We start from the raw sequence: 70715 nt of genomic DNA on the forward strand, positions 1-70715 counted from the left end.
AGGTCTGCTTTGTAGCACTGACAAATGAGCAGAACAGGTCCAACTATGTCACACGTCCTAACAACAAGTTCAGAGAGCACTGCTTTACTGTATGTGTTAGGAACAGGTACACGAGGCGCATTCTTTGCACGAGTCAAAAGAACTGAACACCATATGTGTAGGTCACCTTGAATTATGTCTGGCTGATGGATTTTCTCCATGTTTTGAACAGAGATCATAGAGCAGATCTGGCTCCTGAATTATATTTTGGCTTTCATCTGGCCTATATGAAATTAAACATTTACAATAAAATCTCATCGCTTGGATCACCTTTGTTCGATTTATAAAACTCAGTTCTGTAACAGGCATCAAGTCCGCAAGTGAGTACGGTTTAATGCGACTTATTGATATTATTTGCGACCTTTTGAAGCCACAGCTGTGCAGAAACCGCAAAAACCAAGAATTTAAGTGACTAAAGTGATATCTTTAATAATAATATCAATAAATATCTACATCATATAACCTTTGTCAAGTATAAACAAAGGGTTCTTTTACCTATAAAAATACATAATATTCTATATGATGACCATTTGTTTTATATGTGAAGTATTACTCTGCAAAGTAACCAGTAAATATGACTATAAAACAAATGTAGTGCTGTAAAATTTACAACATTTGTCTCTGAAATTTAGGGAAGAAGAATAAAGTTGAAAGTAAATTAGGCATGAGGTTAAGTACCACACAATTCTACTTCAGTACTTGAGTAAATGCACTCAGTTTTATTCGACCACTGGTTTTGTGTCCAATCTTTAAGACGTCATCAGTTGCAGGGCTGCTCTGTTGTAGCTCATACCGTATCAAAGCTTGAAATAATCATCTTATGCACGGATTGGTCACAGTTTATGCGCTTACAGGTCATGCAGGGTCATGTGCAACAGCTTGTTGGCCCATCAGTGGACACACATATAAACACATATGCATGTGAACACTTGTACTACAGCACTAAACGATCAAAAGGGAAAAAAACACACACACACACAAGAACATAGCAGATGTGGCCATTTAAGCCACTAAAGTTCATCTAAAAAGTGTCACTGAAAAGTTTAATTCTGCACCAAAACTGAGAGGCCTGTAAATGACACACACACACACACACACACACACACACACACACACACTCTCTCTCTCTCTCTCTCTCTCTCTCTCTCTCTGCTGGCGCCCCCTATGAATGAATCTGCGCATGGCAGACGCTTGAACTTAATCATGTGTGGGGGCTCTTCCAGCTGACAGTTGACACACAGTAGAAGCATTTCTGTGTGTTTTTCTCTTGGGTGAGCATTTCCTTCAATACGTGTCTAATAGCCTGACAACTGCATCCGCCTTTATAATGATATGTAGTCACCTCAACTAGAGTCCTCAGCTAAGGTAAAAGTTGATCAATTTATTTGTTTATTTATCTCTAATTCAAAATCACTCTTAAAGATCTTGTTAGTCTACTGGCCTGCAAACCCCCGACATGTTGCTCTGGTGGTTTTTAAGGAATAACGGAGTCGAAGCAATTCATCAGTAGACCACAAGCTATTCGGGGGTGTGACTACAGTCACTGGGGTCTATATATTGAGATGTTTTGTCCGGTGGCTTTATGTGAATGAGAGAGTAGCTGCCCACTGAGACCTCACCACAGCAGGACAGTGCGCTCCCTCACCTCGACACCATATGCTCTCAGACGCCACAATGGATTCCTGTTTTCGCGCACTTTGCATGACTTTTGTCCTGGCATCGTTCACCCGGAGGTCAGGTGCCGTCGGACCTGTCATCAAATGCGAGCCGTGTGATGTCGGAGCGCGGCTTTTGTGCAAACCTTTACCCAAGGACTGCGCCGAGAAAGTGCGCGAACCGGGCTGCGGCTGCTGCATGACTTGCGCGCTGAGCTTCGGCCAGCCGTGCGGCGTGTACACCGGGAGATGTGGCTCCGGGCTGACTTGTCAGCATCAGCCCGGTGAGACGAAACCTCTGCAGGCTCTGCTGGAGGGACGGGGGATTTGTGCAAACGCAACCAGCAAGCGACTTACCGCCAGACCAACATCTCCAGTCAATGAAATACCAGGTAATTCTGGTGCATGCACCTTTTCTTTAACGAAGTTTGATAACGCTGCATGTTAATGTGCAACAACTGTACGGACTTTTAATGATTAGCCTCACTGAATATACAAGCTTCTGATCACTAGAGGAAAGTGCGTTGATGGAGCAGATTATTATGTCAATTTTGGGAAGATGTTTCTGTTATGATGCAGTCAGTGAACTGAGGCGACAGTGACGTTTAGTTTGAGTAGAAATCCAACTGAAACTCAACCTCTAATTAATTTCACCCAATAAACTATCCTCATTAATGGGAGGAGAGGGTGGAGGATGAAACAGGTTGAAGCATAAGGAAGATTGTAGAGCCTTATTTAGAATTTGAAAGAGATTTGCAACTCAGCTCATCTCAACTTATCAAATATCAACATCGCTGCTCCCTTTTGTACCTCAGTGTGAAGACCTGAACCTCCCTGAATCCATTCGCAAATATTGATTTTGAGGTTAGCATGATTTTGAATTCTATCCCACCATGGGATGTGCAGCTATTTGGCTCATACTCTTGGACTACAGGGATTCGAGGTTTAAGGTAGAAACACGTGTGGAATCAAGAGGTGGTTGCATATTTCTGTTCATTTCCTGCCAAAATTGAAAGATCTATATCACGCTCCTGAAAAATGGATCACTCATACCCTCAAAATGATCTCCAGCTTGCTTCAATATGTCTGCATCAGCAGTACAAATACTCTCTTATAGAGCATATATATCAATATATATATTTGAGTGTACTTTTTTGTGAATAAACACATGTTCTCAAACTTTAGCAGAGAATGTTGAAACTCAGGATGAGGAGAGGAATTCCACCAGCTCAGGCCTTCAAACCTCATACAGCACCCACAGACCCATGGGACCCCCAAGGCTTCCGTTTCACCCCTTTTTCCCCTCGGCCAAGTCTGAAGTACTCAGACGGGAGCAGCAGAAGAGAACCCAGAGCTTTAAAATGGAGGAGCTCCCTGGACCACTCATCACAGACCAACAAAACTTCTCTCTTGAGACCAAACAGGAGCCTGAGTATGTAAGTACCACAACCATTATTTTTGTGTCTTCAGAGCATACTGCAGGAATGTTTTTCCCCTGTTCCTCTGTGTTCTAGTGTTTTTCTCCCCCTGCGGGTGATGAAATGTTTTGGGTAGCGGTGCTGATGGTTGGCAGGCATCGTGAGCAGTAGAATGGCATGGCAGCGAGCGGGTACGATGGCCCTGCGGCTGACCTGGGTCAGGCGGTTGTTTTGCCACAAGGCGTCCGCGTGCCGGGTGTACTGAGAGCCAGCGAATGATGGATTGGCCTATGTGAGTGCCTGTTGGGAAGCCCTGCTGCTATTTTGATCTTCTCTTTGGCCAGAGAAGTGAGCACACACTAGTAATGGGCTCTGACTGGCTGCTTTGATTAGTGACTGGAGTACTTGGACTTGAGGACACGTCTTCTGGCTCCTTCTTTGAGCTCTTTGAATTCACTTTATCCCCCATCCTTTGTGTAAAGTGCAAGAGTTCTAAGCAGCTTTGGCAAACTGTTAAGCCGCTACAAGTCGGTCAGATGAAGTGATTTCTCATCCATCACATCTTTCATATTGCAGCCACCATTGTTTCGGGGTTTACAGCAGTGCAGTGTGTGATGCAGCGTGAGTCAGCTTTATTAACATCTTTATTCCAAAACAAAATCGGAGAGTTCAGTGTCTAAATCACACTGCAAGATGAAGTAGCTTATGTTAATGGCACTGGCTGCACTCAGGTTTCTTGAACCTAACCCTAACCCTATTGAACTGTAGATGTTTAAGTGTTGAAGAAAAGAAGAACAGTACAGTAATTGCTTATGTGTTCGCTCATTTGCAGGGTCCCTGTCGGAGAGAGATTGAGAGCATTCTCAGCAGCCTCAAGATTACAGACATTCTCAACCCCAGAGGTTTCCGCATACCAAACTGTGACAAGAAGGGCTTCTATAAGAAAAAGCAGGTAAAAAAGCACATCCTAAGGACCATCAATTAGCTTTTAGAGACCATCATATAGATTAATGCATCAGTTTCACGAGAGGCTGCACATTATTTAAACATCTACTTGATAAATACTATCAGCTTTGAAAGACTGTAAAAAGGAAACCCGCATTTCCTTTTTTACATGCTGCATTAATAAAGATTCATTGCTAAAGTCTAGTGACTCAAATCTTAGGTCTCCTGCAGCCCAATTACAGATTTGTAGCTGTCCTCCTGTGTTCATTGGTAGTTATTAGAGCCTCATCATTGCACCACCACACCAGTGAGGTAGACCCTAGCCACTGGCTCTGGAGACAGGAACCACAGGGGCCAAACCCCAGTGGGGTTGACGGCTGGGACGATGGCCGTTTAACGGGAACCCTCCCAGGGAGACAGACGTCAAGGTGGCCACCGGCACCCAATGCGCTCCCCCCATAATTGCTGGACTTTTGAGAAGCATGCACAGAAATAGAGCTGCAGCCATCCCCACGCTCACATGGTTCACCCACGATCGGGTTGTAATAAATGAGTGGTTCTGACGCATTCATATGGAGACACTTAAGGCTCCCGCGCCACTGCATCACCGAGGCAGCTTTTCTTATAACATAGCAGTTCCTCCTGCCTAATGGAAGTGTTCTCCTTGACCTGCAATCATCTCATAACCAGCCTCACAACGCCAAGCTCATTTGTCTTTGTTTATGTAAAATGGACCTAGTGTACTGTGCTCAGCCCTGAGGCGCTGAAGGAGTGGCACACATTTCATTTTGGTCAGTTTAATTTGGACGTTTGCATGATTTTAAGCAAAAACATCTCTTGTTACAGCTCTTAATAGCAGTAAATGTCTTTTTAGAGAAAAAATCTACCAGGATGCTGGGAGCAGATGCATTTTTCTTCTTCAAACTGTGCGTAAAATTTTGATTACTATATCCGTTTTTCCTAGTTTTGTCTTGCAGCTAAAATTTTCAACGACATATGATAAATCTTTTGCCCACACAAAATGCAGTGAAGATTGTAAGACAGTGAAGGCACCCATGCAACAGTGGTCCAACAACAAGAGAGTCCCACTTCAGCAAGGATCAGCCTCTCAGTCAAACCCCGCTGAAATATCGAACTAAAGACGGATGTCTTCCTTCCTGATCAGCTCTGACTCCTCTGTGGAGCAGCAGCGCAGTCGCCTTAGCCCTTGAAATGAATGGCTGCATGTTTTACTAGAGTGGAGGTTGACCTTTAGTAAAATTGGCAGTAAAATAACAGCCCTTGGGTAGCTCCACAGACTCTGTAAGTCATTTGTAGTACCCATAATTTGGAGCTGTGGGGTATAATCAGCAACAGATGATTCGTACTGGCCACCAGCTTCTGAAAATAGATCTTGGTTCTCAGTTGTTCACAAACGGGACTAAGCAAATATTTTACCAGGTTTCTGTTTACCTTAAAGGTCGCTATATGTGTGTGTAACAGGAGGTAGACCATAAAAGCAGCTCAAAATACCACAGCGTGCTGGATAACCAAGGCTGCGTCGACTCAGCACAATCTGACCATTAATGCCTCTTAACTATTGCTGTTCTACTTCATTGAGTAAATTGACTTACTCATAATGCTCCATATTCAACTGGATTTGCACATTTAGCTGCCCCCCCCCAATTTCTCCTCCCTCCCTTCACCTTGTCCCTTGCTTCACTTTCAGTGCCGTCCATCCAAAGGCAGAAAGCGAGGCTTCTGTTGGTGTGTGGACAAATACGGGCAGCCTTTGCCAGGTTTTGATGGGAAGGAGCGAGGAGACGCCCAGTACTACAACTCCGAGAGCCAATAGGAGCAGGGAAGGACAGAGGGAGGGAGGGTGGGAGTGAGAGCAAGAAGAATTGTAAACAAATGGAGACACTGAGGATATTGGGAGAGAGGTCAAGAGATGGCTCAGCCGATATATGGATGTTTGCTATTTCTATCTGTTGCCTGTGGGACCTTTTCTGAGGCAGAGCAAGGGGAACAGAGGAAGAGTACCAGGAGGAAAAAGCCTCTGTGTCACAGATACAGTCTGTACTTTTCTGCGATGGATGGATTCTTCATAAGCTGCTTGTCTCTGACCCAACAAGGACAACTTCTGAAAAGAGGATACACTTCAAGAGTTTATCTCAGAAGTCTTATTATGACTATAAAACACAGGGACAATTGTACTTGTTGATGAGAGTGCTCTTCATTTACGCACAATTAAGTGGCATTGCACACGTGTACATGCTTGTGATGTGTAATCATAATTTGTATGCTTGTGATTTGTTATAAAGACATTGTGTGTGGTTTTGACGACCATAAAATGTATGTATGAATATGTCCTTCAGAGTAAGCATGCAGTGCCTTACTATGAATTCTTATTCTTATGAATTCCATTTTCCCCGGTGCTTCCTGCTCCTCAGGGTGTTGGACTGGACTGTGCAGCTCAAACACTACAATGCATATAAGTGGGTTTTTTGTGCTGGATCTCGAACTACAGACAGAGGGACATTTCCTTTAATGTGTAGTGTTGTTGTTACTGTTTTGTTGTCACTTTGCATAAGCTGAATATTTGGGATAAAGGCCACAAAGCTTTATCTCTCATCTCTGTGTAGCTGGTGATCATTTTCATCACTTGCCTTAGTTTAAGTAAATATGCTGTTTGCATGTACAATGCAACCTTCAGAGGTCTATTTTTACTTAATAAAGGCAGTATAAAATTATCCAGGTATTACATTTTCATTTTATTTTCTCTTTATCTCGCCTTCTCTTTCTCTGTGTGTCTATGAAACAGAATTGTTTGACTATGGAAAAACACATTGAAACATGACCCCATCATAATGAAATAACATTTTAATTAGGTGCACATCCATGGAATTAAAGGAATATGTACATTGTTACAACAATAATGGAATAGCAGCATTCCTGGCAAATAGCATTCACAAACTATTTGGTCCACTGTACATGAGCTCAACAAAAAAAAGCATATACACAGTAATGAATCATAATAAATACTTGAATAGATGATAGGTGAAAAAGACAAATATAGGTTCCTCATGTGAGAAAAGTGTAGCTGAGCCCTCAGCAATCCTCTGCTAAACCTGTGGACCTGCAGAGACTAGTAGAGGTAGACAAATGCAGATGAACCCATCCCAAACCTCACAGTGGCTTGGATGAGTCCTGATATGTTTGTGCTTGGCTACCGTGCACATACTTGCGGCACTTTAAGTATTTCCCCCAATACCCATTGAGGAAACGCCAATGGAGATACATTCAGACAATGTCAACATGTTGAATGAATGAGCAGCTGTGTTGTTTCGTGCCGTGCGCAGCTCCAGTTTTGAATGACTTTAAAAAAAAAAAAAAAAAGATCCTGAAGACTCTGAAATGGGCTTGGCAGAGCTGTTGACCTGTGGTTTTGAGCGATGGAGTTATTTAGTCAGAAACACAAATGTATACAGTGTTGCCCTATTTACAATCGCAAAAAATAGGCAAACATATAAAAAATCTAAAAATGACAAACGGTTAATGCCAGTAAGAGTATACAAGCACTGAATAAATAAGTCTTGATACATACATCATGTAAATAAGATGAGAGGAAATTTCCCCCTCTGAAATAGGATGTTACATTTTGTGTGAATGAGTGTGTTTTTTGTAAAAGGAACTCAGTTATTCAGGTGGGTGCAAGAAGACTTACACCTTTACCTGATTTTAAGTAGAGAAACATGCTGCGTGCCTATATATCTGTGTGTGTGTGTTTATGAGAGATGACAGCATCCGTCCTTCAGTGAGTGATTTCTTGATGACACTCTGAGTTACCGAGCAGGTCACTCGATCCTGGGATCTTCTTCCCATTCCAGGAAGAGACGCACCAGCAGCGAGCGGGCGGTCCAACCAGAGATGACTCACACTAAAGGGGAAACAGAGTTGGGAAACCACATTAGCAAATCCCCCAACAACTCAGAGTGAATCTCCTTGGAGGAGGAGGTGGAATGAGTTTTATTCTATGAAACCCAAAAATTCTCACCTGCTTGGCCTTGTAGAAGCCGTGCTTATCACAGTTGGGGAGGTAAAAAGTCGTGAACTTCTCCCCCAGTTTCTGCTGAGAACTGGCTATTAAGTCCAGTGCTGCATGCAGTTCAAGGTGGCAGGGACCCTGTGCAAAAAAAAAATAAATAAAGACAAACAGTGAGAACCGAACCTAAATATAAACAAATGCATCATCTATTCACTGCAAGGTTTTATTAATCCCAGTTATCTCTCTTAAAAACCCACAGCTCCTCAAAACCTAGTGCTCCCTCTAGTGGAAGGAAGGTCAATTACTTAAAGCATCTTCTTCAGTCAGGTTAATGTTTTTTTTCCCTCACCTCTTGGGCCAGTTTGTTGCGGATGGAATTGATCTTGGCCTTGATGCTCTCTTGGCCCTCAGCAGTGTCTTGGTGGTCAAAGAGACCGTTGAGACCCAAAAGGTAGTGCAGGGAGCCGTGATCAGGGACTCCATCAGCTTCCTCTGTACAGGTTTCAGAAAATAATTTTGAGTTAAATGTTGAAAATAATGCTGTTTTTGATCAGAAGTGTAAAAAAAAGTTTGTTTTAACATTTCCTGTGTTATTTGTGTTACTCTGAGCCCTCATTTGGGCATTTTAAAATCTTAAAAGTAGCAAATATTAACAGGGCACATAAGGAGTCTACCTTGGCCCAGGTCCTCAGTGCAGACCCCCTGTCCTCTGGTCAGGGCGTGGAGCGGTCTTGCCTCACCGGGCCTGGGAGTGCAGCGGAGACCCTCACCACAGTGGGCTGTGTGAATCCCGCAGGACGCTCCTTTCTCCAGAGCGCAGGCCATACAGCAGCCACAGCCAGGCTCCCTCAGCACTTGCTTGCAGTCTGCTGGGATGGCAGGACAGTCATTCAGTTTCTCCTGTGTACAGGTGGCACAGCGGATAGGCTCCGGCGCCACCACCGGGGATGACTTCACCACAGCCAAAGCAGCCAGAGTCACTGCTGCCACGAATGTCACCTTCTTATGTAATCCAGGCATCTCCAGTCTGCAGGTAAGTATCTGCTTCTTTTCTGCTCAGTTTGACGGTACTTCTTCTAAATGGAGTTCTCTGAACCAGCAGTATTTATATGGCGCGCTGGCCTCCAGAGGCATTAATGATTGACACACTGTCCACAGATATAAAATACTTTTTACAAAAGTTGCTGTAAACGGTGGATGACCCTGCTTGACGTGCGTAGATCCAGGTTCACAAAGTCTGTTGTCAATATTGACTTTGGAACATAAGTGATTGTACGTCAAAACAACCCTGTTTTTGAACAACCAAATTACTGATCTATGTTTTTACCTTTGGGGTTATTAAAACAATCACATGAATGCTGTTTTCTGAAGAAATGTTTCAATCAAGTAATGAATAGCATTCCCAATAAGGAATACTAGATATTCCAAGGAGTTGTAGGCTATGAGATAATTGGTTGGTGATTATAAAACCTCTGGTTGGGATTGTTGTTGACATGCTCTTATTTTGTGAAGTAATGCTGAGGGATTGGGCTTTGGCACTGTTTTGACACTAGCCTCTTTGGTGAAGGTTCCTCTTATCAGACAAACAAGATCATTCCCCTTTAGCATTGCATAACCCTAACATTATGGTTTGCTCTGCTAGAATCACAACAAGTTCGTCTGGAGAAAGGCCGTAGTAATTGGTTGTGTCCTTGGTGTAGTATTTGTCATAACTACATGTATGGCAAATGCCAGATATCTTGACTTACTCTATGTGTGATATACACACCAGCACAATGCTGTGTACTCTATATGACCCCAAGCTTTTCATTGTTCAAGAGAAAGCTAAAATGTAACCCACTAATACAAAATGTATCAGGCTGAAAGGAAAACAACTCCCTATGAGCCATTATGAGGCTTCAACCAGAGACCAATATTTAATTGGAAAGACCAATTAAGTAAGCAGGGTTATTTACCAAAATATTTTATCATTACAGCATAAATTCCCATGTTTATGTTTATGTAGATGAGTGAAATAAACCCACTGATTTTGAGGTCATAAAGTTTACCTCTATTTGACCAGCTAATACACCTAATACATTAAAATACTGCCTATTGTGATGCATCAGTAAAAATAACCCAGTAATATAATATACTGTCTCACAGGGGCCATTTTCTTCATTATTCTTTCAATTACGATACAGTTTGCTTTTACTGTCGTGCCCTCACTTGAGTAACCTAAAAACTTTAGACGTGCGTGAGGAGTGACTGGACTTTGTGGCTTGGAAGAACAGACACAAAAAGAGCTACTTGAATATGTATTACATACATCAAAAGACAGATGTCAAGTCTGTGTTTCATAAGCTCTCTCAAAGTGTTCTCTAGGTTAAACATTTTCACCCCATCAATATTCCAAACATGTTTAAAATGTCATAAATGGAAAATTAATCTTATTTAAATAAATCACAATCTCAACCAACAAGCTGAAAGATAACCTCTTCCCTATTGCTCTGTTTAAGTTAAATAAACCATTACCTACTACGTGTGTGCATCTGTGTACCCGTGTGCCTGTGCTTGAAGAGAGAGCTTTGGCCTCTCGAACAGCATTTTACACACATTCAAATCAAAGGACACCGACATAGAAAAAGGTAACAGGGTTCAGGTTGAAGCTAAAGTTTGTATCAACACTAATAAAGGAATATTCTGATCTAATAGCTACATTTGTGTCAGACATATAGGTCAGATGAGATACACATGCCAAGAATTAATTAGTTTAATAAAGAAAGATCACAAAAAATATTGAATGCTGTACAAGAACTAACTAGAAGAAAAATATTTTAACACTAATAGAACAAATTCACCATGTAGTGCACAGCCTTATTGCCATATTTTCTGATTGTACCTTGTTTGTTTATTCAGTGATTTGACTTTACTCTCCACTAGTGCCATTCTTTAATATGGCATGTTTGCTGTGACAAGTCTGTTCTACATTCAGTTGTCACCAGCGAGGTCATTGGTTGTTGTGCCCAACATGTTTCACAATGTGGGGCCTGTGAAGAGTCTCACTCAACCACTAGTTGGTGAGTTGTTGCCTCCTCAATGTTGACCATCAGGTCCTCCAGCCACGGAGGAAATGGCTCCTCCTTGGAAATATTTGAGGACATTGGTGAAAAAAAGGTCATTATGATGCAGATTTTTACAAGTTAAGACGTTTTTGCTTGAAATTAACACTCACAGCCAGACATGCCTTCTTGTTCTGTTTCCTGCTTCTCTTCTTCTGCACCGATGGTTTAAGGGGTGTGTGTGTGTGCGTCTGCCATTCAATCTGGGAGATCTTAAAAACAATAAAAGCATCCATCGCCTCTTTTCTACTTGAGTCGTGTGTTATCAGATGTTTAATCTGAATGGAAAACCGTGCCAAAATGCTTACCTTTATTCTCAGCTCACCACTTCTGGACCTCTTGTCATGTCCCACCCTGGCCTGCTCAGGTGCGGTAGCTTCACCGCTTAAACCCTCCGCATATGTGCTCCGATCTGACACAGAGAAATTCCCCATCTCTTCCTGGTGATTGCTGGTAGATTGCATTTGAAGAAAACTCTCATGGCTGAGGGAACGAGACAGTCGCCTATGCCTCAGAACCCTCAGCGGAGCTTCATCATCATCATCATCATCTTCATCGTCTTCGCTCTCATCTTCTTCGCTCTCATCTTCATCCATTACCTCCTTTGTCTCCACACCTACTTGAAATCGAAAATCCTCCTCCTCTCCTTCTCTTGTTTCAATTCCTTCAATTTCATCGTCCTGTTCTGACTCCTCCTGTATGGGCTCCAGGTGTGGCCTCTGTTCCATCATTTACATTCATGTTATTTTTACATACAGAGCAGAATTAACACAAGAGGCTCTTAGTTCATATGTTAATACAGTTAATGCGAAAACAGTGGATTAAAACCTACATTTTGCTTCTGAATATCCATCAAGCTGGATGACTGAGTTTTCCTGAAATACAAAGATGCTGCCACTTCAGGTTTTCATTAGCTGATTATTCAAATCAGGTGTGGAAGCTTAATTACAGACAGATGACAGGGGGGTGTGGATGTGGATGACACATGAAGTGGAAAATAAAGCAATGTAACCATAAAATCACAAAAAGTGTGTTCTAATATATATAACACATCTTTATATCTAAATGCATGGTAACGCTTTATTTCAAAGAGACACCAGTTTTACACATAAAAAGTCAAGACGTAGTACTCAGCCAGTGAAAACAGTTGTATAACGTATTTTGTGGCTCTGGAGGGAGAGGGAGAGGCTCTACTGCATCCATTGTGCCAATTGCATCCAAAAAAGAAAAAGGGTCTGTATTTTCTTAATATTTTCCAATAATTTTCCTTAAAAAACACTGGAAAAAACTATAAAATGTGGTACTAATTATAGAAAAACAGAGACAGTGTTCACTCGGTGCTTTTCCAACACTGGTAAATTTATTTCAGTTAACTAGTGTAACCTATTGGGTCAGTGCACAGCAGGTCAAGCTGAAGATGAAAAGGAAAATGGAATATTTTCTCAGACAAACATGCAATTCAGCATATATGAAAATTAAAGATACCCTGAGGAGTACTTTTTATGAGTTGCCCCCCATTTTGTTTGTATCGTGTCTACACAGGAGGATGCACATTCATGTGCACAGGCATGTGGGACGACGGCATACACATTCCTGCCGACATTTTCACGCTATTCATTGATTGGCATTTGGTGGTGCTGCTTAGAAACACATAATATAAACATAACTTTTGTTTCTTTACAAAAAAACTCCAAGGGACATGTTTGAAGTTTCTGCTGATACGTGAACAGTGAATGAACCTTTACTGGGATTAAAATTCAACAGTTCTTTCAAGGAAATTCTTTGGGAGATCGACAACTGCTCAGAAATCTATGACAAAAACTCAATTTACAGTTGTCTCAGTATTGCCTGTATTTGACCCTAAAATTAGTTCAGACTTACATTGTTCTTTCAGGGAGACTTCCTTGGAAGTTATTAGGAAATTACAGATTCCCTGAAATAAAACATTATTATTATTGTCTATTGCTTTCTTGGTTGTTAAATGTAACCAAATTTAATGTAATCATTAATGAACAATAAACCTAATTTGCTCATCTTGACCCAATTTAGCCCCGATGACTGTAGGGGGTGTGTTGTTTGTGAACCATCATTTACCTTGGATACCCTTCATTGCTTAATGTCAACTTTAGCTTGGAGTCAGGGAACTTGACCATGACGGTGATAACAACAGCTGCGCTTTTTAACTTTTTTTGTAAAGTAAAAGCTCCTTCAGGAGGCACCAACTTTACAGCTCGCTGCACAGTTTTAATAACTGACCAAAATTTGTTGTATTTCATTCAAAGGAAAAATAGTTCCAAGGCTGTAGTGTTTTGAAAATGATTGAGCAACCAGAAGTTTGTTGACTTAACTGTTACACTGAGTCGACCCAAGACAAATTCTACATCAACGCTGGGAAAACAATTTTGGCCCCCACTCAGTGTTTGGGACATAGTGACATTCATCTGGCTGTGGGCTATGGAAGTCCACCAATTGGCATAATAAACCTATTATTGTTTGCCATATTTTGCAGTGTAGAGTGAAAGCTGTTATTTCAAGAGCCATAAACTAAGGTGTGAGAAATGAAATTTTATAGAGTGGAACTAACAGGGGAAACTGCCCATAAAAAGTTATATTTGTTACCCACTGATCGTTTGCCTGTGCTGCATGCTATGTTTGAGGTTTGGGGGACAAAGTGTAAATATTGTGCTTCAGATTGAGAATCCACATATGGCTCATGCCTAAAAATCAACAAAAAGAAACACTTTTATAGCCTTCACCACAATTCCACACACCTAATTGTTTTATGTCTCAGAAGTCAAACACATCTATTGACAATCGTAGTCATACTCATTGGATATTTTATACACCAATATTGTCTTTATTACAAAATAGTCAATAACCCAACTTTACACTGTACAAGATACAACATAGTTTACAGCTTTTGGCTATTTACAAAAAGTATGATCTGCATATCAAAGTGAATATATCTAAAAAGGCAGGTTGCAATCACTGTAAGCTTATTGAGTAAGGCAAAAACTTGAAACATGATGTATTTACACTTTTGCAGATCAAGTGAAAGTTCTACGATGGTAAAGATATAGGCTATAAAGATATCTGAAGCGCCTCACATTTCTGAGGCTGTATCTGAGAGACTTGCTAAAGCTTATATGTTTTGAGGAAAACTCAAAATGTAGCTCAATTATAGCAAAAAGCTGGACTACGGCAATGGATGCCTGAAAGACGACAGTTGCCCGACACTGCACCAAAGTTTCTGTGGCCAAGAGAAAAGTGTGTCAATGTACATGGAGCGCTTGAAAGGCTTGGGCTAAAGGACTAGATTGTGCATTTGTAAAAGCTGTGTGTGCGTATATGCTTACGTAATGTATGTGCTCTCCTCTGTGTGGCCTTCCCAGATGATACATGTATCTTTGCAACATGCACAGGGACATATTGGTCCACTATTTCATATTGATCATATTTTGTGACTGGTCCAGATTTGGCATGAAGTACTTTCCATAGCAGCACACATTCAACTCAGTAGAATTGCTCTTCCTCTGTTTCCTTCATTGATCTTTACTGTGTGTAGACTTAACACACGCCACGTTATATTAAACTACTATGAGTCAGGGCAATGTCAGGTATTGAATCAGGTATTCAGGAAACCTTATTTTGTCTCTCCAGGGGACAAAAAGACACTTCAAGTCTATTGATGATGTTTGAAAGAGTCCCACGCGCCAAGTATGTAACTACTGCAACATTTTCTCTTTTTCTCATGTACTGTGAGGCAATATAAGCAGTAAAACTAAAAAGCTCAATACTTTGGTTTTCTTTCAACAGGAGTACCGTTACTATGGCTGTCAACTTTTAAAAAGTCATGCACTATCAACTGTAAATATGTCTCAAAAAAAACCTATTTCATCCAGTGAGCTCTGAGTATAAAAAAGTAGTTTGTGCTGTTTCGTTACAATTCAGAGTTAACCACACATGCATACACACACTCACAAATACACACATGCATGCTTACATACACCAAAAAAGAAACAACACCATTTTACACTGTAAATAACGCAAATGTATCCTTGGCATAATCAGAAAGACAGTGCAAAAGCAATAGCATGATCAGTCTTTTTCTGGATATCAATACACATATTCCTTGTACATGGAATATGTGCTACATATAAACAAAGATGCACATTATACCTGGATCTGAGGGAACCCAGGAACACCACAATTCTAATCATCTGGTATAGAGATGTTAAAAGAGGATTCCGGATATCTTTCTTCTTCACCCCACATTTGTTATCCAAGAGTGCAGCAGTTAAAAATCCCTAAAAGCGAGTATGATTGTCCGTTTCACCACGTCATTTCTCTGAATGTTCATATCCTGAATGAGCATATCCTGGGATGTGCCAGTAGCTCAGGATTTATAGGAAAACACCTGGACAGCCCTGTCTCCTCTTGGTTTCTCTCATTTAACTTTGTAGTCTTGTCTTTCTTCCTACACTGCTATGTCTGCAACACCTGCCACAGCCTCAATCTGAATCTGTGTCACCTCTATGTCCTCCTCCTCGTCCTCCTCACCCACTGCGGGCACGCAGGAAGAGGCCAGGCATGCTGCTTGGCTGTTGCTGCTGTTGGCCGTGTTCATCTGAATGTTACTGCCCATGCTGGCATAAGCAGTCAGGCTGGCGACGCTGCCCAGATTGGTTGGGACGCTTGTCTTGCCACAGGAGTGGATCCGACGCGCCAGGCTGGCAGAACGCACCACTGAAGAAGTGGTTACGGTGCCCACGCCCTGAACTTTCCCTTCCAGGAAATAGGTCAGCATCTCACCTTTACCCTTGACACTGACTTTTCCACGGCACACCAGGTCATAGTTAGTATTCAGCAGGCGGTAGACTTCTTCAGTCACCTGTATCATAAAAACAAGTTGTATGTAGACATGCGTATGTATTCACAAAAACTACGGTCTTTATTTTTATAGTAAATTAAACAATATTCTATCCTTGAGGTGGATTTTTTTTATTGCATTTTACCTCAATATTGATGAGGCATTGACTGTCTTTTTATTGTGTATAATTTTCACTTTTAGTGGTTAACATTCTGCACTTTTTGTAAACCAAACTTCCACCGTAATAAAAACAATTTCTAGAAAAAATATTGTAATTAAAGCTGCATTGGATACCTGTATTTTTCCTGGTACTCCAGTGCTATCCATCCTGCTGGCCACATTGACTGTGTTCCCCCAGATGTCATACTGAGGTCGCCTTGCCCCAATCACCCCTGCAACCACTGGACCCACATTGATACCTTGGACAACCATAAGAAAATGTTAAACAAATACAAAAAAACATTCAAAATGAGGTTCTTTGTAGTCTCATTGTGATTTACTTCGTTATTGAGTTTAACACAAGATTAGACGTACCCACTCTCAAGACAAACTCATTGTATGACTGATAGTTGATTTCATCCAAAACGTCGAACATCTCAATGGCGTAGTCTGCTATCGTGCTCAGATGGTCGTAAATAGATTTTTTGGCCTAAAAAGGGGAATTACACAAAGCAGTTAGTATCTATGCATGAAATGATTATTCATTACAGTGCACAACACCCATTTAAACACACACACACACACAGAAACACAAAATGACATGCCACCTTGGTACCGATGGTGGGGACAAGGCCCACAGCTGCCATGTATGTACTGCCAATGGTTTTGATCTTCTCTATGTCTTTGTAGCACTCTTTGTCCATGAGCTGCAAAACATACATTCAAATTAACACACAAAGCCACAATGCAACACAGTTAAAAACTTCCAAAGGTTTACGTTCAAAGTCTGGGAAAAAAAATCACCATCCCACCTCATCAAAGTCAGCGATGATCTCATTCAGTAGTCGCAGGCACTCCACTCCCATGTTATTGCCATCCAGCTCGATGTAGAAGTCATTGAAGTTTGGGATTGAGGCAAACAAGACGCCAACTTGTGCGTAGGATTGATAGTATAGATCCTAACAGAAAAACAAAGAGCACGTTAAAATGCGTACTTTGATGTCCTCTGATGTTTGTCATTTTTTTGTTTGCTGTCTGTTTATCTACCTGTTTGTCTGTCTGTCTGTCTGCCTGTCTATTAGCGAGGCTCACCATGTTCCTGGGGTTTGACATTAGGAAGTGCTGAGCCACGTGTGCGGGCAGGAGATTGAAGAGAATCCTTCTGTTGTCCAGCTTGACTTTCTCCATGCCATCTCTGTCCTCTTCCGCCTGACAGCCAACGTAGCACACACAAGATATACAGATACAGCCATGAGGACTGGAGCTTGTCCCACATTTTCACCACACGGGGTCAGCAAAAAACCTTACAAGCCTTACAACGTGGACAGTATATCTCCTAGCTGGATTTTGAATGGACTTGGGTGCATTACACGGCTAATGCAGCTAGTTAAATGATTAAATAGCTTAAAATTCAGCTTTTGCTACAACTTGCTTTGCTTACACTCGTGGCGCCAAATCAAACCAAGTAAAAACAAGCCTCTTAACCTCGTTTTTGCCGAAGAACAGACAGCTGGCAGCCTATAAATACAAATCCTCCATACATAACCCAATGGTTTGCATGTGTCAAAGCTGAAATGGCAGCATTCCTGCAGTACACTTCTACTAAAACGTATGTTACGATAAAGAGATTATGATTATGATGATGAGACATAAGCCTCTCAACACCCACAGCCTCTTGCACATGCACGGACACACTGACACACACACACTTCCTGACCTGCACAGCCCATAGGAAGTCCAAGCGTAGTTTGAGGTCAAGTTGCCTGGAGTGAAGGGCCAGGGCACTGACAAAGAGCAACAGAGACAGGATGGGCTCATAGCCCCGGATGTGGAAGGACCCCCCACTGTGGAAGAGACCAACACACAAGTCAGCACAGGACTGGACCACACAGAAAACTACACATGAGGGTTGAATGGACCCCCCACAGTGCTTAGAGCAACCATGAATAATGTTTTACTGAAGAAATAATGAAAACAGATTTTTTTAGAGGAAGCAACATTAAATTAAGGAAAAGGTATAAATGAATGAGCTTAATTGTGCATGAAATTCTTGGACCCTACAGTATTATGTTATTCACTGATGCATAACTACATCTAAGCAAAATTAGTTTTTCAAAATAGATCTTTATCTAAATAGCCTTAACAAATTCAATGTAATCCCTTTTCTGGGCCACATTTATGATCCGAGCTCCAATGAATTTGGCCAGGCCCCTTGGTACTGGGCTGAAACAGCTAACACGCTCCCATCATCCAGCCCACATTGTCCTTTCAGGCTTCTGATTTGGAACTAATGAGCACATGTGCTGCATCAAAGGGTGGAAAATGAAAGAGTGTGTGGGCTGCAGACAAGCAAAGACTCCTCCACACACATACATTTCAGCACATGTACTGTAAATGTTCTTCAAAACTTCTGTTCCTGCTCTGGATTGAAAAAAAAAAACAAAAATTGCTTGACACTCACAGCCAATCTTTGCCTCTAATACTCGAATGACGCACAATCATAACTTGATCGGGGGCTCTCACTTTAGGCACTAATGGGAACTGTGTTGTTGTGCAACTTTAGGAAATGACAGAAACAAAAACTGCCAACAGGCTGAAGTGTTTTCCATGATTGTGAATGTCTGGTGTTTGTGGTCATGCCGTGCCGTGGCGTGAACCTCACCCTGGAGTCTTGCGAAAGCCGCTGAGCTCCAACACTGTGACATACAGCACCCCCAGAAGGAGCATTAGCGCCATCTTTGGCAGCCAGGAGACCCGCAGGAAGAGTGCCAGGGTGAGTGTGCCCACCACACAGGACAGGAAGGCGTAGCGGGCACCGTCGCATGGCAGCTCCGCCATGGTGTGGTTGGCGCCGCTGTCCAGATCAATGATGATGATGGAGCTGTTGGTGTTGGCACTACCCCACAACCAGGGCATACAGCCCACCTGACAGAGACAAACAGGAAGACATGTGGATAAAGATGATAGATATTAAAGTTGAGGAAATTCAACAAAATTACTTCGTCCATCACATATAAATTAGGGGATGGACTTCGAACTTTGTATATTTTCAGAATATTGTTGTGAGTAGTCATGATCACTTTTTTTTAGCTTGTTTGGTTTCCTAATTCATTGTGCCATTAAATGAAACACAACTGATACAATATCTTTAAAAACTATAACAATAAAGCATCTCACGGGTACAGATTAGCTTTTAAACATTTAAACTGCAATGGAACTACAATTACAGCTCAAAAACACTGCGACATTTTTGTGGGTGACTGTTGCCTTTCCCACTTACCACACAGGCCTGGGCCACAGCGTAGATTAAGAGCACTATGAGAATACAGAGAGCAGTGCGAATCTGAATGGTCAGGCACCCTGGAAAACACTGAGACACAAAAACAAAGTGAAGTTAGATGAACATTAAACATATGATACATTTAATTAATTGTACATACGTAAAACTGAATTTGTTAATACAGGGCAAGATTACAATAGGACAAAGTGTGTTTGTAGCTGTAACAATAGTACAAAGAATAACGTCTTCGAACAGATGAATGCTGTGCAGAGACAGATTGAGGTAGCATGACATGAGTTAAGACCAGAAAAGGAAAGAGAAGGAGAGCATGAACCTGTAAAAACCACAAAGTGTTAAAGACTTCCAAAGTGATGTGGTCAGGAGCTTTGACGACGACCATCAACCTCAACAAAAGCTATCTGAGTTTGAACTCATAGGTTCTTGGAATGTAATCTCGAAGCCAATGAATACTGAATCGTTATTACAAGGCTTTATAAAATACATTTACATATTTCTCTTTAGTCAGCAAAAAAAAGAAGAATCATGGCAGAAAAAAATTAAAATGAAGAAAATTAAACTGGCCAGCTCTGTTCAGCGCCAGATTAAAGAGGGCTGATCTGTGAGTAGTAGAAGTTGATGGGTGAGTGGCATTTAGGAAAGGGAAACCTTTATTTGGGCAGGGTAAATGATGGTCCAGCAGCTGTATTTACCTGTACTCTAGTGATATGCAGGTACATGATACAAGCTACTAGGAAACAGATGCAGAAGACGAGAAGGACCAGTACCACTGTGCCCCTGAATTGAAAAAAATAGAAGAGAGGAAAATGGCGGCGTTAGTTAAAAAAGACGTGAGTAAGTGAAAGAGTCAGTTAAAGAGATAAATGGAGAGAGAATAAAGGAACAGAGAGAAGAGGAGACAACAACAGAGTCAGCTGTACATACTGTGGTATGATGAGAAGATAGACAAGGCCAAACAAGGCAGCTAGGATCAGGGAGAGGACCACTGCGCTGGTGAAGTACTCATCAGGAACCTGGTGGTACTATGTAATGCAAGAGACCAGATAAGAGTGAGTCACATGACACATGACATCACGTTCAGAGGCTTCGTCCACAACATCTCTCTGCACAGGTACGGGATGTGTGTGCACTGTCTGAGGTCCCTCACCCTCTGCTCGCGCTCAGAGCACTTATACATGAGTGTGAGGAAGTTGAGGTCTGCCGTGTCCGACTCGGTCTGGCGGGCCTCGATCAGCCGACCGATGTAGCGGTTGACCCGGGTTCTGGGGCTGCTCTGGATCACATTAGCCTGGTTTGTGTTGGAACGATTCCTCAGCTTCTGTGGAGCCGTCCGCATGGCCCTCCGCTGGTGGAATAAAGAAGAAATCTTCACTGAGAATGTAGAACTTGTGAAACAATAGTGTGATAAACAGGCTGCAATGCAGCGTCCTGTATTCTCTGCACTACTGGAGTATTATCATATTAGGAACAAGGGTGAATAAGAGTCAACAATAAACACGGGCAGCTGATTATACTTTCAAATTAGGACATTGCCTTCACACTTAACTTCATTACTGAATGCACCCCGCTGTGTCTGAGTGTCTTTGGCAGCCAAAGTGAGCAGCTTTGCAAAACATTGGGCATTGGAGCAAAGCCAGAGAGTTAACATGGCAGAGTGGATGTTTATGTGTGTGTATGTGTGTGTGTGTGTGTGTGTAGGTGGGTGTGTGTACATGTAAGTGAGCATGCAGGATGAAATGTGTAGTTTAGTGGCACAGTGGGGGAGCAAAGGGTGGGCTAGGCTCACCAGAATGTCCATGACTTCATTACATGACGTGAATGTGTGGAACTCACTGACTTCCTTGATTTCCTCTTTTTCTTGCCTTCTTCTCTCTGTCCTTCCCTGCTTTTGTCTATTCTTCCTGCCTTACTTCCACACTTCTGTATATTCTTCCTTACTTCCTTTCCTTCCCCACTATGTTCTTCCTTACTTCCTTCCACATATTCTTGCATATTGCGTCCATATATTCTCCTTGGTTTCTGTATATTTTTCCTCTCGTCCTGCTTTTATTCCTTGCTTTTATCTATTACCTCCTACTCCTACTTCCCTCTATTCTTCCCAGTTCTGCCTTTTTATCCATCCTTCCCTTTTCCCTTGCCTCATCTTTTCTTCCTTCCCTGGTCCTGTTTATTCTTCCCTCTTTCCGCCGAGTCTTGTTTCTCTCTCTCTCTCTCTCTCCATGTTTTCCAACCCTTATCTCTCCGTGCCTCCCTCACTTTTTCTTTTGTGTTATTTATGAGGCGACAAAACAGTGACCTGCAGATGCCGACTTCTCCTCATGTTCCATATTGTGCTCAATGTAGCACAGGACGCATCATGCAGCCATGTCTGCTGCACCAAAAACCCTGTTCATTCATTCCTTGTCCCTCATATCGCTCCCCTTCGTGCCTTGAATGCATATGTCATTTTGTACAATTCAAGTGTGTGTGGTCTGAATGTAAAATTACCATTCAGTAGAAGGTGCTTGTATGACTTAAACTATCCCCACTTTTCTCTTTTCCATTTGTCTGTTTTATACTAATCTGCCTTCTGTCTACGGTGTGATGATGTTGTCATTACTGGTAATGTAGATTTAAGAGGGCACACTATCGTGTAGTGAGAGGTAAAGATCTACTCATTGTAGCCTCTGAGGGCAACATTAGAAAAGTGCGAAGGTGATGCTCCATACTAAATGTTTAAAAATCTACCAAACAACTCATGACACCTATATTACACCCTCCTGGTGTAATTCTATTCCAAAATAAGTGCTACACGCCTTACCAACTTTTATCTTAGTCTTAATAATAAAATAATAAAATGTTAACTTCATGGGGACTATTTTTTGGGGGGGTGAATCCCAATATTTGATGTTGTAATGAGTTTTTCTGTCCTCACAGTAAGAAAAATACACAGCACGAACACAAGCACGAACACACGCACACACACCTGAAAATCTGGATTAAAACAGCTGTTCCAAGAACTGTGCAGCTGAAAGGTCACAGAATCTCTCTTTAGGCACACAAGGTCAAGTAAGCTCTTTGACATTTGGACACATTGCCAGTGTCACTGACACTACATGCAGCGGATGGTATGTTGGCCTCTGGCAGGAGCAACATGCTGAGGCTATTAGGGCTGATAGGATCATCACTTACCTCAAGTCTCTATCTTACGATAACGTATGCATCCTGTGAAAGCCATATATTTATTTACTGACTAAGATGTCCTGCTGGAGGAACAAGTTTGTGATGCCTTTTGAATTACCTGGAATCCTGAATTAATTTCTCCTTAACGGTGGCTTGCTAATTCAGGTAATTCATATCACACAGATAAACAAAGTCTTATATAAGAAAAGCATTCAGTGTAAGCTTGGCAAAATATGTGAACTTCTAGGATAGTGACTTCCATGAAGTGGAATATTGGGTGTCATGATTTTCAGCCAGTGTGATGACATTTTTGGTGTGGGTGGATATTCCCTGCTGGATAAAAACACCTCCATGTCACCAACGGGCTCAAATATGTCTATGAATCTATGATTCAGAGTAGGGCTGCAACACTTATTTTCAAATTTTACAGTTCTCACAATTAAAAGGCTGAAACCAATGACTGATTATCCTCAGATTAGCTCTGCTAACTGAGCGATCAATTAACCGTTTCAGCTCTGACACAGAGTCTGCAACAGAGATCTGTAGGAGGGAAACACGGCCACAAACGTCATTAGATGACTTCATGAAACAGCACTATTTGAGTTGCTGGGCTGCAAATATCACTGCAAGAGTATAATGTACAATGTAATGTTCATTGAGGTGACAAAGAACATTTGCGTAAAAGCTATGGATATGAGAGCATCTCTTGCACCTGCTAATATCTACTGTATGTCCAAGAGTTCACATTACAAAAGCCACTAAACCACGAAGGAATCCACAAACACACATTGCTCCTCCTCTAACGTTTACCAAAGACCCTTCGGATGATCCACAGCTGTGTCCCGGTGGAACAATGCCTTCTATAGCTAAAGAACAGTCAAGTGGTGACGCTAAGCGCATTGAAATGTTGTGGCATGACCTGAAGTGAGGTCTTTATAGAGGACAGCCAGGAATGTAAATTGAATAAAAAAATTTTAATATAAAGAAGAATAATTTAAAATGCTTTTCAATTGCTGTATTTGCCAGAAAGGTATACAATCCTGAATAAAGACAGTCAATTTGAGCTTGTTTTATATAAATATTTAAAATCCAGGTAATTCAAATAAGCGCTTACCAAACATTTTTCACTATTGTAGAAAACTCTAGACATTTAGACTGTATATCTTTTTGCCTCTATTTATGCAAATCACAGCACGAACAAACACAGAAACGTCAACACAGACACTGAAAGTTTATACCTTATCACCGTCCTCGCAGTTCATGACATTGGAGAAGGGAATCTCAGCCTTGAACATCTTCCTGCAGTGCATAAGCTGCACTAGTAAGTAGCACACAGTTTTGAACTTCATCTTTTTGGCGGGCTTTATATCCGAAAGAATCAATCCTGGGAATATCTGTCACCAGATAAGAAATGGGAACAAGGATTTAGTCATGATACCCCACACAGTAATATATATTATGTAAGGGTCTATAAATCATGCACAGGCATTGGACAGTATGCATGTGCACACATGCTCATGCACACACACGCATGCAATCATTATTATCAGGTTCAGGAATTTAACTAGAAAGTGGTTAAAATAAGGTCGGCCAATCCCTTAGGTGATTTTAATAGTTTTAGGACCTTGCTGCCCTCATTTCGCGTTCATAAAGCTATTTTAGAAAGAGCGATAAAGATTATGCATATGTTTAAGAGTTTGAGGAAGTGTCATTCGTAGGAAGAGATATATGTTTTGTTCGATACACAAAGTTGGAAGCGTGTCCCTAAGCAGGAGTAATTAAAGGCACAATAGCAGAGTGAGTAGAGCTCTATCCAACACAGCTTAGTCAGGGCACATCTTTCTCTGAGCCATGTCTTTGATGAAGTCTAACCATCAGCTCTATTAAGAGGATTAGCAAAGTCTCCCGCATATCAAAGAAAAATACACGCAACTGGGATGTTACAGGTTCACATAAGGACCCATGTAACCTATGTGCAAGCCTTATCTTGCATAACATGAAACCTGCTGCAAGAAATAATGAGGCGAGGAGAGGCAGGAGGAGAGGAAAGGCAGGAGGAGAGGAGAGGAGAGGAGAGGAGAGGAGAGGACTGATGGAGTAATAGAGAGACAAGACTGAAATTCCCTCTCCAGCTGCTTGTGGCACATCTGTTGGAGATGTGCATGTTTATGTGTGACACACACACATATCTCTGTAAGTTTGTCGGACTGTGCAGATTTAAGATGATAGATGCCACTGGCTGTTTTTTTTTCTCAGTCTTTATAGCAGTGGTTCAATCCATTACAGGCTGGAAAGGAGATCAGCTCAACAACAAATGCTTTAGTCAACATTATATTTCTATTTAAAGGATGATTTCATTGTAACTTTTGGCATACAAGCAAAGACTGGTCAAGATAAGCCTGATTTTTCAACCTAGGCTCCTCTGACTTACCAGTACAGTAGTATAGGTTAATATGGATTAGCATCTGACCTGCAGAAGCTTTGCTAATGTGTTCAGTATACCAACTAGGTAATAAAAGGTTCAACTGAGGCCAGCGTCTAATAGGAACTGTAATCTGTGGATATAACTGCTGAAAGCTCATAAAGATTAACAGTAAATTCAATGTACATTCCTCAGCAAAGAATTACAATACGATACCTTCCGTCGGTGAGATGGCACTATAAAGAAGGTTTCGATTTCATGTTTTTGGAGGAAGGCATTCCTTTCGTGTCCATTTCCAGGCTCCACCTCATAATCTCCATTTAGGCACTCCAACGTAGATCTGGTGATGTGGACTTTCCTGTAGAACACAGGGAGAGATAGGACAGGATAACACCCAACTCAACTAGTCTCACAGCCACTGCAGCTGCAGCAATTAGGTGCCTTTCATTTGGCACAAGCAGTCTGACCAGGTCACCAGCAGAAGAGTGTTACTGAGGACTGTCAAAACAAGGTCAGAAATCCTGCTCCTGACAGCATTTTGCAAAATTTACGACTAACTTTGAAATGCTGCTAAAAAGGTAAATTTGCATATGCAAAAGTCTTTTGATTTTATTTCTAATGCACGGGCATTAAGACATTCTCTTGACTAACAAATATACATGGCACTATCAGATATATGCACACCTCACTGTACAATAAATGTAAAGAGTCAATTCTAGATCACAAAATCAGTCAAGATATTTTTCCACAGCACCACAATGCACAATGAAACCTGGTGTCCATAGCTGCTGAGGCTGGTATTCATGAGAAATGTCCAGTACTGACCCAGGTAGTCCTCCAGCCTCCATCACATTGGCTAGGGTCACATCATTGGACCACACATCATATTGCCATTTCCTGAGTCCCAGCACTCCACACAGCACCCGACCTGTATGCAAGCCCACGCGCATGTTTAGGTTGACTTCTGTGGCTTCTGCTACTGACCTGCAAGGGAACAACACGTGTTGGAGTGAGGTCATGAGATCAAACCTATATCTGTATCTACAGTATTTATAATTAGGCAGTGCATAAAAAGGCAGCACAGAGGATGCACAAAAATAAAATACAGCATTGCTGTCCATGAGTTATTGAATAAGCCTTACGCATGTACTAATAATGAATGTCAAACTAAACAAATCGTGAGAAAACTGAGTGAGAGCATTTATACATAATCAGTAAGGATCAGCCTGTGATTCAACCTTATATGTTTTACAGGTGATCCATCATAGGTGCTCTTTTCACCACAAATTTTGAGAATTATCAGTATTACTTTAAACAACATTGTTGCGATAACATTAGAATATTTACTATTTAAATTGATTGACTGAGGTCAGATGCAGGCGACACGCACAATCTAAATTGGGAATGATATAAAATTTGTTTGTAAATAGACATGGCAATCTGTCAAGAAGTGGACAGGGAACAAACACCGTTCAAAAATGCTGTACTTTGTTCTAACATACCAAAATAGACTAAAGAACAAAAAATGACTGCTGAGTTGAGCATTTCTATTTAATCAGTGTTGAAGAAAATATCTTAATTAACAGGCTTCCAGTCAAGTCATGAAAGTATCTGATTTAATCTTCTGCTGCATCTCAATCTCCCACTCTCTTCTGGTCCCTTTCTCCAGCTTCCAAACTATGCAGACTATGCAGGGAAAACAAGCGCTTTCAAGCTCAATAAAATAGCTTTCTTTTCTCTCCATTAAAGCCTTTTCTCTCAGCCAACTGTACTTCTGTTTGCTCAAATGTTCAGTGTTAGAATCCACTCACAGCACACATGGCTAGGCAGGCTGCAGTTTGCCCTACTTGAAGGAAAACTCTAAACATGGACTAAGTTAAACGCATTTAAAGCAGATTCTATTGAATGAATGGACAGATTAACATGATTTCATCACTCTATAATGTCACTATCATAAAGTAGCATAAAGCTGCGCATTTAATACCGCGAAATAAAAGGCTCAAACAAATATGAAAACTCACGTTATGGTGTCGATCATGTCCAGACCCATCTCCACACAGCAGTGTGCGTGGTCAGTCTTGGGTTGGGTCAGCCCAGACACACAGTAGTAACAGTCCCCCAGGATCTTAATCCTGCGACAGTGGTTCTCCTGCCAATCAAAAGAGTGAAATTGTGATTCCATGCCCAAGATGGATGGATGAGCCAATATGAGCCGATCAACAACAGAATCATCTTTACCTCTGAATTTCATCCAAAGCAAATAATGCTACAGCACATATGGCCTTTCATGGGATCAACAATGAACCTTTAATCAACACAGTCAGCTCAGTTAGTGTTTAAGAACCATTAATTAGAGTACTAAAAGGCCTCATTCTTTCAGTTTAATCAATCACTGGCATTTGAGTTAAAAATTCTGACATTTAATTATAGTTTATCCATTACTCTGATTACACTGATCCATGCCCATCAGTGTAATTTGTAAGTATCGCTTCAAGCCATCCATTGCTGCAACTTCCAAGGTCGACTGAGTTTATAGAACTGGTGCTTTATAATTCATCAAAACATGTCATGCCTCATCATTTTAGGCAAACTACACTGATGACGTTACAAAGAATACTTTATAGTTAATTGCAGTTCTTATAGGCCAAGTTTGACATTTTTAAGGATAGCTTAACTTTGATGTTAGGTCTCTGGGCTTGTGTAGGACATATATTTTGTCCTACAGTAGTGGTTTTCAAACTTTGAAACCCTGGTATACAGTAAAAGATTTTTAATCCATGTAGTTTTTGCCAAAATTAGCCCGGTGGGGTTTGAGACTTCAATAATGACAAATGCATAGAGATGATTTGAAATGAGTTACAATGTGGGTGTCCAGCTGTTATGGGGCTAAAAACCCTGCAAACACCTTGATTCAACTCAAGGCGGCAATGCCTCTTTTTTAGTTAACTGTTTACAGCCTAACTGTAAGCACAACTGTCCTTGTTTTTTGTGTCTTAGGCCATATACAATGGGCTCTGATACATGCTGGGATTGTCACAACAAATCTGTCAGCATGAAAACCATTAAAGGAACAGCTCAACATTTGTGGAAGCAAATTACCCAAAATGTTGAACCATTTCTTTAAGCCCTTCTCTCTTCAAATCAAAATTGTGCAGTCTAGTTAGGAAGTGGGGCTTAATGGATAAACTGTTGACAGAAAAGGACCAATACTGATAAATAACCTTACATCAAAGTAGTGTTTTATGCCAGTGTGGTGGTTTGAGAGCACACGTGTAAAGATCTGCCACCTGTGGTGTATGTCAAAATGTAGAATCACACAGAAAGCTGGAAGCAACAGACTTACAGCACCCTGCACAACTCTAGTGTCTCCATATATAGAAGAAACTAATCTGGTTAATTACACAAATAAATACATAAATATAGGCAGAAAATCTGAGAAAAGTAAGATAATACAGTTAAAGTCCAATGTATATGACAATGTTGTGAATTATACCAACACTGAAATGGCCCCCACAATGCAGCGCTAAATCAACGCATCAGTCTCACTTTAGGGAATCAGGTGAGTCACTCTCTCACTCTTTGGGGACAATAAGCAGTGGCATGAAAAGGCGGCTTACAAATATAACCCATTATTAAAGGATATGAGCAACAGACATTCATTTTACCAGGGAGACCGGGTTACCGTGGATGCCTTCTCATAACCCTTTATTCTTTCCATGGAGGTAATGGGATCGCTTGTCATGTATATAAAGAGCACAAAGACTCATAATTATGCACATTGGTGGGTACAAGACAAGATGGATGCTCTATTTTTAACATGCACGCCACGTGAGTTTCAGACAAGAGGGATAGCTAGGGCTTGTTAGCTGCGACTATTTGCCTCGTGGAGTTTTACATGCTGTGGCCATGCTTTCTGAGTGCTCGGTTGCATGGAGGCATATGTGCTTTTCGTGTAAAACATACTCTTGGACACAAAGGTACAAAGAAAATAAACACCTAATATTGTTATTTGCATGCAGCATGTTTTGTTTTTGTCATCTATCTGCATCTCATACTTACCTGCCTCCTTGGTTTGTTTCTCATGCTGCTGTAACACTTAAATTCCTTCCTGGGGATCAATAAAGTGTTATCTTATTTTATCTTCTCTTAAAATACTAAATTTAAAACCTATGGTCTTGTGGAACGAGCTCAATGCTAAAATTAACAACATAATATCTGAGCTTTAAAGTTTTTGCTTTTTTTCTGTAATTCAGAGATTCTTCTTAAAACCTACTTGTTTGAGAGTTACTTCACTCCATCAAACTCAGAATGAGGCTAGAGTCCTTTTTGCTGTTCACTCTAGGGACACACAAAACAAATTATGAGCCCCATAGGCTGAAAAAGACAAGGCTATTTACTTAAAAGTTGGTATCCTAAGAACTGGATTTCAATCTATTCGCTTATGAAGCTCCTGGTGAAGTTCTTTATGATGACACTAAAACGGTAGCATCGCAAGGTCTTTCTCATTTTCTTTAGACAATAAAACCTTTTTTACTGTAACATACCCAATTTAGTTTTCTTCGGGTCAACTCAGGTCATTGTGAAGCAGTAACAGATGGCGCTATATGGTGAAGCATGGTTGAATCTACATATACACACAAGCAGGGAAAGCTCGAGTACTTACACAGTCTCCTACTCTGTACTTTTCCTGTGCTAATCTGCACTGTGAGGGTTTAGGAGCTGATTCAGTCACAAGCTGGATTATCACCGTCATGTGACTGAAGCATTGTGGGCAATCTGGGTGGTCATCAGCATGGAACAAAGATGCGTACAGTGTATTAGGGACAGGTAGAGTTTGACACCTATTCATAATTTCCATTAGAAAAGAAGCACCAGCAATATTATTGTTAAGATGACTGTTTTGGATCATTCATGTTATGTTGCCAGTGAGCTCAGAGTATATTGAGAGCACTATCAGGTGTGACGTAGTTGTACTACCAGGCACCCATACCATATGCTGGCAGAGATGCAAATTAGAAAACACTTGTGCACAGACAAAGAGAGAGAGAGACAAAAAGAGACACAGAGACAGGGAAGAGGAACATTCAGTAAATGATTATGAAGGAAAAGATGAGCCAGCTGAGAGTAGCAGCAGTTCATTTCCTACAAGTCCCCAAAGGAGAGAGCAGTGCACACTGTGCTTTGTCTTTCATACAAAAGCAAAGATCAGTGCTGTATACACACTATTGGTGGGGCTAAAGATTAGGATGTCCAATCCTGTAGCTTTGTGGGGTTGAAAGGACATGGGAAGGTGTGTTTACTGCCGTTTATCTCTAAATCTGCCAATCTCCAGTTGTTTGAACATGTAGATTTACAGCAATTTATAGCAACTATTTTATGCATTTTATTTCAGGCCATTACATAGATTTGAAAAAAACTAACTTTTTTTTTTTCAATCTGTCTTGGCTTGTGGAATCATTTCATGCCAACATTTCATCAATAAAGGCAGTCAGTGATTCATTGCAAGGGCCCTCTGTTGGGCAAAATCTTTAAGAGTGCTACAGAAGTTCTCTCAACATTTTTCCTGCTCCACTGACAGGATATTTCCCTTTTTGCTCTCTCTTTTTTGCTCAGCTCTCTTATTGATTTGAATTTATATACAATTATTTATGCGCAACAACAAATGAATAATATATCAACACTTCCTCCTTCCACCACAAGCTGGTGGGTTGGAGCGAGCAGGTGGTGGAGATCAGTGAAGTAAACCTATTAATGTAGATGTATTTATTAGATATGACGTACTGTATGTGACAACAAATGTTTTTCTGAACATCTTATTGGAATTGGAAACAAGGGGCATTGTTATTGTTATTGTTGTTACTTATTTCTGTCAGTCTATTCAACTAGATCTGTGATTAAAGATTACAGTGAGATGAATTTGCAATAGCTATGACCGTGTACACTAATTCATCTATGCATGCATGTGGTGGCTGGTGTTGTGCAGGAGCCCTTGTGGACTACAATGTTGTTAAAAACGTAGAACAAAATGAATCTTTTGCAAATATTTAAGTGTTAATTTGCTGTGTTTTGTTGTGCAACAAATGCATAACCTCAGAAGGTGGTCTTTAATTGTGTTCCACAATTGTGTTCCCTGTGCGCATATGTGAAAACAAATGTGATGCTAAATACCGCGTACCAGTTTGAATGGGAAAGTTGATCTTTGCTGCATATTTGATGAAGAAAGCGAAGGAATAAAAACTATTCTCTGCCAAGTGCAATACCTCCCATATGAGTCTATGACAAAATGTTTGCTAGTTGGCATGAACAGTTATTCAGTTGTCATGGCCAGTCTTTCTCAAAATCTTACCCAAGCCTGTGAATTAATTTAGAAATTATGTACCATTTAGTGATAGGCCACGCCCCCTGCCATGTCCCCTTTAAGGATATTGGCACACACATACGTGCACACACACACACAGACACACACGTGACGTCCATAGCAAATTTCAGCCGCTTGGGGTAAAAAGTGTGGTGGGGAAATTGTTGGGGACCTACCAGCCAACCAGCCAATCAACCAACTGACAAACCAACTGACCGATCAACCAACACAGTGAGTTATACAGCTGCTGGTGTCATAGTTATGTATTACAGTTATAAACCGGGGTTATGTAGTCGTGTTTACTAGTGAGAGAGAAAAAAACTCTAGAAAATGCATTGTGGGAAGTGTAGGATTCAATGCTTTTGGAACTTGACCTGTATTAATGACTAAAAGTCAGGATATCTCGCGTTGCTTTATGTTCAGTGCAATGGGAACCATCATCAAGATTTATTTTTTGTCGAAACAGAAGCATTATTTCTGTCTTTCTCCTCCGTCAAGAAGCCAAGCTGGCTTGTTTGGTTTGGGTTTTGCTTCAGTCCACAGTTTGTCGCAAACAGACATCTGACGGAAACTGCAGGACTCGACAATGATCCTTGCACCTGCTCATGAGAGAAACCCAAACAGGGCTATTTGAGTTGTGTTTACACCCAGACTTCAGTTTTCCGGCAGGCAGCTGTCACAGTGTGGGCAGTGAACAGGCCTTGTGCTTAATTTAAAAATAATTTTTTATTAGCATCCTAACCAGTGTATTTGTTATATTTTTCCTGGCGTAGGACTTTGTATTATATAAACCTGCAGATGTACAAATGATCGCACCTCACCAACAGAGCAGTTTGAGCAGGTTTTTCAAACGTAACTTTTTGCAGAATTACACTTTTCTTGGAAATATAACTGTAGGTCAATTTCTCCCAGTGTTTTGGGAACCTTTGTAAAAACTAGTTTCCTCACAGAGATTACAACTGAAATAGCATCTCAGGTTACTCATGACTAGATGAGTCTTTGCTTTGTCACTTCTTCCCATAAATGAAGTACAGCATAATGTTTAACAGAGAATAATAGCTCTGACTATTGGATGTCAGATATACTCCTTGGGTGAATTGTTATCCTCTTAAGAACTGTGGAAAAAAGTTAAAAGACTCAGGGATACAAATATGGCAATGAATTACATAAACCTCAGCATGCATTCATGCACTGTCCATGTGATGCAAGCCATTTTGCGAGCTTTCACAGTCATATATGTGTGAATGAAAAGGGAAAAGCGAAGTAAGAGGCAGTGGATAGATACATCATTGAGCCATCCTAAAAATGGAAACATGAGAGAGGAAGAGAGTGCAGAGAACCACAGGGCATAAAAGACACAGTTGAGGGAAGTAGGCTGCTGCATGTCAATCAAAAAGCTGAGAAACAAGGAGCGGAGGAGTCTTAAAGCTGTGATGCAGGGAGGTGTTGCGAGAGGAGAGAAAAGAGAGACAAGAATGAAAAGCTTTGTGAAACTCTGCCATGGAAACAGCAACAGCACATGCACGCATACACACATGCGCACAGACACTTAAGCACATTCAGTCCAGAGCTATTAATGTTATATAGCATCACAACAACCATAAATTAATCACAGAGTTCCTCTCACAACAGAAACTGTTTTTCTGGTGCCGGACAGACTGTTGGAAACTCAGCCAGAGAGAGGAAGTGTTTATAGAGAGATGGGCGACCAGTTGGTGTGTTAATTTGCATTCTTGTCATCATTTGTTTGTTGAAATAAATGTCTCTTTTCTATTGCTCTCATTAAAAATAAATTAGTTGTTCATATTTAGGCTAGCGCAAAAAAATTACCACTGACAGAGAAAATGCTATATTTCTGCTTCCAGTCAAGTTCGGACCATTTCTATAGTGCATTAAACTCTGTCACTTCAGCTATGATTAGAATAACTACTGTGTCTGCTTTGTATGTCAGTCTTGTGCTTCATTTCAACAAAGACCAAGTTTGGGTAGTGATAAGGTTTCAAAGCTTTCCTGAGATGTTTGCGCCCCTTGTCTTCAGTCTCAGCGGTAGTCGGCAAATTCTCAGCCTGGTGGTGAAGAGTTATAATTACTCCCAGCTTGTGTTCAAGTGGGCGGTGGGATTCACGCAGCAAATACTGATCAGTGTGAGTGGGTTTCCTGTAAACTTCAATTTCAAGCTGCCCCCCTAACTTAATACAGCCAAAGAAAGACAGACTATTGCTTTTTATGTCTCCTACTGCAAATTTGATATTGCTGTTTACTGGCTTGCAATTCTAAAAATCAGGTGTTATCAACAACGCCTGGATGAACCTGTTACTGATTGAACCGAATTCAAGTCCAGCCCTGACCTGAGACCATTTTAGCACCATTCAGCTCATTGTTTTGGTTTATTCTCACTGCACTTATTGGCCCCGTTTCAAGCAGCAAACAGCAGCCAGGCAAAGTTAGTTTTCCCTCAGAGTTGGTGGTGACCAAAACAGAGCTAAAAGTGATGTGAATAGTGAACATATATTCACCAGGGAGGCAAAAACAAGACTGTGAATAAATGCTACTTTTGGTCCATGTCTGCTGCATGTTTAAATAACATTCTCACCAGAACACCTTTGAGCAAATCATAGCTCGTCTTCCTGACACAGGATGGGTAAACAGGAAGTACTGAAAGTACATTCCTTTTGTGCGCATTTGTGTTGGATTGATATGGAGATAAGGGTTAAAAGTGGCAAAGTATTCTTCAATATTCAAACACAAAAATCTGTATTTTCATCAGAAAAGAAAATACAGATTTGTCAAAGTCGAAATGTCAAAGTTAAGCTTAGGCAACGCGTGGTTCATATTTGCTGCCTTAGGAGAGGAAAGGAGAGGAGAGGAGAGAAGAGGAGAGGAGAGGAGAGGAGAGGAGAGGAGACTCGGTCTACCATATCAGCAGCACTTTAGGAGAACACTACGTTCCTGGCCTGCATCCCATGCAGCTTGACAAGTCCAAAGAGTGGACAGGTGGTGTGGGGACGGTGTTGGAATGGTATTATGAGATGATGCCCAGTGGCCATGTGGCATCGCCCGCTCTTCGTATGGAACGAGAAGAGTCTGCGTGCCCACAGTGACCACAGTTATGAGTCACTGGCACTGCCACTTCCTGCCAAAGTGGATCAGAATGAGTGGGGCTTTGGGTCAGGGCAAGGCTAGAACACTTGATGACAAGTTTCATGGCTGGGGACAGCCTTTCAGAGTAACATGAGGCTCCCAGCTAGCAGCCAACAGGAAATCAGACCAATCTATTTAGTTGTAAGCCAAATAATGTGACAGCTCACATCACAACAGCAAGAAAATTGACGTAGCTCAAGATAGCATATTCTTCTAGCCAAACTGCTCTGGGAAATGAAAGTAAAAATGTATCATTTGGTGCTAAATTAATTGTAGCGTCTTTGAAATGACGAGGCAAAAAAGCTTGAATTAAAGTGCATCGACTTGTTGACATGACTTGACTTATAAATGAGAGTGTGTGTGTGTGTGTGTGTGTGTGTGTGTGTGTTGTAGTGCATGGAATCATCCCGTTTTGGCTAATAGCATCTCAGGATAAAATGCAACTTTCAGTAGGATGAAGACAGACTGCGGCTAATATACAAAACAGCAAGAGCCAGGTAAAGCAGCCGATCCGAGATTCATTGGAAAGGCAATAACAATTATTTTACAACAACAAGTCAAACAAGAGGCACTCTCTTTTTAGTCATTTCTAATTTTGGGCAGGTAAACAAACAAGTTAAAAATAGAAGCTCTCAACACGGCCAAGTAAAACCTTCTATGAAAGCAAAAAAGGGTTAGTTGTAATCCTGTGGATTAATGGATTTGACAAGGGCATGTGCCTAGTGTAAGTAATAGAGGCCAGATTACATGTAGATAAGGCTGTGGCAGGGTGATCTGCAGGGGCTCAACCTTCTCACCAAACAAAGATACTGTATGTGTCAGCCAAACTTACAGTGTGGGAGAAGCAGTGATATCATACCTTTTGTGGAGATGTGCTCTGATTCTGATTAATGTCAACTTAATTTAAGAGCATGTCAAGGTACCTATGGTATTTTGATTTAAAAGATTTTGTAACACCAGCACTGATAGCGGCATATTTTAAAGTGACTAGATTAACCGTAGCAGCCAAACTCACAGCAAAAGTTGAGCGGATTTTCTGCATTGAAATCAGAAAGGGTGAAATATTGACAGATGGGAGAGAGCTGAAATCTTTTCCACATGCAAACTAAGAGAGATTGGAACAAGTACAACCCAGCGGGCCCTTCACTCAGTTCATTCACACAACCAGAGTGGGAGGCGAGGTTTAGCCCTGGGTAAATCTGGCCCAGATTAAAGAGGTCTGTCAACTCTACCTCAAATGAAGCACTGGATAATCATATTAAGCATCATATGGGCTTCCAGTATTCACTGTGACATCATGCTAAGCTGGTACAATAGTGGCATGTGCCAACAGCCCGTGGCCAAAGCAGTACGCGCTCGCATCATTGCCAAGTCAAAGTTTGGACAAAGTGTCCACACAGAGAAAAAGAGCAGCTTTTCATGCCAACAGTGACTGTAATTGTGGGATATGTGTTCAAGGAAGGGAAACGGACTCACCGTGGCAAGCTCATCAAACTTTCCAAACAGCTCATTTAGCAGTTTAACCAGTTCCTGGGCAGTGCACTGGGAGGCCAGGCTGGTGAAACCAACTATATCTGCAAACAGGATGCTGTAACAGAAAGAGAATAAGAGGCGTTTGACTCAAAGTAGGTTACATATCGATGGATGTTACATTGTTATTTAGGAAATAAGACTGTTGGGTGCCCGATCAGATTAGCTCTCAGGAATTTGTTTAAAATGACATTTAGGAAGCCGGAGCCAAAGTCAGATTAAACACTCTTTTTTGGTAATGTGTTTACAGCAAACTAATCAAACATTCAAATTAATGACCTGTAGCAGGAAACAAAAAGAGAGAGAGAGAAAGAGAGAGAGAGAGAGGGAGGGAGAGAGAGAGAGAGAGGGAGCCTGTTCTCCGTTCTCTAACTGACTGGCAGCGCAGTCAAGCAGAGCGACTCAAAATAGAAGCGAGAGCATTCTCATGGGGATCAAGGTGGAGACATGTCCTGTTAGGAGCTGCTCTAGGATATAATGCAACCATCAAGTCCCTGTCACCGTCTCCAGGAGAACCTGTATCCCCTTTTGAGAGTTGGTTCTTGTCAAAAGTGCTCGGGGTTTAAAGTTAAACTGAAATTAAAATGAAATCATCATACAAATCTTTGGTGTCAATAGCTACAGTATCGTTTGAGATCAGATCAATTGAGACTTCCTCCTACAAAAAGTGTGGAGAACTGAAATTTCAGGTTGACATTAAATGTTGCATTCTAAGGTATGGTAGATGTTCTTTTCACTGCTTATTCCTGTGCATTACAGCCCTGTTTGTGTTTTGTGCTGATTATTTTATTCATCATGCTTCATTATAAGTTGACAACAGGCCCAGAGGGAAAGGTTACTTGTGTTGAAAACTGTGGTAAATATTAATATGGTCCTCCCGCCCCTGAGAGACGACTCATTATCAATCTGCATCAGAGCAGAGCAGGAACTTTTCCCGTGAAGGATTTGCCCTGAGTGTTGGGTGGCAACAGAGGGTGTGAAGGGGATTAGTCATCAAACTCTGACTGTCCTGAACAACTTGCATGTCTGCGGCTCCCGAACTGACAGCAGGCCTCTGTCTGCATGTAGGCTGGAGTTTTCACAATGTGACAGAGTGCTGGATCTCGAAAGGGGGAGCTGCTAAATGTCATTTTGTTGTCTCACAGATGTCACCCTAATGAGGGGCAATAGATTGAATCTGTGTGAATGTTTTAACCGACAACCATCTGTAGCTGACAGATATTTAAAATGTTTAAATACTGCGCTAGTGTAAATACTTAAAGTTTGAAAAATTCTAATGCTATAGTGTTTTTCATATCAAGGGACATAATAAAACACCTCACCAATTCTGCCTCATCAGCAATTGAAACATCTTTAATCTGACTGAATTACCTGACAAGAGCTGGATAGCAACCAAACTGATTCAGAGGGATCAGCCGACACACACAACATATGCTCATTTATTTAATCCCTCAAACGAACACAACAAATTCTGTTTCGTACCTGCTCTGGACTCTGAACCAAAATAATTTCTTGTAAAGTATCTTCAGTGGATATGTTTAATATGGGTTAAATGGGAAGATTAGTATAATACTAACAGATGTGAGGACAGTCAATGAACTCAATGAAGTGAAATATTGTGCTACTTTTTTTTCTTTTAAATTTCTTTAATCTTTAGTCTTTAATCCAACCATATTCTCACAAGAAAACTATTTCCATGTGGAAACTACAAGATGAAATAATGTTCCGCTCCTCACTCATTTATTTGTATTTTCACAAAAACTGCTGGCTAATAAGAGCAGAGGACTCATTTTGTGATCAGCAATGCTATTTCAGACCGCTGATTTTGAAAATAGCACAGTAGCACTACAGCATCTGCCCGTAGTCTCTTATATTGCATCTCTTTCTGATGTAACGATATTAAACAGGTGATGTTTGGTTTGTGGTGTTTGTGTGGCGACGTGGAAGTAGCAGATTGTGATACTTCTGCAATTCTCATGATTGCCTTAAATTAGAATATTCAACTGCTGCTTTCCCTTAGTAATTAGTTTAGTTACATTCTTACAAGAGAACTTAAGGGGGGATTTTCATACAGGCAAACAAAAAAAACTGGAAAGAAACTTGAAGAAAGTATGAAGTAAAACTGGGGTTCATACGTGTGGCTGAGCATTAAGTAAAAATCATCATGACGTACCGCAGAGAGCATCCCATGGCCTCAGCGTCGCATGACCTCATGTGAACTTCACCACACTTATTTTTGGCTGGGGTTTATTTAAACCACATGCACACCATTGTCTCCACTTTCACGTGATTGCATGCATGGAGGATGAGGCCTGTGTTCCATTTAAAGTTCAGGTCGGGAATCACAGAATTGTACCACTGAAGTATGCTTTGTTAGAAAAAATGCAACGGAAGAGAACTTTAAATCAGAGTTCTCCACAGAAAACTTGAATAAGTTCCCTGGTTTACAAAGATAGAGAATTCTTGTGTCATGTCACTACTGAGTGAAAAGGTTTTTGATCAACATATGGGTCAAACATTTGCTGGTAAACTCAAAACAAACCACAAATATTCATGTTACTGTAACTGCATATTCAGCTCAAAAAATGATGAAGTGCCTTCCCAATATGAGCACCTTGTTTCCTTAGCACATGATAAAGGCACGTATATCCTCCGATATAAATTAAAACACGCTTGCTTGCTTGCTTGGTTATTAGTAATTGTAGCCACGTGTGCTAAGGCAGGCACACTAAATCATAAAGACAAATATGAGTGTGGGGGTGTGTGCTGAGCGTGCACTAAATACCACAAACATCTGGGGCTTATTTTTAACTGCACAGCATTACTTTTGAAATATGTCTGCATTACAGCATTTTAATCCTATCCAAGCACACATGTGCAAAACAGGAATTTCAAGTGTTACGTTGCATTTTGTTTTTTAAACTAGCGAAGTCACTGTAGGTTTCCAGAGATATTTGACATACAATTTGCAGTTACATATTGAATAATCTCACACCTCAAAAGCACGCATGTTTTTATGAGTTGGACCACTGAAAAGCACAGAGATTGCAGACTGGGAACTTCCGTATCTGATTTTTAACGTCCTCCGACAAAAGCTTCACAGCAAACACAGCAGCACTTTTAGCAACAGATATAAGTTACTCCAGCCCCTGCCATCGCCTGCTGTACTGTGCCATAATCATGCTAAAGGTCAACACCTCATCCCCCAACTCAAGCTTCTGACTCGGTAAACTCTATCACCTCCAGCACAACAATTTAAATGATTAAGCAATGTAATACAAATATGATTTTTCCTGTGGTAATTAGTCTTGTATTTAATATTGTCTAATTCAGCCACGCGCACACCGTCATCCATTATTTCCTCTCCAATGGCACATATTCGAGGAGAGTTATTCCCCCAATTATGCTAATCTCCTATTTCCCTCTGTGGAATGCATTATTGTAGCTCTTTTGGCTGATGTGATTTCAATTTAATCACATAGCGAAATACACATGCCGCATGCCAACTCAAGGGTTAACTTAAGACGGGCCCCCCTGGAGCTACAGTATGTGGGCAGTGTACATGCTGACGCCGAGCCAATAAAGGGGGTAACAGAGAGGAGTGTGCAAAGTGCTTACAATAGAGAATAACTTTGTTGTGATAGCATGAGTGAGTATCTACAGACATTACAAAACCTCCTCTCAGCCACCGAAGGAAGTGAAAGAGTCTTGCAAGGAGAATGACAAGATTCCTCTGATGTTTCTCTCAGTGAAGTAATTTTTTATTTTTTTTTTTAAGAATCATTCAGTGCAAACTTTAGTGATGTAATACAAGTCTTTAAATCTTTCTGCTTTATATGACACATGAGCAATATTGTCTTTAATCAGCATTTTTGTGCGTATTTACTGTATGTGTGACGTGGAATTAAATATTATAAATAGACATGATGGAAATGCTTATGTATTAAAAAACAAAGAGTGGTGAAGATGCACTGGTGCTACAATCACATAGTGATGATAAATTGGAAAGCTCTTTAACTGAAGGAGCAATGTGACATTAAACGGTGCATGCTCATAATTCATCATGTAAAAAAAAAAACTAATTTATTAGAGGTGATTGGACAAATTAAGAAACATTTAGAATGAAAGAATTAATTACTGGTGGTTTGAAATATGCCCTTTCTTCCAGTAATCAGTGTTTTCAGCTCAGGAGCAGTATTATAATGTCATTTTAAAAAAAATATATCAGTTACTATCCTACAGCCCCTAAAAATAATGACAGTTTATGTCAATATGGGGTTATAATATCCCACATATCTTGTTAAATAAACCTCAGGTTTGATACTCTGGGTTCTTTTTTAGTGAGTGACTATTACAATATCCCCCTGGCTGGATTTTAATCAGATCAAACACTGCCCACAGACTCAGAACATAATGAAGAAAACTCTGAGTACATTGTGCTGCACACTGTTTACTTTCTAATTACAGTCCACCCAAATCACATAAATCACGTCTACATCCAGTCTAGATCACTCTCAAAGGGTGGCGCTATCTGAAGGAGTTCAAGGCACAAAAGCAATCAGCAGAGCTCCACTGAGATGCGTCCATATTTAACCGCCGTGCGCGCACACACACACACACAGTTACGCAACAAGAATTTAGTCTCCATTGCATTTAATCCCCTGTAGCAACTTAATCCTGGGGCTAAGCAAACTCTCCTCCTCAAGCCTCCCTGCTGCTGTGAAAACACAAGGCGGAAGAGCAGAAGACAAGAAAAAGAAACAAGGAAATGTTGGAGCATGATAATGGCTGCTTTAACAATATAGTAAGAAACACAGATTAAAGTAGGTGACGAAAAGCAGAACTGAGAAAAAATTCTAACGTTTAAATTACAGAGGAGGGAGCAGTGAACGGCATGTTTTCAAACACGCTGTTCACCTACAAAGGGTTAAAACTTTAATCATAGCTAACTAAAGGGCAAAAATTATAGCAGATTTGCACTGCTGGATTATTAAATGCATTTACTCAAGTAGTGTACCAAAGTATAGTTTGGAGTTACTTGTACTTTAAATTTTTGAGTATTTCCATTTGATACGAGTAGAATGTATTTGTTTGTTTGTTTGTTTTTGCTTGAGGTTTACCTACCCAATAGAATATGTAGTAGTAAAAAAAAAAAACTACCACTCAAATGGCTGCGACATTAAAATTCTGCTTACATGTTAAAGCATGCGTAACAATAATAACACAGAAATATAACAGATAGAAATATAAAAATGTGATTTTCCTGCACAATGAGTATTTTTTACCTTTGATACATGCTGACAATACAGTTCCTTTTATCGTTTTGAATGCTGGACTGTAATGGGGTATTTCTACTACTTTTCTTATGTAATGAATCTGGATACTTTTCCCATGACTGCAGCCTGGTGAAGCCCAAAGGCTGGAATGGAGGAAAGATGGTGACAGGACAGCAAGAAGGTGGAGATTTACTGAACCATCACGGTTTTCCAACAACTTCTTCTACAACTACTTCAGCAATGTTATGATGCAGTATGTCAGCTAAAAAACCTTTCTGTAACTGGTACAGTGAGAGAGAGATAATATCAATAAGTATTTTTCGTAGCAACACATTATGCAGTACCCACATTTCTTTTGTGGGCACATTTCTATGTCAATTTCTTCAGTTTGTCATAAATTTGGGATTCCATGGCCACCAACCTGTAGCAAAAAGTACGTTTGGATCACGCCAAACTGGTGTGTTGTTGTTGTTAGTTGTTATAATAAAGGCTGAATGTTATCTAGATTGCACTGGATCAGTCGACGGGAAAAAAATTATTCGTATGTGGATACAGTGAACTGTGATTTAAAACAAATGTGGACCAGGGGCCCAAAGGGTGAGAACGTAATGCCACCTTCCCCACTTCCTACCCCCCTACATCTGGCACCCTTGCTTAAACCACACCCATCTCTCAACTCGGCATTCATTGTGACCTCAGCTACAAACCTGTAAAGTTTCATGACAGCGTCTTGCACAGTTGTGACTCTATCGGGTTGACAAAATCCGTCCATGCGCAAACATCTTAACACACACAGAGCCACAAGGTAAAAACAATACCAGCCAGGGTAATGATCTTAAGACAGGACACACTGCTCCCAAACTGTTGGGAGCTTGGCAACTGTGCAAGACATTGCATAAGTGCCAAAGGAATCTCCTCCTCTCTAAGCATTGCTTAATCTGCCTCTCTTTTTCCCCAGTAGGATCCCTATCTTCAAATGCCTTGTTTCCCCTGTTATTGAGATATGACGACCCAGAAGTAGGCATATTCACCACTGGCATATTAGCCATAGAGTGCAGTAAAAATATTATGGGATTTGGGTTAGTTTTTTTGTTGCCTATATAACATTTCTCTGCCATTGGTCAAAAATTTGATACCCATATTAAACAAATGCAAAATGCAACCTAATGTCTTTGTACTTCAGTGTTTTCAGGACTGATAATAAACAAGTGAGTCAGGGGCTAACCCTTGATATTCAATGTGAAGAATTAAATATTTCAGTTTTTGCAGCCTGGGGCGGTGTTAATGTTTTAGGACACTGTTGGGTCAGATCACACTGCATTGTGTAGCCCTCAGTGTTCTTTCCAAAGGACATGTTTGGTCAACTTATTCACTTCCTGTTTAGCATGCACCGTAATGCATTGAGACAGCGTTTATGCCACTATTTCAGCTGGAAATTCTCCCATGAGGAGAATATAGTATCTCCAAATACCACTTTTAAAAGCGGTATTAGCTAAGTCAAATCACATCTGAGAGGGTTTTGAATATCAGTGAATCGGTCTGCAGCTGCGTTGTGTTGTTGTGAGGATCCCACCTGACATTGTCATGGCGCTGGATGTAGATTTTGTGAAAGATCCTTTCTGGGGGCTTCAGGAAATCCTCTTTCATCTCCATAGCTACGTTCCTGGGCAACAGACTCATTAGCAGCCGCTCCTGAGAGAGAGTGCGTGAGTGTGTGTGTGTGTGACAGACAAAGAGAAAGAGAAAAGATAAAGTAAGTTTAAATATACATTTATACAGTCAAACACAGCAAAGTTATCATAGGACAAAGTGTTAGTAGCGATAAGAAATGTGCCAGACAAGAAGGCATGAAATCTAACAGAAATGAATAATGTGTTGAAATGACTCATGGCATAAGAGAGAGGGGGGAGGGGGAAACATAGATGCACATCTCATTTCACCAATAGTTTCAGCAACGCACAGGAGCCTGTACCTGTTTCTCGTTCTCGTCTTCCATTCGGAGTCTCTCTTCAATGCAGTTGCGAGCCTGCAGGAAGGCCTTCCTCTGGGCTCGTTCTGTCAGGATGCGCACAAACAGCCCTGACAGGTTGACACTGGTGAACAGCACTGTGTTGGCAACCAACTGCACGCAAAAGAAAAGAAAAAAACAACAACTATTGAACACACTGTTTTAATATTTTAGTACAGTTGTTAAAGAGACATACAGCATCGTTGTGAATGTATTGAATGTTTGTGATTTTGTCTTTTTGATTCTCTTACATGTCACTTTATATACACGTGTGTTTGTGCGTTTGTCTGTGCATGTTTGTGCACATCACATTCTTATGTGTGTGTGTATATAGTAAATAGTGCACATACCATGCACATCTGCATATGCAAAGGTGTGTCTCATTACCTTATGCACGCATTAGGTAGGTTCATTATTGTGTGTGTATCTGTTGATTGGCATCCCGCTTCCTACAACTGCAAGGATGTAAAAAAGTTGTACTGAATCGAGTTAAATCAAATTGAATTGAAAGGATTCACGTTAAACTATCCAATTAACTACAACATTTCGAGTATATGCTGTAATATAGAGTCATGTAGAACTATTATAATCACAGGATCTAACTTCAGAACAACAAATATCTTCCTACATGCGACATGTTTGAGAAGGTGATAAAGCCAAATATTTCTCTATTTTGGGGTCTGTGACATTAAAACGTTGGAGAATCCATGCCCTGGTTCATCCATCACAGCAGATGCACAGCAGCATGACTGCTTCAACCTTGTGCAGGACACAAAGAAAAGAGTGTTTTTTTTCCTACTTGACCGAGGTTGGCTGGCTGTGACTTTGTACACAAACTAAACAAGGTCCTCCAGTCACATCTAGAGTGTACACAAGCAAGCTGTGACCCTGGGCAGTAATTATATAGTTGTAAGAATAAAGGAATTCATTTTCCTCATATCTTAGGTCATTCATCATGAGTGTTTTCTACAACTGGAGTCAACGACATTGCGTATTTGACCTTAAGAAAAGCTATTACAAATTATATTATGATTCACTTGTAAAAACTATGGTGTCATTTCAGGGCACTTATGTTCAGCGTGTGTCATAACTACACTGAAAAGCTTCATACAATATACACACAACTCAAATTGAACAAAACTCTATTGTCACAGACAGGCATGTTTCCCAGTCCGATGAATAATGGATTACCTTGAAAAGACTGTTTTTGGCAGCAGCAGTCTGTCTTTGTGCTTGGCAGCAGTGCTGGCAAGCATCAACATGTTCAAACGATGCTCAACTTACTTTACAGCCTGGAGTAAGTAAATGTGGACATCTGAGTTGAGTGGTGTAAAACACTCACTCCTCTGCTTATCTGTGGTGATAATAGCCCAGTTTGCCTTCAGATGGCAAAAATCATCCTTATTGGACTGTACTCACCCTCACCCACTCCCTGTCGGTACAAAAGCTCTCTACAGTTTTTTTCACAGTGAGTAAAGTACAGCCTTAAAATGTAAAACTTAAAACTTCTTTAAAATGTAATGTAATTATTTTCAATATATGTGACCGATGCATTCCTGTAGCATTATGTTGTTCAATAGTATTTGACAAGGGCCTTCATTTAATAAGCACATTTCATAATCATGGACAGCAAATTCTAAAACTAACTCCCTGGGACTGGTTGCATTGTGTACAGAAGCCATTATAGTTATGCCATTATAGTTATACAGTGTGAATGTTCTGTTCAGTGCTGTTGTTTTCTGTTTGTCCAGTCCAAGCATGATCTAGACATGCAATGTTGTAAACTAATGGCATATAACAGTTTATCACTCCCAGCTCTTTGATGTATCAATAAAATGTGGCACTAAAAAGAATAAACCTATCAGTCTTGACAGCTTACCATTTAAAACGCTTCCAGTTATCACAGCACATGACAGGAAGACTAACAGCTTAAGAGTGGGGAACTACAAGTAACCTATTTTTAAACTTATATTCCGCACAACACTTGCTCAGGTAATAAGAGATTTCAGGTAGACTGAGCCATGAAAGCAGACAGTGCTGCTCTGTAGGCTGAGTGCCTGGGACCTAGGTGGGTGGTTGGTGCAAGCCTGGGCTGTGCGGGGTCATGCCACACAGCTCATCTCTAAGCTTAATGGATTAGCTATCTCTGGTAGTACAGCTAACACTGTCCTTCACATGGCTATGCAGGTATCACATAGCCTACATACAGGAAAACAATCTCCTTGGAAAATACGCTGTCATCATCCGAGGGCGTGATGAACTGATCACATCTCAATTTCGTTTCCAAGAAATGCGCAATCTTCATGTCATATGCTGCACGGAGGCAGAAATGTTCCCATTACCCCTGGAGGGTTTGACTGATGTGACATATCTTCTTTCCTCACACCTGATGACAGTCAGAAATGTGAGTGTGTGCGTATGTGTGTGTGTGTGTGTGTGTGTTCATTGTGACAGAAAAAGGTACAACGATGTAAACATACAGAGAGTGGTGGTGGAGTAATTTCTATTTCAGCTCAGAAATGGCATGCATGGCTTTGCCCTCTTTTTCATAACAGAAGCATATAGTGTGGTGAAAGAGTGGTGTGTGTGTGTGTGTGTGTGTGTGTGTGTATGTGTGCCCCTCTGTTTGCCCTACTTCTGGTGCTAGCAGGATGTCACTCTGGTTCTTCATTCCCAGCCAGCTCCTTTGGGGCTGAATCATATCCCCAGGGAAACAGTCATTGGCATGCAGACTGCTTTGCTCATCCCATGTTTTTTTTTTTCTCTTTGTTTGTTTTCTTTTTAGGGGCCTACAGGTCCGCACCACCACATCTATCGCCTGTACAGTAGCCCCCTATTGCCTAACCTATGTAGAACTACATATATATACATTTATATAGGTGTGATATTTCAGTATTAAGGGAGGGCGAGAAAAAGTGTTCGAGCGGCCGTCTCATCTTGTGTTCGTCCACCACATGCCAGAAGTTAAGATTAAGCTTCTCATTTAAATTTTTCTTTATGGGTTGACATGAGACAGCTGGTCTTTTTTTTTTTTTTTTTTTTGGTAACCAAAACAGGTCGTGGCAGAATTAAACTTGTGTCAAATTTGATCAAAGCCTGTAGCAAATCCCATCAAGACTAACCACAGGGAGCTGTCCTTGGTGCTGAACTGAAGTCTAAAGAGTGTGTTTCACTGCATGGGCCCTTACATGTGACTGCACTGTGTGTGCATGTAGATGAAGCTGAAGTAAAGGCCTGTTAATGGTATATATATATATATATATATATATATATATATATATATTTTAAAAAAAAAGTATCAACAACATATAATCCACCACAGGCACCAACTGTTGACGTGAAGCGTGCAGGCTACGTACCGTCCTCCATAGTTTCTGTGTTTTCGCTGTGACAGAAGTGGCGGTCACAATCAAATGCGAGATGGAGACCATTATTCCAAACACTACAGCCAGGAGTGTCCGCACAGGTAGGAGCGCGTAGGCGACGAAGGTGACCAGGATGAGCTGCCACACGCCTTGCTCCGGGGACGTCGGGGGCTCCATCCCCATCGCGCCCAGCGAGAAGGGACAGCAGAGGAAAGAGAAAGTGAAGCCGAAGAGCAGCGTCAGGTTCACAATCTGCTGCAGCTGAGTCACTTGCAGGTACTTGACATTAGTTACGATGAACAGGGAGACGAAGATGACACAGTGGACCGGATGGGACCCCTTGGAGATGGTGAGGCTGGGGCCGGACAGCAACTCCACCACGGCCAGTGTGGAGGACATGAAGATGAGGACGGCCAGGGCTTTGAGGGTGGACGTCTGCTCCAGCTTCAGGTTGTAGTTCTGGAAGAGGGACTCGAGCTCCTTGCAGTCGAACTCGTCCTCGCACACGATGGTGGTCAAAGGGACGCCCGGTGGACAGTGACTTCTCTTCCGCCTGGTTTTGACTTTCTGAAACGGTATTTCCTCCATGTCAGTGCCATTCATAAACTGAATACCTGCTCACAGCTGAGGGTCAAACGGAACACCGGATCCCACGCCGACACAAACCGGAGCCAACGGGAAGCGACGCGCGCAGCAGGCTGGAGGCAGAGCGTCCCAGATAGCCGAGACTGGCCGGTGGCCACAGACGCGCTCCACACTATCCACAGGTTGAATTGTGTTGTTCGGAGAGATCGGCTACCAAAGAAACCTCCATGTCCCGGCTGTGTTTGATCTGCAAAACGTATCTATCAAAATGTTAGCATTCGTTTGAGCGCCACATGAGGAGCAGCGCACACGACGTCTAGTTCAGATGGTAAAAGCTTTTTGCGGGGCTCAGATAGGATCACGCCTGCGCATTATGAGGTGAAGATAAGACCGGTCTCAGCTACTCAACACACAGTCAAGACGATTTGACTGGTGCGGCTGCAGAGCTCCCCTCACCAGTCTCACAGAACAGTGCATACATCATCCATTAAGGCAATGTCCTTTTCTTTCCCACCTACACATGACAAGTTTCCATCATTACAGCCTGCGCAATCTAATTATTTTTGCATATGTTGAATCATTTGTGCTCTTCCTTTTCCTGTCACACACACACACACACACAGAGGAGGAGAGAAAGAAGCAGAATTGATAGATGTGCTGTGTATCAATGCTCTCAGACCGTGATTCAATGAAATGCTCAGCAGAGATTCCCCTGATCTAGCAGCTACTGTATGTGGTTGGCACAGACATGGGGTATCATGCTTGCATAGCATTCATCATATGATGTCTGTGTTGCCAGTGAGGCAGCCACCCTCCACCATCAGCACCCTCTTGGCATTCAGAGGGTGGCGTCTCATTCATTACCAGGGGAAGATTAGTCATCCGTCTCAGGCTGCCGTTTCCATGACCCGTCAGTACCAGGGAGGGTGTAAGAAAGTGACAGATGGATGGCCCATGCCAAAGTCCAGCACTCTGCCATGCTAGCAGGGCACTCACATGCCTTCTGTTCCCCTCCCATAGCTCCCTCCCTCTCAGCTGTTAGTATTCTAGCTTTCACTGATCTAACTCAGCTATTGAATGAGTGTATACAGTGTGACAGGTAAACAAAGAGAGGGAAATGGAAACGGATGGTGTGTAGTGAAAAATAGAAACAGAGAAGTAAAACATTTGGCAGCCGACCAAATTCAGAGAAAAAAAAAAGAAAAAGAAAAGAAACAGTGCTCTATAAAAGACCAGTCCGGCCATGGAGAGGCATCAAAGCAAACGTTTTCTCAGAAAAATTAGACATTTGAACATGCTTTATGCTAATTTTGCACAGAGTACAAAAAGCGCAAGTGAGCTGATGCTGCATTAGAGCTGAAGTGATTGGTTGATTAATTGATTAGCCAAATGACAGAAAATGAATCTGCATCCGTTTCAACTGATTAATTGCTTTTATCACAATAACAAAAACTGCAAATATTTCTCAGTTTTTTTTTTTTTTATCAATGTAAACTGAATGTCTTTATGTTTTGCACATTTAATTGCACATTTATTTTACTTGTGAATTCCAGCTCTAATTAGGGCCCTCAAATCTTCTTCTCAAAATTCTTGCTGTCACACCAACTGAACTGATTGTTGCGTCCATAAACAGTGACCCTTGCCTTCCACTCTTCCTGCCTGCCAGTCTCATTCCTCTGTGTTATCTATCCCTGCTCCTCTGAGAGAAAGATGTGGGACGCAGGATGTAGGACACATGGCTTTTTAGGCTGATATTTTGTCTTATCTACCAGGTTTTTACTCTTGACACTTTTCCCTGGACTTTCTCAGCTGACACACAAACACTGCTGTGTTACTACAGTTTGAGTGTCAGTGACAGAGATACTGTAATAAGTCCGTCACAAAGGTGATATGCAAATGAAACAAAACAGCGTCGTCATTTATAGTCTGTCAACCAGAGTCTAATTAACCTGGCATTGATTTTCTGTCATCGCCCTAATCAATATAACAATATCCCTTGTGTAGCAGCTCCTAAATTAATCTCAATAATGAGTGCTGCTGTTTTTCAATTTTGCAAGACATCGCACATTCCTTTGATGCAAATGTCAAACTGTGCATTCAGACAAGATGAAAATCTGACATTCAAATTGCCATTTATGTATCTGCACATGCAGGTTTGCACTTTTTCAGACTGCGCTTGATTGACAGTTGGTTTCTTTGCATTTGTGTGAAGGCGTGCAGTATTTCCAGGAGGACCTCTTGGCCTGTTTGTGGCCAGGAACATTGGGGGATGAGAGCAGAGGCATCGTACGGTATAAAAGTGTTATTCCCTCAGCTTCTGATGGCTTCAGGTGTAAGTGCATGGTCACACTCTGCTAGTCCTCATATTCCGAGAACAAAGAAAGGTCTTATGGGAGTTCACACCATAGAGCTGCACTCCAAGGGCATCGGACAAGGAGACAGCAGCCTGCTCCCTGCTGCGTGCCTCTCTACTAAAAATCGTCTTGACTTCCTCTCTGTCTGTCTTTCTATTTCTGTCTTTTGCTCTTTTATCGCCCAGAAAATCGGACTGAAAGACGTGAAACAGCTGAGCATCTGAGATGATGTAAAACAGCTGATTATGTATCTGACATATTTACATTGCAAAATCGTTATTTGAATAACAGCTTGATGACTCAACAGCTTGAGCTCTCTGGAGCAATTAAAATCTTCTCCACCACATGTCGTTGCATAACTCCTTTCCAAAAGCTGATCTATAGCACATAAAAGATCTTAGCAAATGCTTGCTACCAAATTTGTTTCATGTTGGGCCTTTGGTCATGTTTCAAATGTGGCTTATTTCGTGGAGTGAGTAGTGAGAAATGTCACTCTCTTTTCCTCCCAAGAAATGCTTCAAAAAGACTTACACAGCTTTTAATTCTCAAACCAGCAGGATGTTTCTGCATCTGGAAATGGATATCTCATACACCAGTGGCACAACGGGATAAAAAGGCAGATGAATGGAGGAGCATATTGAAAAAATACAGTCCAAAGCTGCTCCATTTAAAGAGTGCTCTACGCTCTCTGACATCAAGTGATCATCTGTAATGATAGCCCAGCAGCCGGCAAGTCCCACCAGTGTCCAGATGTGGTTGAAGCATTGCTGCTCCTATAATCACAGACACATTGGCTCAACACCAACAAATGAAACAGCCAAGCCAGACCCAAGAGGGACTGGCAATGCATGTTGTGAATTAGCTAATGTCAGCCTTAATTAAAATGTGCTAAGAAAAAAGAAAACACCTTTTCTTGCAATCGTCAGTCAGGTGCACTGCTCCTGGTCCCCACAGAGAAAGGGCTGTATCATGGAAAAATAAGAAAACTACAAATGGAAGAGAATATGAAAATATGAGCTTTAAGTGCATGATATTCTGTTACATTACTTCCACGACATGGTGATAAATCTATTTCTTTCTCTTTACTTATGAAATAGAATAGAAAATATAAATCAAAAATGGCTGGGAGTCAGCTATTTTTCACATAAACTTAAAAGAAATGAGCCCAAATCCAGCCTTGAGCAGAAACTTGCAGAATTCCATTTGTCAAGGCTGAAAACATAATACACATATAATTACCAAATCAAAACTGGACTTGGGGAAAAATCCACAAGCTTATCTTTCATTCAGCACACAGAATGATTTGTCCCCTCTTCAAAACATGTCTACAGTTGCAACAGACAAATGTAGAAGCTATGTTACCCCAGAATCAGCGATTCAGGCGTAACCTTGTCAGTTCAGAGACAACCAGGTCATTGTTCACGAAGCAAAATTATGATCTAACACAGTTATGATTTCACAAATGCTTTAGCAGCCACTTATTGCTGTTTTGCATTTAGTGTCCTGTGTACAAACAAACATCAGTGTCTATAATAACTGAAGATACGCAGCAGGGGTTGTTTTAAAAATTTGCAATCAGCATAGTTTCCTGAATCACAAAAGTTCAGGAATCACAAATATCTATGAACAGTATTAAACAAAACATTGGTTTTCACACCCACTGAACCACAAAATTATATTGGAGGTCAAAATGACTGATCTTCAATGTTTGTTTTTTCCCTCCAATAACATATGTGAGAGTGTAACCTATAGAAGTCTATGAGAAAGCAAGTCCTGTGTGAACGTAACAACATTTAGTTGAAAATGTTTTAAGCCGACTCTGTAAAAGTCAACATTTGGTGTCAAACTTCGCCATCTACATGTTCTTAATAAGGTATTACCTTTTGTGGAGGGTTTACTTAGACTAAAGCAACACTAACCAATTTGTCACATCTTGACTGTCAAGGAAATGTGAATCGCACCTAAGTTGCGAGGTAAGGGTGATTAGAAATAATACTTGAAGTGTTGCCACCAAATAGAATCTAGACGCAGTATCTATCTTTCCCTGAACATTATACATTACATTATCCTGTTTTCTCACATGACAGCTTGCTGATTGCAACCTTTTGCCTATCAACCTACACATCTGAGGGACTCTGCGCCTCCTCCATTAGAGCCAACACCACCCTTCTAATCTTCCAGTCACATCAGCACTGCTAATAAGCCCAACAGCTACAGTATACTATTTATGGACACATTTATTTCAGTTGCACACAATGATGGAAATGAATTTGTGTAAAGAAAGTGACATGCTCAGGATTTTCCTCTTTAATTAGGTGTAGATTACCGTTTCCCTGCTTTCTGTCCAACAACTCAATCTTGTGGTACAGACAGATGGGGGCTATGCTATTTTAGATGATTGTACTGTAGACTTGAATTCAAAGGAGCGGCCTACTGCAGAGCAGAGCCTCCAACAACACTTTCTACTGAAAAATGAAGAAGCAAGGTCAGAGGATTGTTTATAATGACAAGAAGTAACAACTGTGCCTGTTTCGCATGTGTGTCTGTGTGCAAGCTTATAATGGATCAATAGCCATCAGGTGCATGAGATTCAAGTGCAGCACCCTCCCATTGTGAAATCCTCTTAAAGCTTCTGATAGTTCAAGTAATCTGGGAGAGGCAATGCGTGAGTGTGTTTGTGTGTTTGCGTCCAGTCCATGTGCCTTGTCCCCTCCCACAATGGCTGCCTTCCAAAGTATCACGTGCCCCACTGAATTTAAGTGCTTAAAGTATTCACTGGGCAATGCGTGACGCAGGTGAGAGTGGCAGACAGACAGACAGACAGACAGACAGATCACCTACAGACATATTAATGTACTACTACAAGTTTAAACCTTGCTGTGGGGGAAAGAAGAGTAGTTAGTACTGTCAACTTATAAATAATGACTAGAGCTTGAGGGACATTAGGAGTTATTACACATTTTGCCTTGTCTTTGTAATTTTGATAGAATGTAGAACTCTACAGTAATTGCTGCCATGGAAACATGGTAACATCACCTCAACGAAGTCCAACGGGTGAAGTAACACAAGCAATCAGACGATCAGACAGCACTATGGCCATTATAGTGGATATTTAGAGATAAAATTAACACGTAAGCACTCCCCAAATGTAGGTAATGATACTCAAGAAAACACTGCAGACAGTATGCAGAGTATGTTTAGGTCATATTTTTTATCATTTATCTTTGCTACCTACACTGTTTGCTTGTATAAAACTAAATTTCCCTTACTTAAAACTGCTCTAATCGATATTTTCATATTAGTAGTTGATCCAATGACTATGCGTAATGTCGTGGAACCCTCAAAGGATTATCACCCATATCTCCGGTCCCCCTGAGCTCTATATGGAGCGTTTTAGTGTCTTCCAGCTCTCAGCAGTGTCATTTCCAGCTTCATCGGGTGGCTGTTTTCAGTGAGAAAGCTCTGATAAAGCCACTGTATGCTATGAAACCATCACCAAACAGCTGGCACAGTTAGCTTAGCTGGTGTGGAAAGTGGATATTTGACTTGCATTCATCAAATGTCCAGAAACACGACTCCAAATGAATGCTAATGTCGTTCCATGTCTGCTGGATGTGTAAATAGGCCGCTGTTTAATAGCATGTTAGAATTTGGTTTGCAAAGTGAGATTTAGAGATTGTCCAGTCAAATAAAATGTAGAAATATCCTTCTAGCAGGACAATGATGAGACATTCACACTAACATTTCCCTTGTGGAAATATGTAATTATAAAAAAAATAATAAATCTGTATAGAAAATATTGTATCGCTTTGGAAGTAGCGTATTTTGTAGCAAAAACTATTAAGTTAAAATGAAGTGAAATGATAACGAGAGAAAGACAGAGACAGAGAGAGATGGTGGCAGGAATGAGATATAGAAAATGGAGGCAGATGCAGACACCCGTCCTGCTGGTTAACAGACCTATACGATGAATTTTGAGTGGGTCAGATGAGGTCAGTCAAAGAGCACTGATCTAAGAAACAGGCACAAACAGAGAAGGCTGATTGGAGGCATAACAGATGAGACTCAACAACACTTGGAAAGGCCTGATGTTAAATAGGAACTGGATATTGAATTTCAAAGACACAAACAAGATTCAACAGGCGGGGAGGGGAGAGCTTCCTCTCATGTGTGCCCTGCGCTGCTGTTCTCATAGGAGCCAAATACTTCTCTGGGCGAGGCAGGGCCGGTGATCAATAACTAGGAGAAAGTGGCCACTGGCCTTGATCCTAATTAGTGCAGGGTTAGAGCAGATTAGCTTGCACCTGAGCCCCTATCTTAGCCTTTCTCAAACAACAAGCTCCCAATCAAACTACCTAGAAGCATCACTATCAGCATAATTCTGCGATACTTCGTGGGTGGGGGAAAGACACCTCAGTCGGTACACAAAATCTTTTCGTCTCATCTTGTTAATTGTTCGAATGATTGGGAGAATATCAAGCATTCATCACTTAGAAGACCAAAAACAAAGCAACATTGTCTTCAAAAGAGAGGTGTAGGGAGGGTGATTAGTGCCATTGCTTCTTTTAAATAATAATAATTCTCATGGCAGTGGAGGGATTAACTGTAAACCATTATTATCACAGCCAAGTCTGTTAAACACACAGGGTTCAGAGAAAGGTTAGGATGAGGAGATTAGTATGTGTTGCTATGTGTTGCTGTGTGTTTGTTTGTGACTGTGCGTGAGTTTGCATGCATGTGAGACAAGCTCCAGTCTTCATAAGCCTCTGCTGCTCTGTTTTGCTCTACACACCATACAGACGACTTAAATAATGGACGCTTATTTTGAAATGCAATCAAATTTGGTGGCTCGTCGATTGATTGGAACACATTTTTAATGTATATTTATGCTTTTGGTTTTATTTTGTAAGAAACAACATGGGAACATGAAAGTATATATATAGAACTAGACAGATGCACATTAAGCTGTAAAAATGATGTTTACTAAAACATTTTACTAAATTATTAGGATATTGAAATATAAAATTTCCCCTTTCTTTGCTAAAAACATTTTACACATTTTCAAAAAGTCTTTCCATACTATCTGATAAATTGATGTGAAATACTCCCCTCGCCCATTGAAAGGATTTAGATACATTAGAACCATGTCTGTAAATGTTAACTATGCCTTATATTAGACCTATATCATCTATCAGTATACCATCTATTTTAATCTAACACATGTATACAGTCTGGTGCCTGGACATTAATAGACTTGCTGCTAAATACTGAATCCTGACAGTATATTTAACAATTTTAATGATTTAAAATGTCCTATACTTAAATGGGTTCTTTTATTGTAATTAAAAAATACTTTTTGAGGTAAAAAAAAAAATAAAATAAATAAATAAATCTTACCCAAATGTGGTGAAAGCATTTTGCACTCCATGACTCATTAAACGATTCACTGTATCAAATGAAAATAGATAAACACACACATTAAAATAATATGGGATAACATGGGATGTGATGATAGAGCAGCCATTTTTGTTTTAAATCTGCAATGCCATTGATCCCCACAGCTTTATACACACGTATTATGCATCCCTTAAAATAGAGCTATTTCTTTCAGACTTTCTGCAGTCATCATTTTCACACTTTTTCAAATAGTTGATGTGTATTATTTGAAAACACCTCTGTTTCAAAACACACAGATATTGTACCCCTGAAATGGCAGAATGAGCCATGCCGTGTCTAATGGGCATCGACAAGCTCTGTGCAACTGTAAAGCTACAGTATGTGTTTCTGTGTAATGTTCACGGCTCCTCACCCAGCCTGACCTGCTTTGGTCTGACACTTCTGCCAGTCTGCATACAGAGAGAAAAATCACACCAGTACACATACAGCACAAACACACACACACATTTTTCCTCCTGGTGCAAGTACATGTACGCACACACACACACACACACACACACACACACAGCTGGCCATTAGATATTACTCTCTGCTTTTTCCAAACATGGAGTCTCCAACAAAATAAGTCACAGAGTCAATCACACACACACAGGCACTCACATTAAAACCACACACAGATGCCATCTCCCGTTCAATCTAGCTCCTCATTCAAAGAGACAGAAGGATATTTGTAGAGCTGCCACCAATGATGATGAGTCTATTAACCCGAAGGCTTTTGGGTCAGACAAGACCCTTTCCACTTGTACTATTTCCTCCCTCCCCGCTACATTCATGGATGAGCTTCAGGACTTGGGAGCGGAGTTGCAAGCTCTCTGGCAGCCTTGTTCACATCAGCACCAGAAATGACTCCATCAGATAGCTGAGATTTCTCTTAAGTGCCTCTCTATGTACTTTTTGTCTTGATGACAAATGGGACTTCTCTCCTTAAAGGGAAGCGGCAGTAACAGGGGAGGAAATGAGGAAATCTAATCATAGCAATGATCATGATGATTTACATTAACAAGTGGAATACTTTATGGTAGACGGTGGGATTTGATTTGGATGCTAATTATTGAGAAAACAAAGCGAGTGGTGTGGCGCCACAATGGAGACGGAATGCTGGAGAGCACATAGTGGACCAACTGTGGTGTGTTTGTGGTTGTGCAGTGCTGTGTGGACTGAAGTTTTAAGCGTTTAAACTACAGTGGGCATGAAATTAACTAACCCTGACTCCCCTGAGATACCGAAGATGGATTATGTACGCGTGTGTGTGTGTGTATGTGTGTGTGTGTGTGCTATTTTCCCTACACACATACACTGCCTAATTCCTTTAAGAGTATCATTACATTATCATAACACTGTCTAATGAACATAACCCTCCACGGCTAATTTGAATGACTCCTGGTCCTCTGTCTCGCTCATTTCCACAGAATGACTTAACCATGTTAGTCCAGTCAGTCAGTGAAGATAAACACTTTCAGGAGCTGGATTTTGGCCTGTAGGGTGCACAGAACCAGTGTTTCCATACCTGGGGGCTGGGAGCCCCACATGGAGGAGCAAGATAAGGCATCATGAGATGGACGGGACAACAAAGCAGGAAAAAAAACAGCTGTTCGCAACACAAATTTTTCTTAAGCGTTTAAGCTTTTTTTCTTGTGAATCATTTTATAGTTTCTTCAGGACCCCAAAAAATATTGTAATAAAACAAAGAAAAAGAGGCACTCTTTGCAGGTAGACAAACTGTATGTAAATAGTAATATTGCTTTAATGTAAGGGGTCACAAAGCAAAAAGGTTGGGAAACGCTGCACTAGGCCACAATCTAAAACAGTCAAGACCCAAGATTAGTGGTATCAAGTCAGTCTCCAAACAAATTTGAAATAGTGTCACCCCCCCCCCCCCTTCTGTTCCTGAGTTATGGTGTTGAAAAATGGCTAAAAAAGTTTTTTTTCAGAACATTACGACGTCACAGTGAAGATGACCTTTGGAATATGAAATGTCATCATTAGACATTTGAGTGAAATTTTGTCATTATTAACTCTGCCAGCTTCAGCCTGAGCATATCTGTCTGACTGTCCGCAGCTAATCTAAAAAAAATACTGAACCAATCAATCTAAACGTTTTTGTGCACATTTGTGTGTATGTGCTGAACGACCTCTCACAGTTGCGGTGATTCGGAAGCTCTGAGAAACCTATCGTATTGAAACCTATTGCTTAGACCATCATTAACTGCTGACTCTTCGCTCCTCTTAACCACCTGCAGGACACATTTTGGCCTTTGGTGTTGTTCTTGACTGAGTTTTTTTCAGGAACTTGAACGAAACAGTTACAGCACACAGAGTGTACAGCTCAAGTCCATGATTACAAACACACCAGGAGGACCAATGTTTGTAATAAAGCATTAAAGCAATAAGAAAAAGTTAAATAAATATCTAGTAAAGCTACAGTGGTTATAGGTTTAGGTAAAGTTAGGCATGGCAGAGATAGCCTGGCTAATTTCTGCACTCTACTGAGTGCACTTTTCTAGTTAGCCTAGAAATTCTTGAGTCATGACCAAAAACATGTTATATGAAGTTTGTGAGTCTGACCTCTGACCAAAAAAAAAATCCATTGTTCATCCTCGAGTCCAAGTGGACATTTGTCTCAAATTTGAAGAAAGAAAAACTTAACTAGAATGGGACCAAGGGACATATGGCATACCCCAAAAACGTAATGCCTCTATCCTCCGCCCCCGCTCAGTCGTGGAGACATAAAAAGTATTTATCCAAACCCCTGTAAGAGATCAGCTGGGACAACAGATGCCACCTTGTGTCACAGACTGCTTTCTACTTCAAATGGTTTCCATTTTCATCAGCATTATGATCGAGGCTGATACTGTGTCCTCATCTTGGCTCAGCCGTAACAACTGTGAGTTCATTGATGGCCTCAGGACACTTGGGTCTGCGTCTCCTCTCGCTCATGCATACTAAGAGAAGACTCCATGTGGACACAGTGCTGTTTTCTGTGTCTCTTTCTGAGCAGAGTCATATGTTACTATTTAATCTATGGTTGGGAAAGAAAGCTTCATGCTGGCATCTACTGTTCAGTTTGGGCACACACAGTACGGTACACTCCACTCTGTTTGAGGAAAAAGCCATGAATGGCTTTTTCAAGGCAGAAAATAACACACAAAAACAGCGAGCGAACGTTTAGTGTTTTAATGATTATGTTTTGTACTATATAATTGCATTGGCAGTTTCAATATGTACATAATAAGAAACTGTGCGCTATGTTCATAGAAAAAAAGATTTAAAAAAAAAAAAACAGATAATCATGTTATTAAATTATTGCTTTCATTTTTAGACAATTTCCACCACAGTACTTTAATACATATTTTTTGAAAACAGATGAGTGTGTAAAAATGCACCAAATGTATCATGAATAGTGCATGACATATAATTATGCTGATGTCATAATAAACAGCCAAACAGCATGAGGAGAAAATGATGCTGATTCAGGTTAGGGCTGAAAGGACAGCGTTTTCCCTCTCTCTATCGTCTCTGTCCTTGGTCAAAAGCAGAACTCTGTAGACTTGGTTAAATCTCTGTAACATTGGTTGATTTGCACTGGAGGTTTAAAGCCAGCATTTGGTCAAGGTTGTGTAAACAGTTTTGAAAGGCACAAGATTATGTTACGCTCTGTACATCTGTTCATTCTCTGGAGAGAGAAAAGAGGAATATTCTCCACTGGCACCGGGAGAAATATGTCCAGCATCTAATACGCAAAATATGCGAAGAATAACAAAACCATCAGATATTTTCCTATGGAAATAACTTCGTGCATAGTGCTTTCCTTTTACAAAGCTGCATAGTTCCTGCCTAACTCTAAGCAGCAAATAAAACATACAACCCCATTTCCAGTTTAGCGAGCTATAGATATATATATATATATATATATATATATGTATATTCAAGTATTAAGAGAGATCCATCTCAAAGTCTTAATAATCTAAATTCTGCACAACTCTCCCTCTACCAAGCATCAACTGCTAAAGTGTTTGAAGGCACACATTTAGAATAAACATTGCCCCCCCAACCTTGGACTGCATTAGCCTGCAGAAGAAGCCACTGGTTGCTGTCTGTACAGTAATTCTTAGATAACTTCTGACTCATGTCGCGACAAAGCAGGAGGCAGCGTGGTTCCACATGGACCCTGGAAATGGTACCTGTGCCACATCACACACACAGCAAAACAAGAAGACACTGGGGGTCAGGACTCTAGGTTAACAGGTGGAGGTTCATTCATTGAGATGAAAGTGCTATTGAGTATGCGATGGTCAAGGTAACAAGTTGGGCCTGGATGTTGTCTATGCTGCCAGAGGGTGGCACCAAATAGTAATATACACATGCATCATTACCCACTGGTCTGGTTTCACTGTTAATTCACATGTTTTCATACTAACTTCATTCATTTTAGAGCCAGATAGGTGGTAAAGTTTTATCTATTTCAACATGTTCTCAGTTTCATGACTGACTTACGTGAAGTACTCTGTCTTTGGTGTCGTTTGTGTATTAAATTCTGCCACTGGGATGCCCCTGGATGCGATCTGGGGACCAAACATGGCTGCTGGGTAAACGATTGAAGACGTGCCCACCTATGAGTAAAACGACAGAAAGCGATGACACCGGCGTCAACTTGAAATCTACTGTACAGCATTGTATTTCTAATCCAGTGCTCGAGAGATTCCGAGCGAATATTGTTTTATGTAATAATATTATGCAACAGGATAATATGTACGCAACACGTATGCATGTAAAAATGAGGAGAGCTCACCACCAGACAGAGATCGCAGGTTTCCATCTCTTTTTCCACCTTGGTCAGGATATGAGAGTCCAGAGTTTCTCCAAAAAATACCACGTTGGGCCTCAGCAGACCATGACAATCCTTTTCATCACACCTTGATATAGCAACACCAAACAAGCTTTAGACGAGAAACTGACAGAATAATATACAATAACACAGAATAATTCTACTCAAAAGTACAAATCATCATGATTGTGTGGTCAGAGGTACGAAATGCTTGATAGTCAAAGCCCATAAAGAGAGAATCAGCAGCAGTTTAGTAGAAATTGTAGAAATGAAAGGTCAGACATAAAGTAACCACAGAGACAAATAAAAGCATAATCACATTCCTATTGTTTCTTATGGTTCTACAGTATAACCCATGTTCATTGCATGCACACAATGTTGCTGTTCGCAATGTGTGCATTTCGGTTAAAAATTGATCGTCAGTGTGCATCTCTTTGACCTTATTTCAAAGAAACATTTGCTATCAGGAAAGTCACAGTTTCCATAGCACACCACTGCCCCCAAGTGGAAAGCCTCACTTCATTTGAATTAACATGGGAGCTGAGTGTAACCCCCAGATCCTGAGGGCCAGACTGGCAGAGGTAAAAACTTACAGTGAGCTCTTAACTCAGTTTGCTCTCATACTGATTTACTAGGGTGGCAACATCAGCACAAGGTGCATTCTGGGAGCGGAAGTGAGTTGGTGGGCTCGATTGAGCGGTAGGTATCGTCTGAGATGATTAAGCTCAAGAAAAGATGATGATCTCAGCGTAACTCCGTCTAAGAAAACATATCTGTTCCTTCACGTATTTACATTATTAATGTAATGGTCAGAACGCTAAATTCTGAGGAGATAAAAAAAAAAAAAAAGAAAGACAAACATGCGTAATATAACAACATGATATATGTAGAATATACAAGCCACTGCAACAGGTGGTGAGGGAGAGCTGGAACAAGACAGAGGGGAAGGAGCAGCAGGTCCAACAGAAGCTTAAAGCAGAACAGGTGGCGGATGAGATGGTGGTTGACACAACTAATGTCTCACAAGCACTCCGACACAACTGCACTTAAACTCTCTTGACTTAAGAGTGCAACTGGTAATGTTAAATTAGCACAAACCAACTCCCTGTCATCAGTTTTCTTCTGATCTTACAGGATATTAGATAGATATAGATATTTTGTGGCTTCATTGTATCACTCTGCCTCTGCTCCCATAGAGATTTCTGTATAATACAGATTCATGCATGTTTCCCATCACAGTCTTCCTTTTTAAACATACTTGGAAGCCATGCAAAATGCAAAATAGTTAAGGAAAGCTCCAGGCATATCATGCATCAGAAAAGCACTACAAAGGGCTTAGTAAATCTGACCCTCCATGTTATTAATATGAAGTGACAGTAATCCCACCTTGGCAGTTTATCCACAGGAATCTGAGCATCAGCAACATCTGGGTCAGGTGCACTGTACATTAAGAGAGCAAACACAGTTGGTTAAACGGCTTTACCCATATATGGGACAAACCGAGGCATGTTTATCAGTGTGCGTGTATTTTACCCTTTGCCCTTTAAGGCGGCACATATGGGACTTCGCTTGTTCATCTTCATGTGTCCACAACTCACACAGCGCGTCTCCATCAGGCTGCCTGCAGTTTCGCACGGAAAACACAGCTGCTTGTCATTTAGGCCCGCTGGAGTCACAGAAAACATCTCCACAGACTTGGCTGACAATGATATTTTCGTGTGCTGACTCATAAACACTGCACTTAATTGAATCAAGACTTGGTGACTAACTCTCTGTGTGGACTGTTTGTTAGAAAGGCCAACGACTATGAGTTGAATGAATATATGGAAATGAACATTTCCATATCCCTTCAGGATTTGACATGTAATTTACTTATATTTCATTAATCCCCACAGAGAAATGAATCCTCTGCATTTTGCCGCTCACCATGAATCCTGAGCACATGTTTGGACCCGGCCTGGTGGTGGAGGTCGTCTATGCTCTGGGTGATGACGACCACTGATCGCCCCTGCTTCCTCAGCCGGGCCTCGCACTCTGCTATAGCCAGATGGGCAGCATTGGGCTTCTTGCTTAAAGCCATCTCCCTTCTGTAATGATAAAACTCCCAAACCCGAGACGGGTTGCGAGAGAAGGCCTCTGGGGTGGCCAGGTCCTGGGGATCAACAACACAGACATGTTTTAGGTCAGAACTCAAGTGCTCATTAACCACAAGCTTAGTATTCAGAGGCAGGAATTAGAAAGATAATGAAAAGCGGCATAGATTAAGTTTAAACACCTCAATTAGGGAGGGAGATTATAATTTTTTGTATGAAAGATAATTTTTGATTCTTTCCTGGAGGTAAATCTTGCTGCAGCCCACGACAAGAATCCAGATTATGCAACGAACGAGCTATTGCTGCTGAGATAAATCCACTGAGCTGTGAAGATGTATTATGTAAACATAAAATACACCCACTGCGCAGCAACAACTCTGAACCACAGCTGGAAATTAGACCAAACACAAATCTTGGACCTAAACTAAAAAATACGGCCACGTGTTTTTGAAGGAATCACCTGAGATTGCCATTTCCTCCACTTCTCATTTTCTCCCCTGAAGGTTGGCACTCCGCTCTCTGCACTCACACCTGCCCCTGTGATGATCGCTATGTGCTTGGCTTTGGAAAAGACCTTGCGGAATTCAGACATGTCTAAGAAAACAAAAGGAAAAGCAACATATAATCAAGTGTTTTGATATCTTTAAACCATTCTATAGCGTATCTATTGGTATTAACCAATGGAAGACAAGTCACAAACTTTTTCTCTTCATCTATCCACACACACACACACATTTATATTTCTGTAACTAATTATATCGAAGAAGATGACCTGACTGGCTGGTATCCAAGGAATGATGAAGGACCAACACTGAGCTGACCTGAATATGATACCAATCTGATAGCTTTCATCTTACCCGAGTTGGGTCTTGCTGTGTCCATCAGAGGTCCTCTCGTCGCATGTGTGGAGCACATGCGAAGACCAAGAGCAAGCGCAACTCGATTTTGGAGGAGCATTGTCACTGTTGTTGCATTAGACCAGATGAACGTGAAAGAGAATGAGAAATGAGAAATTACTGCAAAGTCACACTTTTCACTCTTACCTTTATCCTCATCAACTGTTTTAACTTACAGCGTGCAGAGCGAATGTGTGCATACGTTTCTCTGTTTATATTGCATGCTTTGGCACTTTTGTCTACTGAAAATAACAAATCATCATTTAGCCTTACTTCTACTGGCACCAGATGCACCAGATGTTTTCTGTACAAACTCTTGCGGTGCAGCCAGGTGTTGTGTAAACACACTAAACTTTACCTTGAGTCCTGATGGGGAAAGATGACAAATAAATTGCACCACATTTTGGGTGTATGCGTACAAAATGATGCAAAAGTGATCCAGAAGTTCAACATTTGGTGTAACGGTGCAGCCATAAAGAACATGCATTCTTGTTTTTCTCTAAAATCTGCAACGACATATAGGAAAAAGCACATTCTAGCGTGCAGGTGCTGCTCTTGTTCTGTTAAAAATTAGCTCGAAGTTATGACACTTCTGTAGAAAATTCTATAGAGTATGCGCAACTGTGACCTTAGAAATGTCTCACTTTATATAACACTGTTCCAGCATATCACAAGATATGGCTGCAAGAATGTATGCACTGCGTTTGTGCAATCGCAGCAGTGATAATCCTTCATGAAGCAACTACAAATTGCAAAAAAAAAAACCTGAAGGAGCCTGACTATCAACTCTGATAAGACAGGGAAAGTGATAAAAATCTGTTTTAAAACTAATCGGCTGGTGGCAAAATAAGAGGCTGCCTCGTTGAAACTATAAAGACAGAAAAATGGGCGCACCCTCCAATGCTCCAATGAGCAAACTAAGCGCCAGACTTGTCTAAACAGGTTTAACAGGCTGCACAGCTTCAAATCTACAGTTTGCCTCCGATTTAAGAGTCAGAACTCTGCAAACAGCCACAACTTACAGCTAAGTTTCCACTTGACTTCAAATAGGAGAATATCTTCCGAGTACAGTTTACTTTTACTGACATGTTAACAGGAGGATGCACCACATTTACCGTGACGCTGCGGACCGAGTTAGCGAAAGTCCCGTCGTGCTCTCTGTCACATAAGCAGGAACTAAACGTGCACATCCAAACGTGTGTGTTCACAGGTAAAAATCAACTGAAAACAGGGCGGATACGCGCGCATTTAAATGACCTCACCTCCGTAATTGTATCGTGCTCACCTCGCTTTGAGATATTCACACTTGTGGAGCAGAGAGACGCGCCGAGTTTGCTTGTTTACCTCTATCACTGCAATTATGATGGGAGGCCGTAAAGCGTAACGCACTGTCGTAAATCGAGGTCTGAAAAAAAAAAAAAAGCACAGAAACTGGAGGAAACAAATGTGTAGATTCAGAGAGCCACCTGGTGGTAATGTGGTAATGTACCGTGCGATTCAATCAAGATCATTCATTCACTCCCCTGCTAGAATTAGAGTCAACCAAAGTCTTAATTGTGTATTTAATATATACGCTTTTAGACAAAATGTTTAGTCTTCTTGTGGGACAACAATAAACTGAATTAAAGCAGCTAAAGGAAACCGTACTACACAAAGAGATCTGCCCTTTCACGGTCTCTTATGTGGTTTTCAGCAGGAGTGTTAAACTGTATTATGTGGTCCCACAGAGTAGCAGGCTATATGGTGTTTAAGTGCAGTATTTTTCTTTTCTTTTTAATTATGAATTATACAAAATTATACTCATTCATGTGATTTAATTGTCTTTTGCAAGCTGAAAGGTCATAAACCCTGAACAACAATACTGGCAGTACTGTACTTAATTAAGAGCCAAGCCCATTTGAATTAAAAATAAAATAGAAAGGCCTACATAATGTAGATCTATATCAGTAAATGTAGCCTGAGTCCGGCTTATATTGTCTGAATCAGCATTGACTAGATATACATTTGATTTAAATGTTAACAGTGAGCTTTCCGTATTTTGCCATTTTATATGTCTGATATGTTTCCTCTCACTGTATCCATGCCAGATTTCCACCGACGCCTCTCTCTCCCTCCCTCTCTCTCTCTCTCTCTCTGCTCCTCTCTCTCTCTCCTGGTGTGTGTGAGTGTGTGTGTGTGTGTGTGTGAACTCCATCAATAGCTACCTCTCGGTGTGTGAGTGGCCGTGGTTCTGCGTCTGCCCAAGTCGGCCAGCAGTCATCCTCGGACACTGGTTCAAATTGATGGCGACCACTCCAGACGGCAGCACAGACCGCAGACCCATAAGGAGACTCCGCTCCAAGAGCGACACCCCATATCTTGTTGAAGCCCGACTCTCCTTCAACCTGAAGACAGGTAGGCGCTCATCCATCCACCCATCCATCCATCCATCCATCCATCCTGGCCCCAAATCTTTTTGTTTGATGTGTAGCCAGATGCCTTCCTGTGGGTGGACTATGGGGGGATTATAGCCTAAGATACACTCCTGGATTACGTGAATGAAAAAAACAATATCCCTATAGGTTATTCCTATAGGTTATTCCACAGTTTTCCTGTGCGATTTATCCCTCTGAAATGCATTAATGGATAGCACTAAATATTCTTGCAAGGCAGGGTGAAAATGTGCCCGGAAATGTTATGCAACTTTGTAGACTAACGCTGCTGGTTACTGACGTGTCTGGCGCAAAAAAGCACTGAGGGAGTTCAGATATGAAACGTAGATTTTACAGCTTTATGCACCGTACATGTGTGGATTTTGATTTCGTCGGCGTGTGGTAATTGATAACATTATAATTCAACGCCGTTATATAATATAGAGAAGCTTCAACGTGACCTGTAGTAGTCCAGGCTTTGGCTGTGGATGTGCTGCACAAAATCTGATGGGATATCCGATTTGTTCAGCATTTTCTCCCACATTTAATCACCACATTTAAACATTTGTAATAGATCCCGCGATGATGCTCGCGGTGAATAGTCTCCTGTCTTCATCACCTCTTACAAAGCGTGTTGCATCCCTTGTTACCATGGTGACTTGGCATTTTATGCTGACTGAGTCAACAGGATCCGGATCTCTTGCACACTATTGAATAATCTAGACACAACCAGCAGCCTCTTTTGACCAGAAACAGATCTCAACAGTCACGTCAGTGATTTGATAATCTCCCATGGATATTGATGCTTGTAGCAGCCAAAGCCACAGAGTGCTTTTCTCTTATTAGTCTCGTTCACTGGGATGATCTGAGTGTGCCCACATGCGTAATCACTAGAATGACACCACAAGCCCCTCACCGTTTGTTCTCGTGATGCTATAATAATATAATAATGTTCTGAAATACAACATGCAAAATACATTGGTCCTAAGAGCTATTGCAACTTTATAGATATATCCTTTCCTCAGCATCCCAGCTTCCCAGAGTCACACCCATCTATCCACTCAGCAAAATGTGTGAGCTGAGTACCACGCCTGTAGTCCACTGTGGTGCTTGTATGTTGGCCAGTTCAACAAGGGATTTTATATAACTTGTATTGTTGGTTTTGAGGGATAGTTTGTTGATGGTCATTTTTAGTCATATCTTATAATGTTTTTAGATAACTGTGGTTTAGCTGTATTGAATGCACCGATGTGTAGAGTAACGCTTATAACTCTAACATATCACAAACTAACTAAAGTTTAGATGTGACGCCCTTCTGTTGTAATGACAGAGCTCTTTGAATGATAAAGCAGTGTGTCTGTGTGTGTGTGTGTGTGTGTGTGTGTGTGTGTGCAGGGCTGCAATTACAGATGATGTTCATTATAGATTAATTAATCAATGTTTTCATTCATTCAATCGCTTAATTATTCAGTCTATAAAATGTCAGAAAGTCATGAAAATCACACGTCCCCTTGCGACCAGAGTTCCATCTTTAAATTGCTTGTTTTGTCTGACCAACAATCCCAAAGATATCCAGTTTACAAAGAAATAAACAGAGACGTGCAGCGGCTCTTTCGTCACACTTGAAAAGCTGCCAGCAAATCAATGAATCAACCAGTCACTCCAGCACTAATGCGTTTTACTGCAGAAGGTCACTAAGCAGAGTTTTTGTTATCTGAAGTCAGGACAGTAACGGTCGACACTCCATAGGTTGAGGGGATTGTAATCACAGGGTCATCAGTTTAATTATAAAGCGGCTGCACCCTCCTCCCGTGCAGCTGCTCAGTGGCCAACAATGTACTGACAGCTCCCAGGTGTGCAATGTGAACCACGGCGCTGCTGGGAAAGGATAAGGGTGCTCAGTTGTGTTTTCCTGGATGAGTAAATGCTGAATTAAAAAAAAAAGGTACCCAGCATGTTTATCTCAGATATGCCTCTCTAGTTGTTGGCTGCTCTTGCCAGTTAGTGTTTGGCCTGTGGAGACAAGCTTGTTGTCAATGGCAGGACACTGTCATTTGTCTCTGTGCTCCTATTCCATTTCCCTACTCTACAACGAGCTCATACAAAGCATGAGGATGGTACGGGGGCGATTTGTACAACAGCACTGTTGACTCACTTCCACCTGAAGACATGGAGCAGGATTTAGCTTGCTTATTGCCAAGGAAACCAAAAGTCTCATGGTTGTGTGCCCAGGTGCTTAATAATGACAAATGACCAGAGCTGCCAAGGCTGTGAAACAAGAAGTAAGCAATTATCTCTGTGTCGTTCTAGACAAGACAAAGACTTTGGTTTCTGTTTGCGATGGTTTTTTTTTTTTTTCAGGGTCATTATAAAGGTTTAAAACAGGCCGAGATCGATGATTTGTGAGTAGACAAATCTATTTCGGAGCTGCTGAAATTTTTATGACTGTATCCGTGTTTTCATCAATGAACTGAGAGAGCAGAAAATGCACTTGTACTAGCTAACACAGTCACATCACAATCAAGGCACTGCCAGTCTGGCGTCTGCTTCAATGAGACTCAGTTGTGTGATTTGTTTTGATATGCGGCGGCTTTGTGTGTCTGATCATTTGGAGACGAGTGTAGGGTTCACAGCCAGCTCCACTTTTCACCGTTTAAATGGCTGATGCTTTGCTTTATTCTTCGATGCTGAATGTGAGCTTAGTTAGCCCGTACATGGAGTGTGTCTGTTTGACTCCTGCATAAACAAGGCTGTGGCATGCAAATGACAGATACTCTGTGGGCTTCTAATGGATTCAGAGGGCATGTATGAAGCATCACTATATTGCACTGACCCGTTTAGTGTCTGCCCTAATCTAATTTGCCCCACAGTTAAATGGCCCTGCACACAGTCACAAAGATATAACATTATAATGGCATCAGTTACCGTGCAGCGATCAGCGGATGTGTCACCTGCCATAAAACATTAAAGGATGTGGGTGTGGATGGATGGTTGACCTACTTCACAGGTTTGATTTCAATCATTACTGCTCGTTATGAACACACACACACACACACACACTGCTTTATCATTCAAAGAGCTCTGTCATTACAACAGAAGATGATTACACTGGGCGTCACTTCTAAACTTTTGTTAGTTTGTGATTACTCTACACATCGGTGCATTCACACACACAAAATCCTGTTCTATTCTTGTGAGGACCATCATTGACATAATGTCTCACAAAGATAGCTGTAACACACACACACACACACACACTACATTACAGTGTTTATGGACCTAGAATCAGTATTGTTTACCTGAGGATCTTGCTTATGGATTTTAAGCCAAAGGCAGAGACGTGTGCATTTGTGTGCACATGTCAATGTGCACGTTTGTGAGCACCAAGTGTGCATGCATATTGAGCCCTTGCCAGTGTGACTTGTGTGTGTTGCTTGTGTGCTGACACAGCATCTGTCTCACTGGAAGAGGTTGTCTGCTTGTTTTTATTTGCCCATCTTTCAGCAGCTCAACTGCAGCCCCATCTGCTTTCTGTCTGCACCCTCATGCTGCACACGAGAAATCTCCCCTAATTACAGGAGTTAGCTCTTGATTGTCCACTAACAACCTCCTGCAAAGAGACCAGACATCTTTGGGTTTTGTAACATCCTTGCTCACACAACCTAACCTTTTTACTCTGTCTCATCCCTTCCTCCTCTGCTGTTTTTGTCAGATATACTTTCAATGTACTTTCAGAGTTTTCCTCTTTTTTTTTTTTTTATTGTGCTAAAAATTAGTAAATGAAGGGGATATCAAGGTAAGGTTTGTTTACTTTTAATTAAAGATGTTCTACATAGAACTTGCCTCTGGTCATGCCAGGATTTTAGCACAGCCCATCGTGTAGCATATTGCAATTTAGAATGCAGTGAAGACGTTTTGATGTTCATTTTGTTGTTTTTTTGCTCTGCACCTCGCAGCCTCAACACACAGGTCAGCTTGTCCTTACAGGCTCCGGGTCTCTTCTCATGTCTGCTCTGCCATATGGAACATTGAGCACAGATGTTAATTGCGTGAAACAGCTGTGTGCTGTGTGTAGAGTAGAGCTGTGGGGACGTTGATGGCTGAAGCTCCCACCATTTTACCTGTCCAGAATGCAAATAGTCAAATCTTAAGCCCAGACTGGGCTGCATTGCAGGTGGGGGATAGATAATACGGGGTACCTCCCTTGCAAATGTGCATGTTCATCCTTATAGACACACATATACAACACGCATACTCTATGTAGGGATATGTACATGCACACTCTGTCTCACAATTCAGTGTTTAAACCTGGCTCTGTGTCGCAGCCACATTAAGCTAAAAAAAGCTAAACTCATTCACCACCCACCACTCCCTGCATCTCTCCCTCCCTCTCTCTCTCTCTCTCTCTCTCACTCTCTCTCTCTCCCTCTCTGCTGCTGTGTGTTGCTCTGTGTACAGTAAGCACCGAAAGAGTACAATCAATACACACCAAATTCATGGTGAGACGGGACAAACTGCTGCTGCAGAGCTCTGTGTGGCAGCAGAGTTTACCAGAGGATTTACAGTGTGTTAGAGAAACTATTCATACAGGCACTTGGACAGAATGAACAGCGGCTCCTCCAACAGGACGTGTGTGCAGATATTTTGTTTTAGTGTCTCGCTGCTTTGTTAATCGGTTAGAAATTATTTGCATTGACACTCTCATGGAGGAAGGTCTGTAGTGAGTTGATCCAGTTTTTGTTGGAATTCAAAAGGCAGTCAAATGTGACTGCAAGGTCAAGAGCAAGCAGAATTTGCTATCACCAATTTGCGCTGTCAGTCCTTTTTGAAAAGGGAAGGTGAATTTCAGATTATCTAGTTGGGCTGGCGCCAGTGCAGAGACTGTTAAATTTGTAATGTTTTTAGCTGTTTGTAGCAACACTAGAGGCTATTAGCAAAGTGTTTAACAAACTGGTGATAATTAGTGGCAAGAGAATCATATCAGTTCCCTGCTGCTTCCAATAAATCTCTCTATTACAGTCCCTACCCTTATCTCACAAACACATACACCTAGCACATGGCTGATATTTCAGACCATCATATGACAGACAAATCGCTCAGCATCTCAAAAAGCGCCCAAGCATCCATCTTCTCTACTTGGTTGCACATAGGCCTTCTTGTGCTGAAGCATCCCGGGTCTGAATAAAACATGAGTGGGAAAATCAGAGCAGAAATAGCAATGCTAGATCCAGGACCCTTACTGGATGCTCCTGCTGCATTAAAGTTCAATCACCCATCAGTGTCACCAGGCCAGAAAACCTGCCAACCTGTGCAGCAAGAT

At 41.2% G+C, this 70715-nt stretch overlaps 4 protein-coding genes across 4 annotated transcripts; 1 reads left to right on the forward strand and 3 right to left on the reverse strand.

The window, feature by feature from the left end:
- Nucleotides 1-1677: 1677 nt before the first annotated feature.
- LOC139214380 (insulin-like growth factor-binding protein 3) lies at nucleotides 1678-5891 on the forward strand. The gene is made up of 4 exons (XM_070845222.1): nucleotides 1678-2086; nucleotides 2880-3130; nucleotides 3945-4064; nucleotides 5766-5891. Exons 1-4 carry the CDS (start codon nucleotides 1696-1698, stop codon nucleotides 5889-5891), a joined length of 888 nt encoding a protein of 295 aa, XP_070701323.1. The 5' UTR covers nucleotides 1678-1695.
- Nucleotides 5892-7850: 1959 nt separating this feature from the next.
- Nucleotides 7851-9104, reverse strand: LOC139214339 (insulin-like growth factor-binding protein 1). The gene is made up of 4 exons (XM_070845165.1): nucleotides 8759-9104; nucleotides 8434-8576; nucleotides 8094-8222; nucleotides 7851-7976 (listed from the first exon to the last, which is right to left on the reverse strand). Exons 1-4 carry the CDS (start codon nucleotides 9102-9104, stop codon nucleotides 7851-7853), a joined length of 744 nt encoding a protein of 247 aa, XP_070701266.1.
- A 5032-nt stretch (nucleotides 9105-14136) lies between these two features.
- LOC139214178 (adenylate cyclase type 1-like) lies at nucleotides 14137-47377 on the reverse strand. The gene is made up of 20 exons (XM_070844940.1): nucleotides 46769-47377; nucleotides 43374-43523; nucleotides 42975-43093; nucleotides 36072-36183; nucleotides 27118-27245; nucleotides 25922-26080; nucleotides 25313-25454; nucleotides 23913-24068; nucleotides 20660-20857; nucleotides 20437-20534; nucleotides 20205-20289; nucleotides 19495-19584; nucleotides 18877-19139; nucleotides 17932-18058; nucleotides 17262-17423; nucleotides 17027-17173; nucleotides 16823-16921; nucleotides 16590-16704; nucleotides 16350-16474; nucleotides 14137-16076 (listed from the first exon to the last, which is right to left on the reverse strand). Exons 1-20 carry the CDS (start codon nucleotides 47375-47377, stop codon nucleotides 15663-15665), a joined length of 3498 nt encoding a protein of 1165 aa, XP_070701041.1. The 3' UTR covers nucleotides 14137-15662.
- Nucleotides 47378-58329: 10952 nt separating this feature from the next.
- On the reverse strand, nucleotides 58330-64343 carry LOC139214214 (NAD-dependent protein deacylase sirtuin-5, mitochondrial-like). The gene is made up of 9 exons (XM_070844982.1): nucleotides 64270-64343; nucleotides 62946-63050; nucleotides 62549-62682; nucleotides 61922-62147; nucleotides 61529-61616; nucleotides 61382-61435; nucleotides 59960-60083; nucleotides 59665-59780; nucleotides 58330-59351 (listed from the first exon to the last, which is right to left on the reverse strand). Exons 2-9 carry the CDS (start codon nucleotides 63043-63045, stop codon nucleotides 59279-59281), a joined length of 915 nt encoding a protein of 304 aa, XP_070701083.1. The 5' UTR covers nucleotides 63046-63050; nucleotides 64270-64343; the 3' UTR covers nucleotides 58330-59278.
- Nucleotides 64344-70715: the final 6372 nt, after the last annotated feature.

The sequence above is a fragment of the Pempheris klunzingeri genome, chromosome 15 (genome assembly GCF_042242105.1).
Source record: "Pempheris klunzingeri isolate RE-2024b chromosome 15, fPemKlu1.hap1, whole genome shotgun sequence".
NCBI lineage: Eukaryota > Metazoa > Chordata > Actinopteri > Acropomatiformes > Pempheridae > Pempheris > Pempheris klunzingeri.

Excerpts from the sequence above, each read along its gene's own strand:
- LOC139214178 (XM_070844940.1), bottom strand. The coding sequence starts at position 47,377 with ATGAATGGCACTGACATGGAGGAAATACCGTTTCAGAAAGTCAAAACC. Across the intron at positions 27,246-36,071 it reads AGTTTGATGAGCTTGCCACG|GAGAACCACTGTCGCAGGAT; the intron begins GTGAGTCCGTTT and ends TTTGATTGGCAG. Across the intron at positions 18,059-18,876 it reads GGCTTTCGCAAGACTCCAGG|TGGGGGGTCCTTCCACATCC; the intron begins GTGAGGTTCACG and ends TCTCTTCCACAG.
- LOC139214380 (XM_070845222.1), top strand. The coding sequence starts at position 1,696 with ATGCTCTCAGACGCCACAATGGATTCCTGTTTTCGCGCACTTTGCATG. Across the intron at positions 2,087-2,879 it reads TCCAGTCAATGAAATACCAG|CAGAGAATGTTGAAACTCAG; the intron begins GTAATTCTGGTG and ends CTCAAACTTTAG. Across the intron at positions 3,131-3,944 it reads CCAAACAGGAGCCTGAGTAT|GGTCCCTGTCGGAGAGAGAT; the intron begins GTAAGTACCACA and ends GCTCATTTGCAG.
- LOC139214214 (XM_070844982.1), bottom strand. The coding sequence starts at position 63,045 with ATGCTCCTCCAAAATCGAGTTGCGCTTGCTCTTGGTCTTCGCATGTGC. Across the intron at positions 61,436-61,528 it reads GCCGCCTTAAAGGGCAAAGG|TGCACCTGACCCAGATGTTG; the intron begins GTAAAATACACG and ends CTTAATGTACAG. Across the intron at positions 60,084-61,381 it reads CCTGTGGATAAACTGCCAAG|GTGTGATGAAAAGGATTGTC; the intron begins GTGGGATTACTG and ends TGCTATATCAAG.
- LOC139214339 (XM_070845165.1), bottom strand. The coding sequence starts at position 9,104 with ATGCCTGGATTACATAAGAAGGTGACATTCGTGGCAGCAGTGACTCTG. Across the intron at positions 8,577-8,758 it reads CACTGAGGACCTGGGCCAAG|AGGAAGCTGATGGAGTCCCT; the intron begins GTAGACTCCTTA and ends AAACCTGTACAG. Across the intron at positions 7,977-8,093 it reads GCTTCTACAAGGCCAAGCAG|TGTGAGTCATCTCTGGTTGG; the intron begins GTGAGAATTTTT and ends TTTCCCCTTTAG.